This window comes from Sorghum bicolor, chromosome 4 (genome assembly GCF_000003195.3).
Source record: "Sorghum bicolor cultivar BTx623 chromosome 4, Sorghum_bicolor_NCBIv3, whole genome shotgun sequence".
Lineage (NCBI taxonomy): Eukaryota > Viridiplantae > Streptophyta > Magnoliopsida > Poales > Poaceae > Sorghum > Sorghum bicolor.
In genome coordinates, this window is record NC_012873.2 from 240,558 (window position 1) to 294,096 (window position 53,539).

At 40.8% G+C, this 53,539-nt stretch overlaps 4 protein-coding genes across 8 annotated transcripts; all 4 read left to right on the forward strand.

The window, feature by feature from the left end:
* Positions 11,357 to 13,730, forward strand: LOC8066479 (WAT1-related protein At3g30340). 3 transcript variants are annotated; one of them, XM_002451298.2, is made up of 6 exons: positions 11,357 to 11,714; positions 12,021 to 12,083; positions 12,235 to 12,351; positions 12,443 to 12,857; positions 12,975 to 13,126; positions 13,301 to 13,730. In XM_002451298.2, the coding sequence occupies exons 1-6, from the start codon at positions 11,527 to 11,529 to the stop codon at positions 13,455 to 13,457; spliced, it is 1,092 nt and encodes a 363-aa protein (XP_002451343.1). In that variant the 5' UTR covers positions 11,357 to 11,526; the 3' UTR covers positions 13,458 to 13,730. The 3 variants fall into 3 exon arrangements, with proteins under 3 accessions (XP_002451343.1, XP_021314580.1, XP_021314581.1); XM_021458905.1 differs by having other exon boundaries at positions 11,359 to 11,714; positions 12,072 to 12,083; XM_021458906.1 differs by lacking the exon at positions 12,021 to 12,083 and having other exon boundaries at positions 11,359 to 11,714.
* LOC8081336 (WAT1-related protein At1g09380) lies at positions 14,255 to 34,639 on the forward strand. 2 transcript variants are annotated; one of them, XM_021460298.1, is made up of 3 exons: positions 14,255 to 14,401; positions 18,124 to 18,445; positions 33,435 to 34,639. In XM_021460298.1, the coding sequence occupies exons 2-3, from the start codon at positions 18,258 to 18,260 to the stop codon at positions 34,291 to 34,293; spliced, it is 1,047 nt and encodes a 348-aa protein (XP_021315973.1). In that variant the 5' UTR covers positions 14,255 to 14,401; positions 18,124 to 18,257; the 3' UTR covers positions 34,294 to 34,639. The 2 variants fall into 2 exon arrangements, with proteins under 2 accessions (XP_021315973.1, XP_002451345.2); XM_002451300.2 differs by lacking the exon at positions 14,255 to 14,401 and having other exon boundaries at positions 18,032 to 18,445.
* LOC8085162 (MADS-box protein SOC1) lies at positions 40,479 to 49,015 on the forward strand. Its single transcript, XM_002451301.2, has 7 exons — positions 40,479 to 40,891; positions 47,374 to 47,452; positions 47,738 to 47,799; positions 47,913 to 48,012; positions 48,155 to 48,196; positions 48,321 to 48,362; positions 48,503 to 49,015. Exons 1-7 carry the CDS (start codon positions 40,587 to 40,589, stop codon positions 48,749 to 48,751), a joined length of 879 nt encoding a protein of 292 aa, XP_002451346.1. The 5' UTR covers positions 40,479 to 40,586; the 3' UTR covers positions 48,752 to 49,015.
* On the forward strand, positions 49,827 to 52,365 carry LOC8085163. Of its 2 annotated transcripts, none has more exons than XM_002451302.2 (2): positions 49,827 to 50,074; positions 51,005 to 52,365. In XM_002451302.2, exon 2 carries the CDS (start codon positions 51,461 to 51,463, stop codon positions 52,145 to 52,147), a length of 687 nt encoding a protein of 228 aa, XP_002451347.1. In that variant the 5' UTR covers positions 49,827 to 50,074; positions 51,005 to 51,460; the 3' UTR covers positions 52,148 to 52,365. The 2 variants fall into 2 exon arrangements, with proteins under 2 accessions (XP_002451347.1, XP_021315718.1); XM_021460043.1 differs by lacking the exon at positions 49,827 to 50,074 and adding an exon at positions 50,100 to 50,342.

A 53,539-nucleotide genomic window follows, 5' to 3' on the forward strand; every position in this document is an offset into this window, starting at 1 on the left:
CTACGCGTATCTGCATAGCTTTTCTGACGAGATTGAGCAACTCTCAAGTTATCCCGAATGGTCCGCACTTGTTGTTCTGCATGTCTAAGCACATCTGTCCCAAACACCTGAGTTTCTCCTGTCTGATTCCAAAACAAAGGTGTCCTGCACTTACGACCATACAGTGCCTCGAACGGTGCCATCTTAAGACTCTGTTGATAGCTGTTGTTGTAGGAGAATTCTGCATATGGCAAACTCTTATCCCAACTAGTCCCATACTGCAAGGCACAAGCTCTCAACATATCCTCCAATATCTGATTTATCCTCTCGGTCTGTCCATCTGTCTGTGGATGATACGCTGTACTGAAATTCAACTTTGTTCCCAAGGAATCATGCACTGCTTTCCAAAAGTGAGATGTGAATTGAGTACCCCTATCTGACACAATCTTCTTAGGTACTCCATGCAAACAAACAATTCTTTCCATGTATAACTCTGCCAGCCGGTCTCCACTATATGAAGTTTTGACCGGTATGAAATGAGCAACTTTGGTTAAACGATCCACTATCACCCATATTGAGTCATACCCTCTTTGTGTGCGTGGTAATCCCACTATAAAATCCATACCCACTTCTTCCCACTTCCATTCCGGAATCTTCATTGGTTGCAACAGTCCTGCTGGCCTCTGATGTTCAGCTTTCACTCGCTGGCAAGTATCACACAAAGCAACATACTCAGCTACATCTCTCTTTAAACCATACCACCAGTACTTCTGCCTCAGATCTAGATACATCTTGGTGCTACCAGGGTGAATGGAATAGGCTGACTCATGAGCCTCTCTCAGAATCGTATCACGAATAGCCTTCACTTCCGGAACACATATCCTTTTTCCAAACCACAATACACCATTGTCATCTATTCTGAATCCTGGTGCTTTGCCTGATGCCACATTCTGTGCTATCTCCTTTAGTTTCTCATCTTCCAATTGTCCTTTCAATATCTCTTCCTCTAGGGTAGGAGTGATCTCAATTTCCGTAGCATTTACTACCATTCCCAAGTTCAAATATGCAAATTCAGCACACAACTCCTCAGATTCAGGTGTCGCCTGAAGCTCATTAGCATATTTCTTTCTGCTAAGTGCATCAGCTACGACGTTCGCCTTTCCAGGATGATAATGCACTTCCAAGTCATAATCCTTTATCAGTTCCAACCATCTTCGTTGCCTCAAATTCAGATCTGTCTGAGTGAAGATGTACTTCAAACTCTTATGATCAGTGTATATGTCACTCTTATGCCCAATCAAATAGTGTCTCCAAATCTTCAATGCATGAACCACAGCTGCTAACTCCAAATCATGAGTAGGATAATTCAGTTCATGTTTCCTCAACTGTCTAGATGCATAAGCAACAACTCTACCTTCTTGCATAAGAACACAACCCAAACCCAGACGGGAAGCATCACAATAGATAGAGAAACTCTTACTCAGATCTGGCAAAACCAACACAGGCGCAGTAGTCAATCTCTTCTTGAACTCCTCAAAACTAGCTTGACACTTGTCAGACCACACAAACTTAGCATTCTTCTCTAATAGAGCAGTCATAGGCTTTGCAAGTTTTGAGAACCCTTCAATGAATCTACGATAGTAACCAGCTAGACCAAGAAAACTGTGAATTTCACTTACATCGGTAGGTGGTTTCCAATTCAACACATCTTTCACCTTACTAGGATCCACTGCAATACCACCATTTGAGACAACATGACCAAGAAAAGAAACTTCCTCCAACCAAAACTCACACTTACTACGCTTAGCATACAACTTATGTTCTCTAAGTTTCTGTAAGACCAATCTCAGATGTTCAGCATGTTCTTCCTTGGTTTTAGAGAATACCAGAATATCATCAATAAAGACCACCACAAACTTATCCAGATACTCCATAAATACTTTATTCATCATGTACATAAAGTAAGCTGGTGCATTGGTCAAACCAAAAGACATAACTGTATACTCATATAACCCATACCTTGTTGTGAAAGTTGTCTTTGGTATATCTGAATTCCGAATCTTCAATTGATGATAACCAGAACGCAAATCAATCTTAGAGAACACACAAGCACCTCTTAGCTGATCAAATAAGTCATCAATCCTAGGCAATGGATATTTATTCTTGATAGTGACCTCATTAAGTGACCGATAATCAACACACATCCTCTGACTACCATCCTTCTTATCAACAAAGATAACTGGTGCACCCCATGGTGAGGAACTAGGACGAATGAACCCTTTATCTTGCAATTCCTTAATTTGTTTCTTAAGTTCTTCTAGTTCCTTAACCCCCATCCTATATGGTCTTTTAGCTATGGGTGCAGTACCAGGTAGTAATTCAATAATAAATTCAATGTCTCGGTCAGGTGGCATACCTGGCAATTCGTCTGGAAAGACATCCGGAAACTCATCCACTACTAAATTCTGAGGATCAACATCATCAGTCAGTTGGTTCACTTTAGCTGTGAGTGGTGCTTGCATTGTTACATCAACACTGATTCTTTCTCCCTTTGGTGTTGTTAGAGCCACTACTCTCTCTTTGCAATTAATATTTGTTTCATGTTGCTTCATCCAATCCAAACCCAAGATCACATCTATGCCTGAAGTTCTCATAACCATGGGGCTGATAGGAAAATCTACCCCCCTTAAAGAAAGACTTGCTGAGGGGCAACGTAAAGAAACTGGTATAGTCCCACCCGGTGAATTAACTAACATAGGGGTGTTCATTGCAACTAGTGGAAGGCTATGAACTCTAACAAATGCTTGTGATATGAATGTATGCGAAGCTCCCGAATCAAATAAAACTGTAGCAGGGATAGAGTTGATGCTGAACGTACCCATCATGATTTCTGGTCCCTCCTGAACAGTTTCTGCTGCCACGTTGTTCACCTTTGCTGAATTAGGAGTGGATCTCCGGTCGTTGTACTGCGGATTAAACTTCTCTGGACAATCATAGGACATATGTCCTTCCTTCCCACAACGGAAACACCTGGTAGGAGTGTTAGAGGCACTTCTTTTTGTGGAGTTGGCATTTGGGTTCCCTGGGCGAGGTGCCTGCTGGCCATGCTGCTGTTGATTATGGTTACGTTGTTGGAATGGAGGACGTTGGTTCCCACTCTGTGACTGATTCTGGAAACGCTGGGGTTGTTGGTTGCGGTTCCACTGACTAACTGGTCCCTGGAACCTCTGCTGATGACCTTGATGAGAACTGAAACGCTGACGGTTGTTGCTCCCAGAACCTTGGGCCAGCATCCTTCTCTTCTTATCCTGACTCTTCCGCATATTATCAAGCACGATAGCACGATTCACAAGAGCCTGGAAGGTAGGATAGGTGTTTCCAGCCAACTGCAACCTGAGTTCATAGTACAAGCCCTTCATGAATAGACGCTGCTTATCAGCATCTTCCCTGACATCATTCGGAGCATAGCGAGCCAACTGTTCAAATGTGTCATGATATTCTGCCACAGTCATGGAGCCCATCCTGAGTGATCTGAATTCTTCTTGTTTGAGCTCCATCACTCCTTCATTTATATGTCGAGCTCTGAAGTCTCTACAGAATTCCAGCCATGTGACAGGAGGAGCAGTGTTGGGACGAGCAGCTTGATACGACTCCCACCATGTCTGAGCTGCACCTTGAAGCTGTCCAGAAGCATACAACACCTTCTCCAAGTCGTTGCACTGTGCTATGTTTAGCTGCCTCTCCACAGCACGTAACCAATCATCTGCCTCCATGGGATCAGCTGAGTGTGTAAATACTGGAGGTCTTCCCTTCATAAACTCCCCACGCTTGTCCCTCACCTGAATAGGTGGTGGTGTCGATGGAGGTTGTTGCTGCAGGTGCTGCATGAAAACGTGCATCATCTGATTTTGGGTTTGCATGAGTTCCTCCACGGTGATTGGGGCATTGCCACCATTGCCATTGTCATTGCCATTGCCACGGCCTCTGCCTCTGCCTCTTCCCCTTGCTGCCATCTGCATTCCAAGGTATATAAACACATCTTAGTAATGTCCAACATGGCAATTACAAGAGTTAACCGAATCTGAAATTTTCTGGGTAACATCCAACATCAGCAGATCAGAAAATCAGTAATATCTCGAGTTCCAGAATTCAAAAGGACACATGCTGTACACCGTTGGAAAGATAAAGAAATTGTCTACAACTTTCATTTAGATCATATTACCAGATTCCAACGTTAGTTTAATCAAAAACTGTGTACAACCGAAACTGTTCTAGAATTCCAGACTGCGCAGAAACCTCAACTTTAAACAGTCATAACTCACAGCTCATAATAGATAATATGATCATTCTTGTGGCATTGGAAAGATATGAAAGTCTACTTATTCCCAGAAAAATTTGATGAACATTGCACGAACAGAATTTGATTTATTCCAGAATCATGGCAGACTGCTCCAGAAAACAGCAAAAGACAGAAACAGGATATGACCCCAACCCGCTATTTATTCATGTTCTTACTTAAGGTTTTTAACTAGGGAACTTGTGGACATGCCCACAAAGTCCCAGCACTCATTACAAAAATCCAAATCACACATATTCATAATAACAAATCAGCAAGCACACCAAGTTCACACCACACTAGCAAAAGACTCGAACTAACTCGCAACTACTAACGTTTACTATTACATATGGGTTCTTTTTCTATTCCTCGGGTGCAGCATCCTTCAAGATGGGTTCAACGTGCAGCCTCTTATGAAGTTTGGGGCGGCCTAACTCCGCTCGAAGGTCATCTGCTTCCCGTCGCTCTTTCTCCATCAGTTTCCTCTCACGGTGCAGTTCATTCTCCAACTCTATCACCTTGAGTGTCAGCTCATAGGTCAACTCCACTTGTGCTTGAAGCTTTGGTTGTGAAGCATCTGCAACTTCTATGGCCCAAGTCATCTTCTCTGGTACAAAGCGAGGATAGTGGTATGTTGCATTATACTGAACATCCTCAAAGCGTCTACCACGGTAAAAGATCAAGGCCTGGTAAGCTGCATCTGCCATGCTCTCTCTCATCGTGTCCCGGCTGATTCGGGCAATGTGTTTTGATTCCACCTTTCGAATCCCCTTAATGGCATCCAGTGTCTTGACTATCAGCTCTGCAATCCAAAGTGATCTCCTCAGAGGGTGTTTGTGCTCAGTGCAGTTATACTCCAGTGTGGCTTGCAAATCTGGGTAATGGTGTTTCAATGTCAGCACCAAGTTCTCATGGAAGAAATCCTTGGGATCTGCCTCTGGAATCCACAGCTCAGTAGTCCATCCCATCCTTGCATTAGCAGACTGTGGTGGAGGTGGATCTTGCATCTCCTCATCTTCAGGCACTTCCTCCTGAGCTTCCACCCTTGATTCCTCATCTTCCAGCTCAGGAACTCCATCCACATGCTGTCCTCCTAGGTTGAACATGGCACGGTACTCCTCAGCAGCCATGCGTGCAGCACTACGGGTGCGGGGCGGCATCTACAAAAAGTTTTTAGACATAGATCAGATGGATGCAATAATTTCACAATAGAGCAAGATAGAGAAGCATAAACTTTTAACAAATACAAGACCATAGTGGGAAGCATGAAGTAAGTAAAATAAGGACCTAAATTCTCGACCATTTGCTAACTAGGTTTGCGTCCTACAGTCAACAAAGCTCTGATACCAATTTGTCACACCCATATTTTAAGAACAAAATAGGATGCATAAAAGACTCATATGTGCCCCAGGAATAGTCACACACATAAGTAGACAAATCTCAAATGTACCATTGCAGTGTTTATTACATAGCGGAATATATATCAAATCACATAGTCTCATACAAAAATGATAGCATAAAGTAAGCAACGCTCTCGACGGAAGCTCCACACAGGGACACTGTTGACTGGTTGACTCCAAACCTAGACTCATAACGATAATCTTCATTCCAGTCATCTTCGTTATCATATCCTGAGGTGTTGGGAAATTGCAAGAGTGAGCACATATCGTACTCAACAAGTATAACCAGGGGTTCATGAGGTTCAAATAGCTGACACTGGTTTGACTGCATTTAGCTTTTAATAGTGGATAGCAAGTTCATAATTAATGAGTAATTGTCAAGGTAGCATAATTAATCCATTAATCCCATGATCAAGTGTAAGCATAATTAATCTCATAGCATAAACGATAATCAAATGAACCTAACAACTTAACAAGCTCATCGTCGTCGCAGCAAGAACCCCCAAGGCCGCTCATAACCGTGAGCACGGCTAGTATACCAGTTTTACACTCTGCAGAGGTTGTACATCTTTACCCATGAGTCATGATTTACCCTTTCACCCGAGGTAGCTAATCTCTTAACCCCCTTCCTAGGGAGGTCGGCAGGGATCACTATGAAGCCTTTCAAAAGTTCGTCTAACATGTTAGGGCCGCAAGGTTTCCTTTGCGAGCAGATATAGATACCCCCCTTCCGAATGGCACAATGACGCGCAGCCTATACACATAGGGACAGGGGCTCGCACTATACCTGTGTCGGTTCAGCCCCTCCGCCCTTTCGGGTAACCTCTAACAAGCTAGAAAAGTTCTTCATACTGAGCTAAAGCCAGAGCCATTATAGCCCTCATGGTTGCACTGTTGTCCCGGTGATCACTTACAGACAAGATCTCATATCGTTATTTGTCATTCTTTTATGTTCATTGCATAGCTATTAATCATCTTACAAGATCATGGATTGTATCAAGCACTAGCACATCTACACCAAATGCATATCAAGTAGGTAGCAAGGAATCCATGTAACAATCATCTATGATTTTGCTAAGGTCGACAAGGTGATAGCATGCATATGATATATATGTGTAGTTATAAGTGAATAGGTAACAAGGATAATCCCAAGTTATACTTGCCTTGCTCAAAGCTCTCCTGAGCTTGCTGGTCCTCAAAAGCTTGGGCTTGGTCACCAACGTACGGCTCACCGTCTAATCCCAATCATCAAACAACAACGCGCAATCCAATGTAGACAATCATACACGAAGCAAACAAACTATAATTAGAACAGTACACCAAACAGTGGTAAAACAAATATAAAGGTTCACCAAAATATTCTACGCAGCGCTACGATCACCTAAACGTAAAGTTCACGAAAATCGGAATTAAAACGCGGAAGATATGAATTTTCTAAGATTTCCTATAGCGAAATAATTAATTAAATAGTACCAGAAAATTAAAAAGTTTCAAAACTGTAAACTAATGTTTCTAACATGTAGAGCATATAATTACGAACCCAACGCAATTTGAATGGATAAAAACGGAGTTAAAATGATCATTTTATAAGCATTATAAATTCAGTGGCAAAACTGTAAATACTGAAAACGTATTTTCGGAGTCAAACTGGTTGGTTTCCGTTTTCTAAAACAGAAAGCGTATTTCTGAAATCCGCTTTGGACTGCGGGTTTATTCTTAAAAAGAGCAGGGACTCTTTAACAAAAATACCCCCCGAAGGGGTATCTTCTAATCTCGGCCACCGGTTCTCGATCCAACGGCTCCGATCACTTGGGACCAAAACCGGCCGCCGCCGGCGACCTCCTTCACGGCGGCGCCATGGACGCCACTTAGAAGCTCGCCGGCCTCGTCCAAACTCGTCGTTCCGTGCACTAAAAATCCAGCCGAGAGCATGGGGAGGTAGAGGAGGAGATCGCGAGCTCACCTAGGGCGTTCTTGCGGTGGGAGAGGGCTCAGAGAAGAGCAACTGCGTGCGGCGGCGGAATCCTCCCCGACGAGATCCGAAACCGCTTGGTTTTAGGTGGCTAAGGCTCGGCTTCGCGTTTTAGATGCAAAAGGGGTTCGCTGCGGTGCTAGGGAGCCTTATAGAGAGGTTGGTTAGTCGATTTGGCAAGGAAATCCCGAGTATCGCGGGATTGGATCACCTCCACGCGAGTTCGGTTCGGAACCGACTGGAGGAAGGAGAAGGGCGCCCTGACCTGCGGGTCCCGCGTCGCAGAGAGAGAAGGGCGGGGAGGGAAGCTGGGCCGCTCGCTGGGCCGACGCAAGGGGACAGGGCGCGCGCGGCCTGGCCTGCTGCTGGGCTTCGGCCACTGGCCCAGGCCGAGGTCAGTGGTGTGCATTTTTTTTTTTCTTTCCTTTTTTTTTTTTTCCAAAGTCTTTTCTAAATAGAGTTTTGAATGTAATTAAATTTTAGCCAAGGTAAATCAACACAAAGTAAAATATGATCCAGCATGAATGCACAGTCAAGGTTACTAAACCTATGATAAATTTTATGTCAACAAGATTATTCATTCACTAAATTAAATACCCACAAAAAAAATACTTAATTAAATCAAATTAAATCCTATTAATTCAAAATCAAGTTTTGGGTGTTACAGTTGAGATGCCTGCTGTGTGTATATATATGTCCTGCTCCTGCATCTGCATGCCCGCCACTAAATATATAGTAACGACCTCTTTGCATATGTCGACACGAGGACCGCATGTCTCATGCATCGACTGTTGTTTCTTGTTTTTCTTTAACGAAGGGAGCAAGAGAGAGAGCTATCGATCATCGATATATTGATAAAAAGAAGAAGATTTAGGGTTTATTTAGGACTGCTTCATTCCAACTCACTTGACTAGCCAAACAGAATAACTCTATCAGCACTGCTCCAAGGAAAAAGATGAAGTTTGTGAAGCACTCGAGGAAGTACTTCTAAAACTTTAATTAATTTTTTTTATAGAGCAGTCCATAATAAAGTTGGTGGAGCAGAGTTGATAGCTAGAATAGTCCTAAATAGATAATTAGATATATTGAACAAACAACGGTCTTAGAGGGGGCACAACACAAAACAACATTAGTATCAAACATTACAATGGCTAGCTAAGACAACTTGACTAACAACAACTCGCTCGCAACATCAGCAAACAATCAACCACAATGAAGAAAATGTGGTGCTCCTGACTTGCTTATCACACAGAGGAGCTATGCAAAAGGTGTGCGCCGCCCTTCGATGAAGCGATGATCTATCATAGGACTTACTATCATGGTCAGTGTGAAAGGGGTGCATAGGAGGACATGCGAGGACCTTGCCCCTTCCTAGGTGTGGCGACCTCATTGGAGGGGAAGTTGGATCATCTATCAGCCGGGACTCCTCTATGTTGACCTCAACTTAGCCGTACGTAGAATGGTTAGGGCAATCTTTAATGGTTATCAGAAATATATATGATATGGGTTTCTCAATTGTCACCTGCCAAGACAACTTCATCGTCCTCCAACGTTGTTTTTTTTTTTTGGTTTTTGTTCTAGTAGTCTGTATGCTCATTAATATATATATATATATATATATATATATTGGAGGAGCATAAGATCAGAATATATGTTAGTTAGTGGCTATAGAGATCATGGTAGCTATATATATGGCATATGTATCCACCAGACATGACTGATCAATTGATTTTGACATGCAAGTAGTGTCATTGAGTTGATTACATTGACCAGCTGATATGAAGAGAATACCATGTGACGCAATAAAAGCAATGAGAGAGCTAGAAAAGTGATGGAGATAGATCCTTGTTGTCTTTGGATTAATTTGTCTACACTTGGTCGCCCATGTGCTGTATCTAACATAGACCGAGATATATCGATCTGAAATGAAATGCATGTCGTGTCGATCGTTCGTATATATATACAACACCGCATGCACGGCGAGCAATGTAATCCATCCACTACGCATCGCTCACCGCCTGTGGATGCTGGATGGATGGATGATGGAGAGAAATAAAGCTGCCGGCATTTCAATGCTTGCTAGATAGCATTAGATGCTGCGTGCTTTTCGTTTCTTTCTTTTTCCTTTTCAATTCAACTCAACATGGCCCAATCACCCAACCATGCAAATATGCATGCATTGACCACTACTCCAGCCAAGTTTTTTTTTTTTCATGACGGCCATTTCCGTCAAAAAAAAAATATATCAAAAACCGTCAGAGAAGGTCATCCGTGAAGGTTACCGTCAAGAATGAGCCATTAGGAATGAACTGACAAGAAAAGTACAATTTCCTGATGGAAAACCATCACGGTATGGTTCTTGAAGGTTGCTGCCAAGTGCCATTAGGAGAGAGTTTTCCCGTAGGTTTTTTTTCTTTTCCGTCAAAACCCTGTGGGGCTAATTATTTTTTCTCAAAACCCTATGGGGCTAATTTTGCATATAGATATATGCATAAGAGAATAGTTAATTTCAAGTGAACTAATGACACAATGCAATCAGCGTATACAATTGCAAGTGCTATGCAGGGATTTAACTTGCTCTGGCGAAGTATGTGAGATCCGCCACTGCATCTACAAGTTAATTAAAATGAATATATTGTCAAGAATATGCCATGAAAATTTAATAAAACTAATCTGACATTGTATATTTTATAAGGCTTGATCAAAGTTAGCCTTCTATTTTATAAAATAGTTCTATAAAAACTGGTTTGGAAGGCAGTTTCTATTTTGTGATTATAAAATAATAAAATCTGATTTAATCTCAAAAAATTATAACTAACTTATTATTAAACTAGAAAATATGAAACTAGTGCCAAATTTCCTTAAAATTGGTGTATATCTATTGCTACTCTGTTTGGCGTTATTTAGATTATATCCATTTTTAAATAAATAATGAGCACGACTATGAGCAATAAAATAATAGAAATAAAATTAAATAAGTTTGAAATAATTCTAAATAGGTATAAAAAACCTAGATATAGGTAAATTTTTAGAAATAAATTGGTACTAGTTTCATATTTTCTTTAATTTTTAAGTTATATTGCTTATGAAATTTTAGAGATTAAATTAGTTTTTCTTATTCTTACAAAAATAGAAATCCACCTTTGAAACCAACAAGAGGATGACATTTGTCCAATTTTGATAGTTGCAGGACGTTTCATACCTAATTTCACAGTTCATGGTTGAAAATCGGACTGACGTGCAAGGTAGAGGTAAAAAAAGAACATTACCTAATATTGTGTATTATTTTAATTAGAGTGCTCGGCAAAGGTTATGCTTAGCACTAATTATACATGCAAAAACGGTTTACTTATTTTAAAGGAAAATTCTGAAGCTTAGCTTTTCCAAATATAATCAAAGCATCCTTCAATTGCCCTTTTTTAATTATTTGAGCATAAAGTAGTTGCATACATGCAGAATAATATTAATTCTACCGTTATTCTTTTGCCAGATAGGTTCTTCCGGTTGATAGTGTAGAAAAATATCCCTGGGCCACCAGATGCAAACATATATATTATCTTAATTCAAGGTATCATTCTTGAGTGCACATAAAGCATACTAGCTAGCTAGCTATAGGTCTCCCTGCACAGGATTGCTTGCTTGCTTGCTGGAGTTGGATGCCATATGGCCAATTGGACATGTATAAATAGCTAGCCCCTGCGTGAATGCAATGTGTGGATGTGTAAGGCAAAACAGACTGGAGGCAGAGCTAATAGCATATATAGAGCTAATACCATCACATCACTTGATCTCTCCGATCTCGCTCATATATATCGTCCTTTTTAGAGGAGATCATATCGATGGGCCGTTATGCTTGGGGTGACTGGAAGCCTACGGCAACAATGCTGTCCGTTGTTGTAGTGTTCGCCGTGCTCAACACACTGACGAAGATGGCATTCAACCAAGGGATGCACACCAGTGTCCTCATCACGCTTCGTCAGCTCACCGCCTTCCTCTTCCTCGCCCCAATCGCCTACTACAGGGAGAGGTATATATGCTATTATATATTGATAGCTTGCTGCGTGCTATAACACGTAACGATATGATCTCTCAGGATCTCTTTGCTTGTGACAGTACGTACTACGTACGTGCGTTTAATTTGTGAGTAGTGACAGCTCAAGTGTCTTTCAGGCATCACTAACTTTGTCTGTCTGGAAGTTGGACTGAAATTTTCATAGAAAATTAAAGAGGTTATTAGATGTACTCTACTTGCTGATTTACCATGCATAATATATATATATATATATATATATATATATATATATATATATATATATATATATGTTGCGTGTAGGAAGACAAGGCCTAAGATGACACTTGAGATCTTTGTGTATCTCTTCTTCAGTGCAGTGCTTGGGTAAGTAGTAGTTGTGATTTCTCATCACTCTTCTTCATCAGTATAGTAGTAGTTGAGATGCTTTTTTTTCATGACTTGTGCTAATCATAAAAAACCTTCCTTAATTTGTTACATGCATAATAATCTCGTGTATATGTATGTATATATGTAGTGCCTCACTTACCCAGTGGCTGTTCTTCGTGGGGCTACGATACACTACAGCAACATTTGCATGTGCCTTCATCAACATGACTCCCATGTTCACTTTTCTTGTGGCACTTCCTTTTGGGTACGTAATTAGTTAATTAATAATATGTTACCTTGCTACTTAAATTAATTGATGCTAACTGTAAGTGTAACTGCATGCTATGCATTACTAGGATGGAGAAACTGGACCTCAAGACCGGAGCCGGCATAGCGAAGGTGATTGGCACAACAGTAGGGTTCACAGGAGCGATCCTGCTTGCACTCTACCAAGGTCCATCACTGACCAAACCCTCACCACCACCTGCTGCACCCGGAGCAGCAATGGCAGCTGCGGCGGGCCATGGCGGTGGCGCACATCATCAATGGGCGATTGGGTCTGTGGCTTTACTTGCAGGCGCAGCATGTTGGTCCTTTTGGTTCATCCTTCAGTCAAGACTGGGGAAGAAGTACCCGGCACTCTACTCTGGGAATGCCTTGATGTTCTTGCTCAGCTTCCTTCAGATGGCTGCTGTGGGGCTGGCCACTGAGAGGGACCTGTCAGTGTGGATCCTCAGAACCAAGCTTCAGATCATCACTGTGCTCTTTGTGGTATGTAATAGTTAATATAAGAGGCAAATTATTAATTCAGTTAATTTATAACCTAGATCAATGGTTATATATAGACCATTAATTATTGACTAGTGTTGCCCTGTTATCATTATTAAGGGGGTAATGGGGTCTGGAGTTGGTTTCTTGGCCATGTCTTGGTGCATCGAGCAAAGAGGCCCAGTCTTCACCACTGCATTCACACCTCTGATACAACTGATAGCAGGTGCTATCAACGTCGTCGCTCTCCATGAACAGCTCCATGTTGGAAGGTACAGTACCTAGCTACTACTAGTATACATACATATTCAGGAATCACATCATCGCTAGCTAGCTTATTACTCTGATCGATCCATGTGCAAATTATTCCAATTAATTCAACTGCTTAGTCAAAAAAAAAATACAAGATTGTTGTGCTTTAATTATTTGATTCTCCATGCATGCAGCGCCCTGGGCTCCGCTCTTGTAATTGCTGGGTTATACTTTGTCCTCTGGGCAAAGACAAAAGAGGCATCAGATGCTCCTCCTCCATCGTCCAGCAATATTAATGCACTAGACCAAGAGAAACCAAAGCAAGCAACGCAACAAAGAGAGGATGTCTGATGATGAGCAATCATCATAACTAACAGAAAAAAAAAATTAAAGGGGAGGTGGTCTGAGTCGCTACGTACTAATGGAAAGGAAGATCTAGAAAAGGGGGAAAAATTCATTCTCTGAAAGAGAGACAATGCAAGTAGTCAAGGTTAATTTTGTATGTGCTGCACAAACTGCAAACCCTTCTGCTGCATCTACACGTACATGTAAAGAATGGCTCCCGGGCAATGCAAGTGTGCAATCGTTTTGGGCAAATTAAACAATGCAAGCTCGTTACTTTCTCGCGGAGTGAGATTGAGAGTCGATTCTTTTTGGATGGAGGGAGCACTGTTGTACCTAGGTACATTTTTTACATATAAATACTGCAATTTACACATTTAATTTGTTGCTTGTAAACAATAATATCCGCAAACAATGCTGCCCCTCCCATCCCATCGCACATATCCCACATGTTTGGCCACCTCCATTATTTCCGTTCCTCCTCTAGTTCATAACTGCAAAAAAGAGTCATTGGCTGAAATAATTGCCCACGTTTCACTCGACCCATCTGTAAAAAGGGCCACATGCACAAAAGACCTAGTGTAGTCCTATTATAGTTAGGACTAACTAGCTATTTTCCATGTGCGTCATATACTGACCATGCATGCATATATGTTTCTCGAGATCTCTTCAACAAACCAAACTAATTTAGCCCCACAATTAACATCCATGCGCATGGTCAACAAGACCACATATATAGCATCCATTCATTTCTTCTTCGTCCTCCTAGCCTTTCTCTCAACATTTTCCTAGATCCATCCATTTTAACTATATCATGCTCGCCTTCCTAGCCAATATGCATGTGGCAAATGGATATGATTACCTCGAGCCATAAGGTTGATTTCATATCATCAATTCCAACTCACACCAGCTTCACACCAGCCAACGCAAAAGGGATTACTAAACAATAACCAGTAAGTTTCCTCAAATTGTTTGGTTGTACTCTTACTTTGATTGATTGATTAGATTCTGCCCTTTTCTTGACTTTCTGCCAAGTTCTATACATATAGCTTGCCTCTGCATTCATATATAGGTAAAGTAGATACAGTACGTAGGAACTCTGGGGGCAACAAAGCAATGATGAATGGTGAAATATTAAGACCAGAACCTGCCTATGCCAACATCATCTCAACATTCACATACTCATGGCTATAATTTGTCCAACAGTTCAGTGTTTATCCAAGGGTTTATTACATAATTTATTAAATAAAAAAGCCATAGGTTATAGTCCTCATCAGGAGTAAGGATGGATATTTGTCTTTTTTAGGATCAACAGTGCAAAAAATATTTATGGCTAAGCCAAATAATGGTGTTTAGTGGAGATAAAGCGTCATTAGTGGTAATAGCGAAACAATTGACACTATTGTATGGTAGACCCTATGAGTAAGCTATATATAGCAGACCTATAGCAGACTATTTAGAACCATATATACTCAATATATACATCCATGCTAGTATAGTATTCCAATTTATGGTACATATGTAATGTAAGTATTACCACTATCCATGCTATTGAAATGGAAGAAACATTGTTAAAAAATTGGTATGCATCATGCATATAGGATCCACATATATTTGGGAGAGGGTTCCATGACATCTAGCTAGGTATGTAAGTCCGGTTGTATGTATGCAACATCCAACGAAGAGTTCAAATTGTAACTAAAGTTTACAAAATAAGAATAAATAGTAGGTTGAGAACTTGAGATCACTCCTACAACAGTAATGCCATCACCGCCGGGCGTAATTAAAGCTTCTATCACCGTCGGTTTTGCTCAGTGGGAAATCTAGCCTTAGAAATGACCTAGGACGAACTTACTCAATAAAATTTGGCTAACCAACAACAAGATACATGTTAAGGGCAAAAGTTTTAGAACAACCAATACGAATTAAGATGTTAGTTTTAATATCGGAATTATCGATGATATACATGTTTCTGTGGAGAAATATAGTACAAAACTAGTCGATTTTGAAGTTGTTTGGACCAATTACGTCTCTAGCTTCATCTACTCCCCCACCCACAACGGCTTCATGAGTTTATTTGATCCTCCATCCATCACCAGATCATCATAATAATAAAAAATCTGTAGAGCTAGGCACTCTGAGCCTCTAAGGCTAAGCACAGGAACTGAGGAGCTGGGAGCCTAGAGGCTGCAGCTAGGCCTGCTAGGGGATGGCCCTATCCACCTAGGATCTACCGAGAGCCTTGGCGTGGGGTGGCCGGCTATGAGCCATGCAGCCACGGGAAGCGAGCGACTTGTGGCCGGTGGGAGCTCCATCGATGGGGCTCTAGGGCAGCGCATCCGGGTGCTTCCGGGTCGCCGAGTGTCGGGGGAAGGTGGGAAGGCAAGGGAGCCATGGGCGATGACTGGATGGGATCTGGAGATAGCGAGGGCGACTGAATGAGCGTGAGTCTAGAAGCCACGATGTAGCGGTGAGTGGTGTCGCCTGATGCCTCCCTAAAGGCCGCTTGTGTCTTTTGGGCTTGGGCCATTGGAAATGGACATGGCCCATTCTCACGTGGAAGGCCCATGATGCTTCCTTGCTTCCACCTTGTCTCCAACAGTCTAACTAAAATTGAAGCTGACAAGCAACGTTGTGCCGTAGCCATCATCTTCAACCTTGGCCTCGCTCACCAGATGCCAGCTCCGAGGGATAGGGGAGGGGTGCTCGGCCATAGGGACCTAGGGCAGCCACCCTAGCTCACCCTAGTGGTGGATCCGCCTCTGGCTGACGGTTTACAAATTAGTGATAAAAAGGGAATAAAAAAATAAAATAAAACACAACAGATCTATGTATCGATCGCTGTCCCCGTCCATCCCGCCTGTGTGCCACCGTCTCCATCGACAACAGATCTAGACGAGAGGGGTTGTAGTGGGTGCCATTGTCGTGCTAGAAGAGATACCGCCATCGAGTCGTGCTTATCGGGAGGGATACCGCAAGCCAGGGAGGGAAGGTTAGGGCTGCCGCCACCCCTGTCCATGGCAGATCTGGTTGAAGGGGTTGGTATGCACCATGTCATGCTAGGAGAAGGGGTCTGTCACTATGAGGTGGGGCTTGCTGGGAGAGGTAGGGGAGCATTGCCACCACCAGGCTAGGGAGAGAGGGGTGAGGCCGGCACCGCTCCCGTCCATCGCGGATTTTGCCGAGGAGGGTGGCAGGTGACACTATCACGCCAGTAGAAGGGGGACGAGCCACGGTTCTGCCGCTACCGGGCTGGGAGGTAGGGGCAGGTCTACCATCGTCACACATGCAGGTGAGAAAAGTAGCAAGTTGAGGAAGAGATCGAAGAGTGGTGCCCAGGTGGGAGAGAGTGAGGATGCTCTACGGTTCTAGTTATTATATACCTAAGGCTGGTTTTCACCACCAGTTCGTGGCTTGAACAGGCAGTGAAAACCACCAGACTGGTATTGATATATTATCACTATTGGTTTAAATAAAAACAGCGATAAAATGGTGTTGGTGAAAATAATTCCTATTTTAATGGATATACTAACTAATGGGTCACAAACAAATACTAGTACTCAAATTAAATATAATACTAGTGTTGCGCCGCGCTTGCGTTCACTCATAGTCAAGTTTTTCCAACGTCATTTGTACTAGCTAGGTGATGTTATATGTGTGTGTGCGCTGTGTGGCATGCATGATTGAGCAGATCGTGTATAACGCGCTTAATTATTAATATATATATTCTTGTATGTGTTCTTGACCGTCCTTCACCTAATCTTGGAAGAAACTAGAGCTTGTTGTTGTGTTTGAACTCTGTGTGTAGTCTCTATTGACTAGTAGCTACTTGTAACAAGTTGCTATAAGTACAATACAATAATCTCTCGATTTTCATGCGATGCGAAAGCTATGACAGTGTGCGTGCCTAATTGAGTCATGCAAGACTTGCCTGCCTGTCTGCCCCTATATAGTATATATTTTATATATATTCGAGCAAAGCAAAGCAAATAAACTAAGTTGCGTGCAGCACTGGATCATCAGCTCTCATCGTCTCAATTAGCTTTTTGAATGACTAGCTAGTGACTGAGCTTTTCTTTTTGACATTTCGCATAATAATTAATTAAGCTGCTGTGTATGCATGGTTGTCCACCCAAACCAAACTCTCCTGGCATGCATATGGCCGGCCGGTTGATTGATTGATATGTAGACGGAAGCAGAGATCGATCGAGAGCCAATGCAAATAAAAACGGATGGATGTACGATCGATCGAGATGGAAAGCAAACGGGGAGTTATCCTATATATCCTGCTATCTAGTCTAGTACTAGATGAAAAGAGTAGAGATGATGAATACAGTGCAGTCCATGCATAGATTGTCGGGCAATTTCCTTCATGGATATATCCTTAATTATATGCTCCGAGGATCGGAGCAGTATGTACACATGGGCTAACTAGATTGCCATGTGCTTACGCAAGTGCTATTCAGGTACTAGCTAGGCTAGCTGTCATTATATTGCTGATCCATCGAATTGCATCGGCAGTTGAGCTAGCTAGCTAGCTAGCTATATATATAGATATCGACCATATCGATCATATCGGTCGGTCAGTCAGTCAAGTGCTCTGCGAGCTAGTCTGCAGCTATATATGCTGTGAGATCGAATTGAATCGATCTATTCATCGTCGTCGTCTGTGCAGAGAGACGAAAGATCAGATCAGATCGGCCGGCCGGAGGCGGCGGTGGCGTCGAGCTCGTCGTCGGTCGGCGACGATCGATCAGCAGCGCGCGTCGTCAGGATTGTGGAGGAGGACCGGGCGAGAAGACGACGAAGATGGCATGGTCGTCGATGGAAGCGGTGGTGCTGCCGGCGAGCATGGTGCTGGTGCAGGCCTTCACCATGGGCGCCCTGCTCCTGTCGAAGCTGGCGCTCAACGTGGGAATGGAGCCCTTCGTCCTCCTCGCCTACCGCAACCTCATCGGCGCCATCGTCGTCGCTCCCTTCGCCTTGTACTTTGACAGGTACCGATCGACCTATAGTACTACGCACCAAAATACTATTAATGCATTGCATTGCATTGCAGCATGATGTGTGCAATCATAACTTATATGAAAGGAACTTGAATGCATTAGATAAGACGATATGATGCTCGAGTCACAAAGTAAACGAACTCTAGCTTACATTGTCGTCTAGTTATTTGATTCATGACTACAGTCTAGCTAGCTAGCTACGTATACCAGCTGGCCAACCAACCACGCACAGTATAATAAAGACTTACGTTCATAAAAAACAAGATAACAACGAGATATGTAATGTAATATATAAAGAAATTAACTTAATTTGGTAATAAATATATCTGACCCGTGTACCATTTTCATGTTATTAATTAAGTTTAAAAAAATCTAGCTACATGAGAGTGTTCGGTACGTTGTTTGCCCAAACACAGATAGCAATCCTTGTGGCTACGATTGGTTGCTTGTCACGCATTTAACTGTCAGGATATAGGGTTCGACTTCCTGTAGAGTGAATTTAAATATATTTGATTTATGTCTATATTTGGTAGCTCATGATGCGTTGTTAAAAGAAACCCCCTCGCCAACAAAAGCTGAGGTCGAGTATTTACCTGGGCCTTGTTTAGTTCACCCCAAAAATTCCGCGTCACATCGAATCTTGCGGCACATGTATGAAGCATTAAATATAGACAAAAGCAAAAACTAATTACACAGTTTAGCTGAAAATCACGAGACGAATCTTTTGATCCTAGTTAGTCCATAATTAGATAATATTTGTAACAAACAAACGAAAATGCTACATTACCGAAATCTAAAATCTTTTCGGAACTAAACAAGGCCGGCCAGCATGGTTGAAGTCTTCTACCTTAATGACGATGCCATCAGGAAGGTCCTATGACCACTCCTTTTCTCTTAATGAAAAACTTTATAGAATAACTAGGAGCATGCAGGTCGAGTTTTTTTATGCCCTCGGGTTTATATATATATATATATATGTCATCATCATGGACGACCGACAAAGGGCCGGCCGGGGTTGCACGAGCGTACCATACACGTTGCGTTATGCCGGCAGCGGAAGGCAGGGTCGTTGCGTTTTGCTTTCCTGCTGTTTCTTGCCTGCCTGCCTTGTCTTGACAAGCAAAAGCACGCATGCATGCAAAAGGGATGCTTAGCTACCTACCTAGCTAGGCTCACGTACGTGTAAAGAAATTTTGCTTAGAACAACATGCATGCATGCATGCTTGGTAGTAGTATAGGAGTATATGCTGCTTGTGCTTGCTAGAGCGAGACGGCAGGCCGGCATGATGTGCCTGCAAAACTAAAGGGATCGATCGGATGCATGAGTGGCAGAGATAGATCATATGCCGGCCGGTCGGCCGGGTCGAGTCGATCAGTGCTGTGCCGGCCGTCTTGTGATTGTGCTGCGTGAATGTACTTGTAGCGTCGACGATCGGTTACGTTAGTTATCCTTAACTTGCTCAGATTAGCACGACATGGTGTTAGACAGACATGACACACCATGTCTCCGTCCCATGCATGAACTGCTCCAATTCAATTCTTGCCCCATGCATGCTGCTGATGCCTAACATCTCATCTAGCTCATAGGACGCGTTTCTTTTACACGCGCGTGTAGTTACTCTCATCTATGTATCTCTAGATTTAAGGTGTATATGACCGGACGAAATGTATATAGACAAAGTATATGATCATACTAGACCATCTAGAGTGATATGTATGTTAAGTATGCATACATACATAGAGTATATGGTTATACTTATTGTATATAACTAGGTAGCATGCCCGTGCGTTGCTACGGGATAGCTAAATTTTTATACTAAAAACACACAAATCGCACGATAAAATAACAATATTACGAAATTGAATATTGCGGTTAAGTGACATCACATGTTGTCCATGGTGGAAGCCATCAGATATGGGGCAAAAGCTCAAAATCCATAACAGGATGTGATTGACTGTTTGTCTTGCGCAACCAAAATGAGTTCATGTTCAAAATCACTTCTTGGAACTCATAAAACAAAAGTAATACATGGATCTGGGTACTGTAGAGTTACCAATTCAACTGGTACCTGGTTGATAGGTAGCAGCACACATCATTTCCTCAAAAAGTAGAATTATCACAATGCAACCAATTTTGTGTTATATTCAAGTACAATGAATTAAGCTTCTTGTATTCCTAAGTTCTATAAGACAATCAAGTCCTAATTAGATTGTTAAGGGCAGAATTTCAACCCATCTGATATTTCCGATCCACGCTATGCTGGGCATATAAGAAATTACACAACCTATATGGTACTACATAGGGAAGTTTGTGGACCAACATAATATATATACTGATAAATAACTGAGCACAACCATCTTAAAGTGCAGTGGAAATTGCAAGCTGCTCGGCATCAGTGCATAATGACACAAGTGTTTTGTCCACTGTCACTACCTAAAACTTGAACGAAGACCCTACTGCAGTTCATCACCTGCATGTAAGTTAATATCCTTGTATCCTTTTGTGCAGATACTACCTCAGACAAATTATCTGCTTAAACACAGTATCTTAAACAGACCAGTATTGCTGACTTCTGACAACCAAAATCAAGTGTAAAAGTGGACACGATCACTGCCACACGTTCGGGCATTAGCACCGGTCGGGAAGGTCCTGTTGCCCCGGTTCCCGAGCCGGTGCTGCCCTTCCGGGACTAAAGGCCCACCCTTTAGTCCCGGTTCGGGCAACCGGGGCTAAAGCCCCCCCCCCCCTTTAACACCGGTTGGTAACACCAACCGGTGTTAAAGGGTCCTGCCAGGGCTGCCACGTTGCAGGACCCTTTAACACTGGTTGGTATTACCAACCGGTGTTAAAGGGTTTCTTTTTCTTTTTTTTTTGGTTCACTTCTTCGGTTCTGTTTATTGTTTATATATAATATATAATAATAGGTTTTTCAATACATGTTTTGCTGATACAATAATATATTTATATTACACGCATATTAAGCATATATAAATGAAAATTATAGGCTTAGCTTAATAATTAAGCTTTGCCTATAATAAAATGAATAGACCACATCAAAAATTAAATAGATATGTAAAAAGCTTTATATATATATAGTTTTATATGTACAAAATTCGTAACACATATATACATAGAGTTTTTTCTCCCAATGTCTACAAACGATACAAATGATCATCGTTGTTTGGAATAAGAGTTTCGTTGCCATTGAAGTGAAACTCGCCGTTTGGATTGATCACTTGGTCGCGGAGAAATCCTGCTATCGTCTCTTGGATAGCTTTGATTCGGTCTTGTTGTAGGACCTTTTCCCTCAGCCATTCCGTCTTTAATTTGAAATAAATAAAAAAGTATTAGTTATCTAAGTTATTCAATGTAATTCAGGAGATAATGAAAAGAGACATGTAACGTACTTTGAGCGTCTCTGTGGGTGTTTGATTGACTTGTGCCATCATGAATTTGCACACGTAATATGCACATAGATTGTTCCCCCTTCTTGTCTTAAACACCACTGTACGATATATATATAAAAATATTCACGACCACGACAATAAGGAGGCTAAAAGTTAGCGAAATTTTGTTAGCTAGTAGAACTTACTTGTGGATGTATTATGTTAAGCGGCGCTTTACATCCACTGAGATGTTCACGGTCAATGAATCTTTCCCAAACCCTATACACAGCCATTGTATATCGTGAACTAATAATTACAGAGTCATATTATGATATTTTTGTAGCTGAGATCGACATTACGTACCTTTGAATAATGTTTACCATTTGTTGATAATTTTCTTGTGGTTTTCTCATTGAGTCAAAGATTATCAACCGGTTCTTGGGAATTTCAATGACCATGAGTATCCAATGAAAGCTGTTTACACACACATATATATATAGTCAGTCCTATAATGTAAAATAAAATATGCATGCACTTAATAACTATATAACTCACTCGAAGTTGAAGGGGAAGAGTATTTTTTGTTTTTCTTTTTGGTTCACAAAGAACCTCATAAGATTGGTGCAGACTTCTGTCTCATGATCTGCTGTTCACACTGCCTGCGGAGCCTTGAAAACAATATAAGGGTCAACGAACCCAATACTATTGTCATTTCTCATTCTGAGCTCTCTCATTTGGTGCCTGCATATATACATACAAATCCTAAGTGTGTAAGGATTATATACATGTAATTAAAGAAGTTAGAAGTATAATAAAAAGAAAAAATACTTACAGACAAAAGCAGCTGACAAGAGATTTGTCAAGAGCGTCGAGGTGGCATAATTGGTGCAATTCTTCGAACTGCACGTATATGAGGTCATCTCCACGGAAGTAGTGATGTTGTCTAATACGAACAGAAATCCAATTCTCTCCCCTTTTAGACGCCTCAATGCACCATTTGTTTATTGCAAACATTTGTGTGCCGAGCTCGTGTAAACGCTTAGGATCGAATAAACTCCTGCCCGGTTCATATCTTGCCCTCCATTGATCAACTACCTCGGCTTTTTCAAATGTTTGGCATCCAAGAATGGCGGCAATTTCTTCCATATTTAAACCACTCTGTCCAAAGTAACGCTCAAGCGAGTCTAGCTCAGACAACGTTAAGGATTTCTTTGGCATCAAGTGGTCTGCCTGTAGCTATCTCAAACTTAGAGATTACATAGCGGCCCTCCAACGGCTTCTTTGGCCCTCGTGGAGGTACGCTTCTCCCCGTAGAGGTCGATCCAGAAGGCTACACGTACATATAGAAACAAAAATACTAAATTAATAACCAAGTAATAAGTCTAAAACCTAATGTAAGAGATGCATTATTTATATATGTTTACATTTACATACCTCGCCAGTATTTTCTTCTTGTTGCACGACAAGTTGTTGCTCAGGGGCATTGCCCTCTTGTTGCTCAGGGGCATTGCCCTCTTGTTGCTCAGTAGGATTGTCTTGCATGATGTCGTGGTAATCAACAAAGTACTGACTACCGTCGTCGATCATATTTTGAATGGCAGCTTCCATATAATCAGGATCATCATGAGGACGGTCAGCCATTTCTGTGTCTGCAACCATACATATATATATATTCTATATAAGATAAGAAATACACTAATACTACTACAAATGAAAGTGTTGGAGTGCTCTAAAAATAATACTATGATCTTTTAAGCCAAGTAATACATTAATAAGAAATACACTACAATTCATAATACACTACAATTCAAAACACTACAATTCATAATATACTAGAATAACATACTAAAAAGTCTTTTAAGCCAAGAAATACACTAGAATAATATAAGTGCTAGAGTGCTCCAAACTAAAAAGTAATACTAAAAAAATAATACGGACAATAACACTAGAATAATATACTAGCACACAATATATTTCATAACAATTCAAAACACTAGTACAAAATATATTTCATAACAATTCAAAACACTACAATTCATAATATACTAGAATAACATACTAAAAAGTCTTTTAAGCCAAGTAATATACTAGAATAATATACTAAAATATAATACTAAAAATTAATACTAAAATAATAGTATAAACTAATAGTATATGTTTTAAGCCAAGTAATACACTTGCACATAGAATAATGTACTAAAAAATTAATACTACTACAAAATGATACAAGAATAATATAAGTGCATATATATACATAATAATACAAAATAATAGTATATAAACTGTTCGGTATGAAATATAAGTGCATATATAATGATACAAAATAATAGTACATAATTAAGTGCATATAAAATAATAGTATATATACATAATGATACAAAATAATAATATAAAATAATGATACAAGAACAAAATGATACAAGAATAATAGTATATATATATACATACATACACATACATATATATATATATATGTGTATGTATATGTATATATATATATATAAACTGTTGGTATTCATATATATCTATACAATTCATATATACAATTTTAGTCTATACATATAAAGTGTTTTGACATTCATCCATATATATATATATACACACAAGCGATCGATACATGAAGAAATATACGTAGATCTGGTGTGGAGAGCCGCTGCAGCGGCGCTGGAGATGAACGGCGGTGCTGGGGAGACAAACGGGCGGCGCTGGAGATGGCGGCGGCGGCGCTGGAGACGAACGGCGGCGCTGGGGAGACGAACGGGCGGCGCTGGACGACGGCGGCGCGGAGATCTCTGCTCGACGAAGACGAAGACGAAGGGAACTGCCCAGATCCACGGCGCCGGCGGCTTATATAGGGGCGGACCCTTTAGCACCGGTTCCAGCCACGGACCGGTGCTAAAGGATCCAGCGCGCGCTAGGGCGGGCTCCTGAAATTTTCAGGACCCTTTAGCATCGGTTCCCACTATGGGCCGGTGCTAAAGGCCCATTTTTTTAGTTTAGGATTTTTCAATTGTTTTATATATACAGTTTATATTATAAATTGTATAGTAAATTAAATATTTTGCATAATGTTTTTTAAACAGTGACATATATTGTAATTTGTTTTAATGTACACATGAAAATTTTTAAACTTAAATATCTTATTGTATTTTTATAATTTGCAATGATTTTGTAAGAAATGTTTAGTATTTTGTTAATGCAAAAATATATTATTCCAATAAATTTACAAAAACTATATCCAATGAACTGGAACTTTATTTTCACATCATATTGACGTAAAACTTTTTATTTTTGTTATTTATTACTAGGAATGCTAGTTGGGTATAATTTTCATCAAATAAAAAATCATATAAAAATATATATCTTGATGAACACACTCTTTGACCGAACCCTAGATTGTCCCAAATGGAAAAGTCATGAATACAAAGTTTGCTACACTCATCAAGTTCTACATTTTGTCTAATGGTCAACTTTTCATTTGGAAAAGTTTGAACCACTGAATTTTGAATTTTCATAGAACTCATAGCCACGCAGCGGTTTCGGAACCCTAGATGGTCTCGAATGGAAAAGTCATAAATACCAATATTGTTCCACTCATCAAAATCTACATTTCATATATAGACCATTTTTGCATTTGACAAAGTTTTGGGAAGGTGTAGTTAAAAATCCACAATTGACACATATAGTTTCATATAGTTTGTGTGAGGTTCAAGAATTTGTGGGTATTATTAACTTAGACTTTCTCAAATGGAAAAGTTGTGTATATAAAAAGTTTAGATCTTGAAGATATCTAACAACTTGGTATTCAAAATATTTTCATTTGAAGTAATTTAGTTTGTCATTTGACCAAGTTTGACCAAGTTTGACCAAAACCCGTCTTGGATTTTATAGAAATGTAATTAGGATTGGCTCAAAATTATCCAAATGGAAAAATGGACAATATATAAAATATAGATCTTGATGATCTCTAACAACTTTGTATTCAAACTTTTTTCATTTCAAGTCATCAAATGGGCTATTTGACCAAGTTTGACCAAAGTCAAAGCATTGGTTTTTACAAACACACCCTTTGACCGAACCCTAGATTGTCCCAAATGGAAAAGTTATGAATACAACGTTTGCTATACTCATCAAGTTCTACATTTTGTCTAATGGTCAACTTTTCATTTGGAAAAGTTTGAACCACTGAATTTTGAATTTTCATAGAACTTATAGCCACACAGTGGTTTCGGAACCCTAGATGGTCTCGAATGGAAAAGTCATGAATACCAATATTGTTCCACTCATCAAAATCTACATTTCATATATAGACCATTTTTGCATTTGACAAAGTTTTGGGAAGGTGTAGTTGAAAATCCACAATTGACACATATAGTTTCATATAGTTTGTGTGAGATTCAAGAATTGGTGGGTATTGTTAACTTAGACTTTCTCAAATGGAAAAGTTGTGTATATAAAAAGTTTAGATCTTGAAGATATCTAACAACTTGGTATTCAAAATATTTTCATTTGAAGTAATTTAGTTTGTCATTTGACCAAGTTTGACCAAAACCCGTCTTGGATTTTATAGAAATGTAATTAGGATTGGCTCAAAATTATCCAAATAGAAAAATAGACAATATATAAAATATAGATCTTGATGATCTCTAACAACTTTGTATTCAAACTTTTTTCATTTCAAGTCATCAAATGGGCTATTTGACCAAGTTTGACCAAAGTCAAAGCATTGGTTTTTACAAACACACCCTTTGACCGAACCCTAGATTGTCCCAAATGGAAAAGTCATGAATACAAAGTTTGCTACACTCATCAAGTTCTACATTTTGTCTAATGGTCAACTTTTCATTTGGAAAAGTTTGAACCACTGAATTTTGAATTTTCATAGAACTCATAGCCATGCAGCGGTTTCGGAACCCTAGATGGTCTCGAATGGAAAAGTCATGAATACCAATATTGTTCCACTCATCAAAATCTACATTTCATATATAGACCATTTTTGCATTTGACAAAGTTTTGGGAAAGTGTAGTTGAAAATCCACAATTGACACATATAGTCATGACAATTTTTGCATTTGATGATCTCTAACAATTGGAAAAGTCATGAATACAAAGTCATGAATACAAAGTTTGTTACACACATCAAAATTCACAATTCTCAAATATAGTTTCATACAAAGTCAAGCCGACACAATAGTGAACTTCTTCTTGACGTATGACCCTTGGTTATGATCGTGCCGTAACCATGGAGTATCCTCATTGTTTAACAGAATGCTTGGGTCTTTGTTGACTATGAAGGGCGGAATTCGATCATCCCTTTCATAATCACCTGACATGTCTGACTTGTCCTCAATTCCGACAATGTTTCTTTTCCCAGAAAGGACAATGTGGCGCTTTGGCTCATTGATGATTGAGTGGTCATCATTTTTTCCTCTCTTTGGTTTCGTAGACATATCTTTGACATAGAACACCTGACTCACGTCTGCAGCAAGGACGAATGGTTCGTCTTTGAACCCACTATTGTTAAGGTCCACGATTGTCATCCCATACTCCTTGTCGACTGTTACCCCACCTCCGGTCATCTTCACCCATTGGCACCGGAACAAAGGAACTTTAAAATTAGCTGCATAGACTAGTTCCCATATGTCTTCTATGCGTCTATAATATGTTTGTCTGTTCCCATTTGGATCCGTGGCATCCACGCGTACACCACTATTTTGGTTGGTGCTCCTTTTATCTTGGCCAACTGTGTAAAATGTGTTACCATTTATCTCGTACCCTTTGTATGTGAGGACATGCCATGATGGTTGCCTGGCCAACAAATAAAGCTGCTCATCAATGTTTTCATCACCTTGACATTTTTTGCGCAACCAATCGGCAAAAGTTTCCATGTGCTGACGCATTATCCAAGCTTCATTCTTCCCGGGCCACTGGGACCGTAGGAAATCTTTGTGTACCTCAACATATGGTTCCACCAATGAGGAGTTCTGGAGAACTGTGTAGTGTGCTTTATTGAAGTAATCGTTTTCCGTACCAATATATGTTTTCTTCCCAAGTGTTCCCTTTCCGCTGAGTCTGCCCTCGTGTCGAGATTCAGGAATGCCAATTGGGTCAAGGTCTGGAATAAAGTCAACACAATAATGAGAGGGAGTTCCGGACGGTATCGCTTTTGAACCCGTTGAGAGACTGAAGACCCGGTCACGGTTGCCATCTACTATCCATACTCAATTTTAAAATAATTATAAATTCCACATTTACTAGTAAACATGTATGATACAATGGACATTATATGTAGTAATAAAAATAAATCAAGTGATATTAACAAACCAATTAATTTGAACTATCCTACTTTCTATGATCATAAAAATATACTATAATTCATTCTTGCAAAATACATTAAAACTAGGTTAACCATGAAATATGATATATATATATATATGGATACTAATTCATGTGAATGATTCAAAATAACAAAGTGGATTTGAGCTAAAAAATGATGGGAACATCACAAGCCAAAAACAACATGAAAAAGACAAGAAAGGCTGAAGTTAGTCACCTCCAAGCACGAAGAGACGATGACGGAGTCGAAGAAGATCAACGATGGGCGTTGGAGATGAAGAACAAATGAAGAACAAGCAAGAAGAAGCTCCAAGAACAACAATGGTGCTCTCGGTTTCAAATGGGCAGAGGGGAGGAGGGAGCCGGCCTATAAACCGGACCTTTAGAACCGGTTCAGGGCAAAAACTGGTGCTAAAGGGTTACCTTTTAGCACCGGTTTGTAACACAAACCGGTGCTAAAGGGTTTGCCTCGGCCCGTGGCTCTGGCCGGTGCTAAAGGGACCCCTTTAGGACCGGTTCGTGTTACAAACCGGTGCTAAAGGGTCTCTGCCCCGACAGCACATGTCAGTAGCCGTTGGGCAGGACCCTTTAGCACCGGTTCGTGTTACAAACCGGTGCTAAAGGGGTCTTTAACCCCGGGCCGCAAAAAGGCCGAGGTTTTTGGCCATTTTGGGCATCGACCAATGCCTCATTCTGTGGTAGTGGATCAATGATGAATTGTTTGCTACATGCTAAGCTATTATTTTTGTAGTGCACTTCTACTCCTTAATGAAATACGTGCTAAAAAAAGTAATTGTTTACTACATGTTTTTAAAACATACATGCGCTAATTATAAGTGACAATGTTAATCTGAAACCTATGCCAATCATATCAGACCATATTTCTAAAATTGAGATAACTCCATATCCAAGAGCATGTTAGACCACATTTCAAGATCTGAGCCAAATCAGTACCTAAGATGATAATAATTGCTCTTTTCTGAGTACTGCTTGAAATTCCGAACTATTTGATGAATGTAAATTTCAGAATAAAATACCAGCCATACTAACCTCCATGGATATAAGGCTGTGGTACTTAACGCAACCCTGTAGAGAAGCACAAAATAGTTTAGAATGAGCAAAAAGATATTTACATGTTGTTGTCACTTCATAAATTGCAGAGATGGAAAACAAAAAGGAAATTCTGCTAGATATGTCCATCTGAAATCCTATTGATATAAGTGCCTCATTCACAGCATAAGTCATATGTTCATTTGAAATAAGAAATAAAGGATAGAACAATCAATCCTATTTCACTGTTATACAATAGGAGATATGGACTAAGCTTTTTAACTTGATACACCTGAATGGAAAATAACATAATAAACATATATTGAAATGTTAGATAAAGCAACACTATTTTAGGTTTTCAGCACATGCTGAATCTAATTTTCTGTTGAGATTCCATACTGCCCATGCTGCCTGGATTGCTTCAAGCCTAGGATTGCACATTGCCCATATATTATCTGAAACCACCAAAGAACATTCACTCAAGGCAGCTTAAATACTTATAAAGGAGCTAATGTGCTTATCAGACAGTGGCAAGATGTCAAAGGAATATAGTGACAAATAAGTGACTGAATCAACAAAAATTAGTATATGCTTATAGCAGTAAAATCAAAACAAAAATGGTAGATACATACAAGTAGCAACTTAATGAGTTAGAAATATGTTGTGACAAAAACAAGGCAAAAAAGATCTAACTAAAAAGAATTTTAGTTAGATTTATTTTCTTACATAACCTTAGACATCCTCCACTAACTTGATTAAACTTATTTAGGTAAATTGGACATCAGAAGATCATTCTACTTCTTCTCCAAAATAAATCATTCATCAAAATAGAATCGTTCAAACAATATAGAATGTTTGAGGCCAAATCAGAATGAGTATATTTTCCAGCAAATATGTTAGGCAAACTCCATCCTGTGGTTCATGGTATGTTGATGGAAACTGTCAGAATCTCGAAGCACTACAGAGCCAACCGAAAGAAAAAATTAGTGACAATAATAACCCCTAGATAGCGTATATGCTACGGAGTAAACTCAAATGAAATACACAATTTTAATTTATCTGCTACTCAAATATTGAACAAGAAGTAATATTTATATGATATTCTTGTTTATGTGCAATAGCCAATAGACCACATGATTTTGTTTTAAAATTACTCTGCGATTTCAGGTTTATGACTTTCTTAGACTTTCATGTCAGCGAGTGATAGAGGAACCATATTAGTTGAACCAATGCAAAATGCTTTGTCATATTATAAGACCGTTTCCTTGGGCAGATACATCAGTTTGTAGCCACTTGCCTAGCTTGGGCAGACTGCCGCTCGTTAGGGGATATCATTGTGCATATCAACTTGAGCTCTGGGAGGTTGCTCATACCTGTGGAGGAAGAAAACAAACAAAAACAGAGCTTGACATCTCACTGTAGCTCCAATGACACGCAAGGTTAACAAACTGTAAAAGAAAGTTTTTTACTCAATCAAGTATCCAAATAAACACACATCACTGGACATAAATTTGACAAACAAATTCAAAAGAATTCAGGGGAATTTCTTCAAACATGTTACCTGCGCTAGTATGTCGAAGTCCACACAAGAAAAGAAACAAATATATACGGCACGGTTGTTGCTGTGCACGCAGCCGGAGTTGATGCCGAAGCCAACTTGGCTAGCAGCGTCCGGCCATGAACGGATGCTCGGCCCAGAGCCTGGGCCCCTAGACTCAATGTTGTTGCCACTCTACAACGCGAAGCACCCCATCTGAAGACGAGGCGAGCGGGCACGATCCTGCCGGGTAATTTTGGGGAAGGGGCAGTGAGGCCATTAGAAGGGGCTGGGTTGGATAGGGAGGCGGCGGGTGGTGCGTGCGACCGCACCTCTTCCCTTACCCAGTGACGGGCTTCACTGGCGATGCCGGCGTAGCCGAGGCGCTGACGAAGGGTGAGCTAGGACATGGCAGCGCGTCGGTTCCACTCCAGATGCGAGGTTGTCCTCCTCATGGACTACGCCACCGGGTGCGCTACCGCCGAGGTCGCCATGCTACGGCGCGGACATGGCTTCAGCCGAGGTAGAGCGTCATGGTGTTGGGCGGAGTCGCTATGGGGCAAGACCGTAGCATGTGTGGTGGAGGCTAGTCGTGCCCTGGCGACTGGTGGCGTGCACTGGTTGTGTGTCCGGTAGTGTGATTGACGGTGCGAAGAGGAAGGAGCGCGCGGGGAAGGAAGGATTGTGGGGAGGAGATGGATGGCACAATCACACGGGGAAGGAAGGATCGCGTGGGGGAAGGAGCGCCGGTTGCGTGATTGACGGTGTGGCGAGGGATCGCATGTATGGGCAGACGGACGAACCAAAATAAAGTTGCACCAAAAAATATCCACACTTTATTCTTTTTAGTTGTAGGAGATATAGTAGTGGCATTTTAGTAATATATTTAAAATATAATTTTTTTTGAAAAATTTTCGCGTGGTAAGAGCTAGAGTATCTTAATATGAGTATATAAACATACTCAAACTGATAAACAAGTATGAATACATACACAATATAGTTTATTGAAGATGAGAGTAACTATACGTACGTGTACAAAGGAATTTCCATATATATATATATATATATATATATATATATATATATATATATATATATATATATATATATATAATTCCCCAACCTGGATGAGACAAAACTCATATCTCAGGTGTCGTGTTCTCTGTATTGTGTAGTATTCTGTTATACACAGACAAGGATGTGCAGTGAGTGCATGTTTTTTTTTCTTTGTTCTTTTTTCCTTTTCACTTTTTTTTTTGAAAACAATGAAAGGTCATCGTCGTCGTACTGGCTAATTAAGGTAGTTGTAGCACTTTGGACGGACTTAGCTAGCTTCTCTTTCCTTTTGCTCGATCAGGCCAGGTTTCATCATCATTCAACTAATAATGGCCAACAAACAAGGTCGTTTATTATTTCGATAACTTTTGTAGAGTTATTATTATAGGGCCAAGCCAAATTCATCCATTTGACTGCTTCGGCCGGCAGGCTAGTTGTCTTATTTCCCATTTTTGTAGCATTCAGGGTTCAGGTATAAGAAACTTCTCCCATTGATCTCTTGCATGCTTCAACATGTCATTCCTGCTGGACTTGCTGCAATTCTTTACAATTCGGCAAGTTCCGAGTCGTACTCCTGGTGGTGGTCAGATGTGCAGATCGAGAATCGAATCAACCAGCCCTGGACCATGACCACAATTCACATCCTTCCAAGTATCCTCCTGAAAACGACACAAACCATTCCTTAGTTTCCATAGCCCCCACTGGGCCGCAGCAGAAAAGATATTAACAAACCACAAAATTTTTATCACTTAGTCACATCTTAGCCAACAGCTAAGAAATTAGCACCACAAGATGGGTCGTCTACCTTCCTTCTCAAACTTAAGTTATCTCTACTCTAGAGCTTATTTTTCGACAACAGACAAAGAAACAAGTGTCCTCTGGGAGGAACTTCAATTCTCCACAGAGCAGGAATATGTGAATAGGAGTCATCATGGCCCTAAAATTAATAACTTTGGACTCTGGCTGGGAGGAATAGACACCACTAGAACTGTACTGAACTGCCATACTAGGGTATTCTCTTCCTCTGTAAAACAGATAGTTGATGCCAATTGAGTTATCTTTAACCACATATTCATCACTATGTAGTCTACACATCTTCTGAAAGTAGTCGCACTACGGAAAATATTTGGCATGCATGGGAAGTACCATATGTAGGTTTATTTTAACATGGCTGGGATGCAAATTAGTAGTAATTAACACTCATATTGTCAGTTACAGCATGCAGTCGTGTCTCATGCGCATTCATCTTTACTTTGGCAGTTTGGCTGATAACTGCTTTATCACTGTATCATTAGCAGCTAGCAGACCTGTGTGTGTGATGTGCGGCCAGCAGGCTATCAGTCAGCACAGGCCAGACCTACCCCAGCACCACACTCTGCTTCCACGCAATGTCACACACAGTACTATTGCCAAGCTCAAGCTCCCCGTGTCATGTTTAATTATTTTGTATATAATATTGTTCGATCTCTTTCTATACATATATTCAGTTCAGTCGATTAGCACTGTATATTCATTTTACTAGCTAGTAGTCACATATATATAAAGAAATAATAACATGTTAATTAACAGAGCAAGCAGCTAATTAAGCATGTGTGGCGGTGATGATGGGTGCAGGTCCATGGTGCGCAAGGTGACCCTCAAGGTGATGGGTTGGATGTCCATCAGCGCGCTCTTGAGCATCGTCCTGGCCATGGGTCTCCACTACTACGGCCTGCGCGCCACCACGGCCGCCATCTCCGTCAACTTCCTGAACCTGATCCCCGTGGCGACCTTCCTGATGGCTGTGCTGCTCCGCGTGGAGAAGCTGGCGGCGGGGACGTGGCCGGGGCGTGCGAAGATGGCCGGCACGGCCGTGTGCGTGGGCGGCACCATGGTGGCCAGCCTGTACAGGGGCCCGCTGCTGCACCCGTGGCCGACGCACCTGCTCCGGCACCGCGCCGCCACGGCGCCGCAGCACCACCGCAACATGCCGCTGGGCACCGTGTACCTGTGCGGCAGCTGCCTGGCCTACGCGCTCTGGTTCGTCGTGCAGACGCGGGTGGGCAGGGTGTTCCCCTGCAAGTACCTGTCCACGATGCTGGCCTGCGTCTGCGGCACCGTCCAGGCGCTCGCCATCGGCGCCGTCATCAGCAGGGGCGACCCGGCGTCGACGACGTGGCGGCTGTCGTGGGACCTCCGCCTGGTCACCGTCGTCTACTCGGGGGTCTTCAACACCGCCGCCACCTTCTGCATCATCTCATGGGCCATCACCAGGCGAGGCCCCATCTACCCGTCCATGTTCAACTCCCTCTCGCTCGTCGCAACCACCGTGCTCGACTCGCTGCTGCTCGGCACCGACGTCTCCGTCGGCAGCCTGCTCGGCGACGCGCTCATCATCCTCGGACTCTATGCCTTCCTCTGGGGAAAAGGCAGAGAGATGAAGCACCTCAAACAACAACAAGAGCAGCAGCAGCTCAACGGGACGGGACCATGATGTCGTCGTCGATCAGAACCAACGGCCGCGGCACCACCACCACTACTGCTAACAACAACAACAACGCCGACGACCGCGTCTAGCTAGCTAGCTAGTAACTGCAGCTGATGATATATAGCGTGCACATACATGCAGTTTTAATTTATGGTAAATAAATAAAATTGAGCAGTTAGCTAGCTAGAACTAGAAGTTGAGGTAAATTGGATGGATGGATCGATCGGCCGGCCGGATGCATGATCTCATCATGCATGTATATCATGGTCATGGCTATTATATTGCTGCTCAAGGAAATCGTCTATGCCCGGTGTGGCAGCATATATAAATGCAGCAAGCGATCGAAGGGCAATGCAATGGGTGCCAGGACCCTAAACCAAACCTTCAATTCCTAGCGTACGTACACACACTCACCAGCAAGATGTTGTGTGGTTTCCTAGTCGCAAAGGGTATGTTGTTGTTTGGCATCAGCAATTAGCATGTGCATCTCATCCTTTGCTGCCATCGAATAGGCCTGACTCGTTCCTGGGCCAAGCACAGTCCTTTAATTTGCTGCCATCTAAGCCTGACTAGTTCCTGGGCCAAGTCCAGTTCCTTTAATTTGCTTCTTTGGCCCAGGTTAGGCCATTTGGACATACGAGTAACTCCGTACTACTTTGTTGGATAACTTGGCTCTATTATTAATCTTATCTTATACTCTAATAAGGACCCAATGATTAAACACGAGTGGCGATGTCGGGAGAGCAGCACGGCCTCCAAGTTGAAGGTGGCTGGATGTGTGTGGCTTGGGAGAGCCAGGGATTGTGATGCGCAGGGGAGAATGTCCTAGGACCAGGGAACAGCGAGCGAGCGTGGCTCGCACAAGGAAAAATTATACTTATTCCTCTAAAATATTGATAGTTGTCTACTTCACTCCCCAATTAGAAAACCAGTTATTATATCCTTACATTACTAAAAAAACCATATAAATAACTCTCAAAGACAGTTTTCAAGGTGGTTTCGCTGACGTGGCATATACCACGTTGGTGCTGATGTGGTGTTGAGTCAACAAACAGTACAAAATAAGTTTGTATAGTCCCAAACATATCAAGGCTTGACCACATGAAACCCTAACATATCCAGATATACATAATACAGAGTCATAACTTACTTGATGAATTGAAGATCTCACATCCTCTCTACGACTTTGTTTCTAGTGTGACAATATTAGTGTCAAGTATCTGTGAGGTAAACATGTCTTACATGCTAGAATAAAACACGATAAGATAGATTATTGATGGGTAAGAGAACATGTTGGTTGCCTCAGCTCTGCAGATCAAATTGCTTATAGATTCATGAAAATGCTACCTACATGACAATTGATGTTATTCTGGAAAAATCTCAACTTGACATCCAAAGGTGTGATTATCAGGCCGAGGAGTTGGGAATACACGTGACTGATATTACTATTTGTTACAATATTTTCTTTCTCAATCAATTTGGTGTGTGGCTCCTATCCATAGTTCAGGATATCATTGAGTTAGTTGTCATAATCTTTTCTTCGTTGTCTCATGCTCTCTTCTCGTCCGGCAAAGAATGCAATTCTATGCCCAAGGCCAACTCAGTGTACAAGCTAAATTATGCATGTGCCCCTACTCAATTCTCTCTCAGACACACAAGTATCCAAAGCCTATACCTCGATCCTGCCACCAAACCAACCAGCACTTCTTATTTCTTCCTAAAAGCAATGGGCCTCCTACACACAGCTACTGGAAATGTAGCTGACACCCTAAAGTTGTATACTAAAGAAGAGAGTATTTTGTTGTAAGGCCTTGTTTACTTCCACACAAAAACTCAAAATTTTTCAAGATTTCCCGTCACATCGAATCTTTAGACATATGCATGAAGTATTAAATATAGACAAAAATAAAAACTAATTACACAGTTTGGTCGAAATTGACAAGACGAATCTTTTAAGCCTAGTTAGTCCATAATTGGACAATAATTACCACAAACAAACGAAAGTGCTACAGTGTCGCGAAATATTTCGCATCGGGAACTAAACAAGGCCTAAGTACAAGGCGTTGTTACACTAGAGACGTTTTTTACGATATTAACACAGTGAGCCATGCAGTGGCAGATCTAAGATTTCAATCATGGAGGTACAAACCTATATGAATTAACTTGCCAATTATAGATACCACCAAATAACTATAGAATAGTTTAGGTGTGAGATTCAATTCGACAATATCATTCATCGCCTCCAAATTTGATTTATTGTCAAGAGAGATCCATACTCAAACTTCTTAACGTTTTTGCAATGACAAAAAGCTCAACTTAGTCTTGTGCCATCTTTTCTAACTTTATTCCATCTTTTCTTAGTCTTTGTGTTGTGTGGATCGGTATATTTTGGGTTCAATGCTACTATGATATTAAATTATAGAGTGTTTTTTTCATCTTGGATGATGGATGAGTACTTAGGCTAAAAATATTGCTATTTAATAAAGTGGTATATAGATATATAATAATGTATTATGAGTATATATACTTAATATCTCTATAAAATTTCTGGGGCACAGTTGTACCCCCATGCACCTTAAGTGGATCCGCCCCTGGAGCCATGAGTTTGAGAAAACATCACATTAGGTCGGTCTTAATAGAAATCGAGACAAGTTTTAGAGGGTATTTGGATGGTGGCCACAACACGCCTTGCTAAAATATGTGGCTCGCCACGGTTCCTGAAGATATTGTTGGCCTTGTTTAGTTTTTTTTTTTTTTGCAAAATGAACATTATAGTATTTTCGTTTGTATTTGACAAATATTATTCAATTATGGACTAAATAAGTTCAAAAAATTTATCGCAAATTATAGATAAACTATACAATTAGTTATTTTTTATTTATATTTAATATTCTATATATGTGCTACAAAATTTGATGTGACGAAAAATCTGATTTTTTTTTTATAAAAATAGAACTAAACCAGACCTAATTTCGCGACTAGCACCTCCAGGTGCTGATAAATAAAATAACATTTTGGCATCGTGGTGGCTGCTCGTCCTCGTGAGTCGTGTCGGCGTGGGGGGACCTCGGGTGCGCTGGTCCTGCCGGCACGCGTGTCTTGCTATGGCTGGTTCGTCTGTACGGACGGCTTGGTACCGTACGCCTGTGGGGTCCACGAAAGCAATAGCCTCCTGCCACGTTGGGGCTGTGAGTGGTGGCACACGCTGGCACTCGACCCAACCCCTTCTGCGCTGCCACTTGTCGCTTTTCTCCAATCTCAACATCCCAGCTTTAGGCCGTGTTTAGTTGGAAAAAAATTCACGACACTATACCATTTTCGTTTGTTTGTAATAATTATTGTCCAACTATAAACTAATTAGACTCAAAAGATTTGTTTCGTAAATTTCGACTAAACTGTGTAATTAGTTTTTATTTTCGTCTATATTTAATAATCTATACATGCGTCTAAAGATTCGATATGATGGAGAATCTTGAAAATTTTTAGAATTTTGGGTGGAAGTAAACAAGGCCATGTATTGTAGTTCTCAAAAATTTTCTTTTCATCGTCTCACATCAAATTTTTAGACATATACATAAAGCATTAAATATAAATAAAAAATAACTAATTATACAGACAAATCTTTTAAATCTAATTAATTTATGATTAGATATTAATTACCAAATAAAACAAAAATAGTATAGTAGCCAAATCTAAAAAATTTCACAAACTAAATAAGGCCTACAATACAATACAATGCATGTGGTGGTCATAAATTTAGCAGCAGCTCCCTCTCAATTCTTACTAATACTTTTCTTATTCTCACTTACTTTATTTGTCCTAAATAAAAAACATTTTCCCCTTTAGTTATGAACAACATAAGAACATAGTTACTCGCAAGATTTTCATGACACTACTGGCGGCGGTTTAGTGTAGTTTTTGGTTGCTCTAAGTCGTAGTGCGGCTAGGTTGGGGCTAGGGCATAGGGGTTTTCGAGCAAAGGTCCTACCAAGCCTTTGGCTGCAGCTGATAATGGTGTCATCTTTGGTGCACATCCTTCGTTGGAGGTATTGTTGTTAGGCTCTTCTACCCTTTAGGAGGTAATCATGTTTTTTATTTTTTGTAAATCTCTTCTCTATTAATACATACCCGGCACGCTCTTGCTGCTGGTTCTTAAAAAAAAATAAGTCTCTATTTAAGGCAATTCTTTACTCTTTGTGTTTTGCACTACCTTTTTCTTACTTTATTAGGTGGCTCTTCATAACTAAATGCAGTTAACTTCTCCCTCCGTCCTAGTATATAAGGCTTAACTACCTTTGGTTCAAAAATCAAGATCATATTTAATTCTCTCTCAATACTAGTACTACTGTATTGATGTATGAGAGAGAGCTATTATATTATGGGATATAAATAAAAAGTGATTGCGCCTTATATATTAGGACGGAGAGAGTATTATCTTAAAGACTCAAACAGGTCTAGATAAACACGGTTCACCTAATAAAAAGTTGTTAGCGGAATTTTTGAGACACTGGCTTCAATCCAAATTATATCATGTTTTGGCTTTCTATACATCTATAAAAATTAAAAGTAAAACATCTTATAATTTAGAATTGAGGGGGTAGCTAGCATTTGTTTCTCAATCCATATGTATCCAAATAACTCTTAACACAATGAGTGCATATATATTTGCCGGCAGGTGCCATCATCACTAGCGAGCAGAATCAGTAGGGGTATGATCCTCTATTATACCTTTTGGCTGTTGCAAAGGTTGGGTTGCTTTGCTTTACCTTTTTTTTCTATTTGCAGATGGAGGACGCCAAGTGCTCTAGGACTAGGGGAGTGCCGTCCGTCACCCCGGCCCTATGCCACACCGTACATGTCGTTTTTATATAAATAAAATAAAATAAAATAAAATAAAAAAAATAATTAATATCTCTATCCACTTTCAAGCACGGCTAGTGGCCATGACTATGTCAACTGATGGGCTAATGGCCATGACACATATTTTTTTTTTTTTTGCGAATAAAGAGAGAGCTTTATTAGCTAGACACCAGCGTTAATACAATCGTCTCTCTATTTTTCTAACTATGACTCTATAGGATAGTCTGTTCAGCTATGATTGCTATAAATGCTACCGTAAGATGCGGCTGCAATTTTCTCTATACGGTTACTATAGTAACAATAGCTGCAGCAAGCTATAGCGAACACCTTGTAGGTTCCTAAAGGTCATTCAATCAATTTACAACTCAAAACGATTCCAAAAGTAAGAAGACAAAAACAAATTAAACAAAGATGACCAATATAAATAGAGAGAGCTCCTTGATCTTGTCCTACCACAATATGACTCAACTAAATTGTAATGTGCGATCGACAATCTTGTTAATTATTTGATGAAGTGCGTCAAAGTGACCCCTATAGAACTATGGTTTTCGACCAACCATTTGATGGTTATAAGTGGTATATATAGTTGCTCTTGTTAGAGTATATTTAATTTGAAGGAATAATTCCACATCAAGTTAACAGGCTGAGGAGGAAACAAATGTGGAAACACTTAGGCCTTATTTAGTTCACCCCGAAAACCAAAAACTTTTTAAGATTCTCCGTCACATCAAATTTTGGAGCACATGCATGAAGCATTAGATATAGACAAAAATAAAAACTAATTGCACAGTTTGCCTGTAAATCACGAGATGAATCTTTTGAGTCTAATTAGTCCATGATGGGATACTATTTGTCAAATACTCCCTCCATCCCAAATTGTAAGTCATTCCAAAAATTTTGGAGAGTCAATCTTTTCTAAGTTTGACCAAACTTATATGATAAAATAATTATTATTATGATATCAACTAAGTATCATTAGATTCTTCCTTAATTATATTTTTATAGTATACTCACTTTACGTTACAAAGTTTAATATTTCTCTCTATAATTTTGATCAAATATGAAAATACTTTGACTCTCCAAGATTTTTGGAATGACTTACAATTTGAAATAGAGAGAGTAAAAACGAAAATACTACCGTGTCGAAATCCGAATTTTTTTCGGAACTAAACAAGACCTTAGTGGGAGATTTTCTTTGGAGGAAGAGGAAGGAAAGCCATGTCCATGTGAATGATGGCCAGGGCCAGGGGGTCGCCAGTGGGCAGCCAGTCAGCTGTTGCCATTTGTGGCTCCTCGACCCTTTCCTTTCTAAGTAATAAAACTGCCCCTTTTTTCCTCCAAAAATCGCATCCCTACAAATCCCCAACGCTACCAGATTAAGCCCGGCAGGGCGGCACCTGCAGCTCCCATCCGCTCCGATTCGCCGCCGGCAAGGCATCATGCAGATCCGTCAACCACCCGACCATCTCATGGTGATGGCCACCGCGGCGGCCGCCATGGACGTGGATGCGCCGGCGCCGGCGCCGGTGCCCGACGGAAACGCCGCCGCCAACAAGCAGGGGCGGCGCGGGCGGCGCGAGATGCGCCGGATCGAGGACTCCACGAGCCGCCAGGTGACCTTCTCCAAGCGCCGGAGCGGGCTACTCAAGAAGGCGTACGAGCTGTCGGTGCTGTGCGACGCCGAGGTCGCGCTCATCGTCTTCTCCCCGCGCGGCCGCCTCTACCAGTTCGCCTCCGCCGCCGAGTACGTACAGTCGCGCCATGGCCTTTGTTCTTCATTCCTCTTTTCTTTGCTTCGTTTCGTCATCAGCCGTACGACGTGCCTACTTCCTTCCTTCTCTTTCCCGGCGGCCCGGCCGTGTGTGTTTTGGGTACTAATTCCAAGATTAATCCTACACAGTACGTGTGTGCATGAAATAGGTAGAATTAAAATGCTGATTATCCATGCATCCTCGCTTGTTTTTTCTTTCTGCATCCAATGCAACCAGCATGTATATATATACTCCTATATCATACAAATACACAGTACACTGCTAGATCCACAACATTCATCAATTCGTGCATATTATTTCTTGGAGTTTAGATAGATTACAACACTGATATATACGCAGACGGACCGGTAAATTAAATTAAAAAAACGCAAGTAGTAGAGAATGCTGCTCACTAATTCGAACAATAACGGAACTCTACAGAATCGCTAGCTATATGTACTGTATTTGTTTATCTATTTTTCACTCTTCATTCAATTCATTTTTTATATATTCTCCCGGACCGGACCCTTTCTCTGAAGGTAAAAGATAAACCTCTCAATAGAACGCCTACGAAAAGAAACAACACTGGCGATCAGTCAAACTTATTTTCACTTGTCAATCATCAGTTCATTCGTACATTGCTTTTGTACTATTGGCAGTGGTCAGCGACATGCTTTTGACTTGCATCTGTAAATACAAGGTACTATATATGATGAGTCGGGTTATTCTCCATCTCTTTAGTTAGTGGCAATTAATTCATCAACCTATAGTTGTAGCACTATGATTAACATGGAACAACTTCTCTTGTAACCAACAGCTAGTACACATGAAATACAGTCAACAAACACTGTATATCTCTCCCACGCATATATGCCCTTGTGTTCTCTTTTGCATCATTGTGCAAAATCTCTTTTACCGAAGGCTAGTGCACATACAGTAATTCTCCCTCTGAAGAGATAAAAATGTAAAACAAAAGTTAGCCCACTACTCAAAAGATGTCAATATAATATGCTAACCTATTATTACAGACAACTCTTAGTTAATCAAATATCACACAGTCCAACTGGTACATATAATGTAACTTGAACGTAGATGAGTATCAAGTATAGCCCACTACTCAAGACTCTTGAGGAACATGATGTAAAGCCCACTTCTTAATCTGATGAACGACATATATTTGATTTCATCTTTCTAAGCTCATTAATTTGTGTTATTTCTCAATATTGGTTCCGGAATTGAACTATACCCATCAAGCCCACTATTACACAAACAAAAATTATTCATAATCTTTTTCATTTAGATCCAGATGGTTTGGCTTGGAATTATGCTAGGGAATTATATTCTTTTCTAGATGGAGGGAATACTTAATTACTCCCTCCGTCCATATATAGAAGGCATAACTCCCTCAAACGCAAAGACCAAGAGGCGAATTAAATGTCGAGCCTCCAAATTCTTTTTTGGACGGAAGAGTTTCATTGAACTAATGGACACATATAGTGGCTACTACAGCTCATCTTCACTATCATGCTTCCATACATACTCCCTCCATCCCAAATTATAAGTTATTCCAAGGATCTTGGAGAGTCAAAGTTTTTCAAGTTTGACCAAATTTATATAGCAAAATAATAATATTTTTGGTACCAACCAAGTATCATTAGATTCTTTGTTAGTTATATTTTCATAATGTACCTATTTTATGACATAAATTTTTATATTTCTCTCTATATTTTTGGTCAAACTTAAAAATGCTTTGACTCTCCAAAATTCTTGGAATGACTTATAATTTGGAACAGAGGGAGTATATGATAGTTGGGTCACTTATGACTTGTGCACCATAGATACATTATTCTCGGGAAGATGACTTCCTTGTGTATTTCCTGATTTTTCATGCATACTATCGCAGTCATGTGCCAACCAAAAATAAGGGTGGATATGAATAGTTCATATATAAAAAAGGAACATCAGAGCCCCACAAACTCATTCTTCTTAAAATAATCCATAACATATCAATGTTTTCAAACTGACTATTGTTTGAAATACTTTATTATCCATAACATATCAATATTTTCAAACCACCTAGTCGATCCTAGTCGTCACCACAGGACCGACCATCTGATTAGTCGCCATTAGCTGTTGACCAGCCAAACTACTCGAGCCTAGTCGACTCGGTGCAATGGTATAGTTGTTATGTATATTCTAGGACCAATATACTATACAATATATTGAATAAAACTAGAGCCAACCAACAAGTAAGCATAGAAGCAGGGATCAACAACAATAGTGGAGCATGAGGCAAAGCAACATCCAACAAAGCAAGTGGCAAAGGGAAGAGTCGTAGAGGCAGATGACATAATCACTATCGTAGCAAGAATCAAAGAAGATGGAGAAGTACAAAAAGGATTGGAGGATAAAACTTCATTAATTGTTGGAGTAGAAGAAGGAATCTTGGGGGTCGCTGCTCGGCGAAGGAATCCTACGGTGTGTGTGTGCCTTGCCCTTGTGTTTATGGGGGACAGGATCCCTTATCCAAATCCCACTAGTGATTGAGGAAGAGTAGCCCACCAAGGAAGTGGAGTTAGTCACGACTAGATGAAGAGTGGGCCACGATGTGAATTAATGTTGCTAGGCAAATTGAAGTGGATGTGTGATGGCACACACGAAACACACGAAAAAAATCAAGGACTATGAATAGGCATGAGTCTAGCTTCTTCGCTGTGAGTCCCTAGCCTTGAAGGATAACCCTACTGGGACAAATATTGGTAGCTGTAACCATGCCCTCGGGCCAGTCTGACAGCAACACAAATCTTGTTGTTGTTGCTTGGCCCATCTGATTATATCATGATTAGGTGACAACAAATTGGATGACTTTAATCTTGGTCGACCAAATTAGGTTGACAAACTAAATCGGATGTAGTGGGTGATTCGGCTAACTAATTGCATTAATTAGAACACTTGTAAAAACTGTAACATATGACTTAGAAACTCAACTATCTCACAAAAGCTTGAAAAAATGAACATATGGCAATGACTTAGAAACTCAATTATCCACGTTTATGCAGCGAGTCAGTCCTATCGAACTTGCTAAACTACGGTTGACGATAACATGTCAACCTCCGGTGGGATGGTTTGGCATACCATGGTCATATGGAGTAGTGTGTCTGCATGCATATATTAATCCTTTATGCCTTTGAAATCATGCATGCACTGTATGGCTTCGAGGTAATTACATCTACAGGTTGGGGACCACAATGTCTAGTCGAAGCATTTGCTTCATGTGTATGGTTCATATTGTTGGCCACGTACTCTCGAAGAGCAGCCAACTCTTCTTCCTTCCATTGAGTAACAGGTGGCTCAAATGATGGCCATGCTTCAACAGAAGGAAGAAGAGTTGGCCGTGAGTAAGCAACCAACAATAATGAACCATACAAATGAAGAAAATGCTTTGACTAGCTAGAGTGGTTGCCTACCTAGACCTAGAATTACCCTCAAAGCCATACAAAGGAGGATTTTAGAAGGTGTCAGGGTTCAATACATGCAGACACACACACACTCTACATGCGCTAGGGTATGTCAAACCATACCCACCGGAGGTTGACATGATGTTGTTCCAAAATAATTATGATCAGATGCAATTAAGCAAGTTCAATGGACAGGTTCGCCACATGCATGAACACAAGGCACACAATGGAGCTCTTCTCCTCTTACTGCTTTAGACATTGTCTAGGCTGGCTTTCACCTGGTACAACAAATTAGCACTAGGCCCTAGAACTAGGAGCATGTGCAAGATGCCTTTCAAGAGTGCTTCTACAACACTCAAAGAATGGAGATAACAAAGTTGACATAAACTCTCAAAGAGCGAATGAGAAAGTTGTTGACTTCATCAATAGGTGGAGAAATCCAAGCCTCCAATGCCCACAACCAATCACAAAACCTAAAGCGGTTTGTATGTGCATGAACAATTTGAGCATAGACATGGCCATCTACCTCCAAGGTGTGCGACTACTAACTTTTGAAGACTTGTCCTCAAAGGCTATAGACATTGAGAATCATATGAATCATGTGTCTTGTCAGCCAATACATTCTACAAGTAAGTAGACCAACTAGTCAGATTGACAAACCAACGTTTTCCAAGCCAAAACTTCCAAACTTGTCGCACTACCATAACATTCCATAAGTAATACAAAATTTAAATAGGGGTAGAGAGTGCAAACTCCCGCTTCACAATTTTTGCCAATGTAGCACATACTTTTCCACTATATGTAATTGGTTCCATCTAGAGGCACCCTCATGGTTGCTAACTACATGGATAGCTGATTGAGGTTCCCTAAATTGGAATGGATCTTCACCATGGTTTTGTCAAAGTGCTCCCTACCATCTCCCCTTGGTAAAGCTTCAGCCAAAATGTCAAGGGTCTCTCCTCCCTCTACACCACATGTGGCCACTCCACAAGCATGGTTAAGTGGTGTTGCAATACTTATAGAGCTTGAGATTACAACATTCATTGAGTGAATGACTAACAACAAAATAAGTGTGCAAACTATGCCTAAAGCAATGCACTAACCAGCCTAAACTAGGAGTAAACAAGTCATAAACCCTACCTTAATTTCCTTAATCTCTAGTCTCATATCTTGAATAGTGAAGCTCTCTATTATGTATTTATGCTTTTAGTAGCTTCAACAACAACCAAATGCCTAGTAGGAGCATATTTATAACCCTAAGAAGAGGAAGTGGCCATTGCACTTCAAGATACTAAGTTGCATGCACTGAATAATCTACTACACATTTAATGTCATCATTCAAATATCTGTTGCATGGAATCCAACTAGTCATTGGGCTTGCCGTTGCAACCCTGACCATGTCATCGGATGATCCACCTAACATTCTAGTGCATGCACCAAATCATTTGGTTTGTGCTAACTCCATCTTAGCACTAGGCTCTTTGATGTTATTGTCCTATGAGACATTCCCGTTGCTCTAGAAACATACATTCCAAAGATGAACTACAATAGCATAGTTAAGTATCCAATGCACCACTAAACCTTCCAATGAGTGAAAGAAATGTGCTCTTCCCTTATTTGGTGCTCATAACTGAGCCAACATTGATCACCAGGCCTTGGTAATGTTAAATGCTCTAGTGCATTCAATGTAAGCTCATGGTGCTCATTATGAAGCATCTAGTGCATATAATTCTTCTTCAATGGTCTTGAATTTCTTTGCATTGTTTGTTCGGCATTCAATCTTCGATGTCTTGGGTGGATACGTTGCCAATCAACCGCTAAAATCACACTAATCTCTCTAGGGTCATTGATCCTTACAACCAAAGAAGATAGATGGGTACTATGGTGTAACAAATAAGTGTGTGTAATAATGGATAAAGTATGAAGTATCAAAACCTTATGTAGAGTTGGTGTCCTATATTACGATTGCAGTGAAGATGACTTCGTTGTAGTTTGGGTATAGATCTAAATAAGTGTAAATAATATGTATCTACCATGAAGTGTGACTTGTCTCACATTGATATTCGAGAAGATACATAACTACCACATGGAGAGTGTAAGAGCCCTATGTTGTATAAGTGTTGTGTACTGAACAATTTAGTTCTCATATCAATTTAGTCTCTCATAACTCTCAGTGAAGTTCTGATCAATGTTAAGTGGGTATATTCCACTTCTAGAGAGTCGGTGTTCAGTTTCACGTTTAACGACACCTATTTCTCACTATTTCACTGGTTTGGCTCATATATGACAATCTATAGTCAATTACCATAGATAACTTGTTCCTAAAAGAGAGTTTGAAAATTTGTTCACGGCATGCATTATTGATTTGAGGAAAAACAAGAGAATAAAATTCTGTAAGTTTGCTTATTATCTAAGGGAAACATATATATTATGCATATTAGTTGGAAAACACATGCCAAATCTACATATTAGTGTAAGTGACCAGGTGTGAACTATATGTTTATATACACCTTTTCATATATAGCTCTCTACGCCTAATAAAATTAATAATTACAACTATCAAATTAGCTTAGTCCCGTAGGCCAACATATGGACAGTCATTTGCTGAATTATCTATGCGTTGAAAGGTTTATGTTACCATTTTACCTCTTCGTTTTACATTATTTGTTTATAAAAAGATGAAATTATAGTACAAGTGTGTATATATTGCAATGCATGATACAACAACAAAGCCTTTAGGTCATTTGCTTGTGGCTTCCCATAATTCTATATGTCAATATTACTTATTGATCCAGCATCAGTATTATACATATAACTATTCTTTAACTCAATAAGTAAAGCATAATAAAGATAAGAAGGTTAGCTAAAATCAGGCGTGGTTCTTGAATAAACCGTGTTATATTAAGTGCAAAGTTATATATAATGGAGTTGTACGCAAATTAAATGGCTGTACATGATGAAAGCATTTCCTTCATGGATCCAATCATTGAGCCTAATATACTTGGAAAAATTCACAGCTTGCAGAATACAATTGATCGGTACCTGAAGCACACGGAAGGCACACTTGCAAATGGGAAAGTTGAAACAGGCATAGAGGTACATCCAATTCATTCCTTTACCTCCCTTGTCTAAGTTACAGTCACATCTCGTAGAACGAGATCAACCTTTCTCCATCTAATTGCATAAATGTTCTGAGAATGCAATAATAAAAGTAACAGGGGTCAGTGAGCAAAAGGATGATGAACGACATATGTAGGCATGTAGTCCCATGCCATGTATATGATTATCTTTGCGCCGAACGTATGCATATATAAAATTCGCAGCAGCTGAAATTTTGTGTGTGCAAACGTGATGTTTATTAGTTTATATGTATCTCCACAGAAGTGGAAATATGAGGCTACAACCTTGGGAAAGAAGATAGACGCAATTGAGACATACAAGAGGTGCAGTTGACAGATGATTTATCTACTTGCATGTGTTTCCTTAATTAGCTGAGAAGGAAGATTATGTTGGGAAACTGGACACTAATTAAGAATTGCCACGAACTTATTCACAGGAAGCTGCTTGGAGAGAACCTTGGATCTTGTTCAGTTCAGGAGCTAAAAGAACTGGAGGCACAGCTCGAGAAGAGCCTAAGCATAATCAGGCAAAGGAAGGCAAGAGCGCTGCATATTCCTACTACTTAATTAGTTTTGCATATTGCATGATCCGATGCAAGTATGGATACAAATTAACAGGCATTGATCTTTGTTCCATTTTGCTGCATCTATCAATCCATGCATGGACCGCCCTGAGCAGGAAAGGAAGCTGATGGATCAAATTCTAGAGTTGAGGGAGAAGGTATGTGTTTGTATGGATTGGATAAGACAATGGATCAAATTCTATGTCGGTGTGCGCTCCGGCCTAATAAATAAATTCTTAATAAGATAGAAACCTAACAAGAAAAAAATTTGCGTGCATACAGGAGCAGAAACTGTTGATGGAGAACGCGATGCTCCGTGATCAGGTATGTACAGTACTGTATATATTTTGGTGGAGAAAACAAGGCTACTAGTTAATTTCGCTTGTGAAAACTGTACTTGAAGTTCATGGACCGATGATTGACTGGTCCATTAATTAAAAATACACTGCAATGTATGTATGTAGTGTAAGGCCCTGCCTCTGCTAGAACTGAATGATAATAAGGAGCATGACCATCATATGGATGGTGCTGGTGACGGCGGCGAAGATGATGAAGCAGCAGCGGCGAAGGAGGACGTGGAGACGGAGTTGGCCATCGGTATTATTGGAAGCAGGAGACTTACTACTCAAGCGCCTGCGCCGAGGCTCCATCAGCAGCCTGCACCTGCACCTGCACCTGCAGGAGATCATATCGATCTACGAGCGCCTGCATGAGGACTAACAACCAACAGTACACCTGGGTAGTGGGCTCGACTTACGGCTGTACTGTTTGTGTGTTGCCCATTAGCAAATATCCATGCATGATTAAAATTAAATGCAAGTTGTGGCTAGCTGAATCAAGACAAGATACATACATGTGTGTGTCCATATATAAGAAAAACTAGATGGTCTCGATGATGTGATGTGATGGCTACAAATAACATTTAAGCTTTACTTGCATTATTGTATATATATACCACTAGCTTAATTAGTATAGAATTTTGTTTATGTTTATAGAAGAGGTGGACAAAAAAGGATTGCAGGACCAGATCCTTGATTAAATAGCGGCCTCGTCTGCCCACCTCTGTCTGTAGACAAAGAAATAATAAAAGGCCCAGTGAGCCTGATAGATGTTGGGCAGCAAGCAGCCCCGGCCCAGAATGAAAGAAGCATGTAGTCTTCTAGGCTCTCTGCTCGTCCCTTCCCTTCCCTACTTGCCAGCAGGAGAGAATGAGAGCTTCATCACGCCTGCAGGTTAGAGTATTCTGGCTGTTCTTTTTTTTTTTAACAGCAATCTGGCTCGGTTGAAAGTTTCTCGGCTCATACATACAGCCTTGCATGGTAAACTGTGCCTCCTAAAAATGCTTTTGCGACCAACTTATATGTTCATGTCATTGTCATCGTATCCAACTCAAATTACGTTTCCGATTCAAGTGTATAAAGATATATCATGTTTTACATCTCGATTGTCTTTCATTTGGCATTTGTAACTGCGACTCTGCGAGGTCTTTTGGTAACTAGGAACAACATGAGAATTTATTGATTAGTATGGATTTTTTTTTATAATTAGTGCTAAAACAACTTTGTTTAATTAGGGGCGCGTATGTAATTTCCATGTATGGTAGCAAGCACTGATCATCAGTCTTAAATTGTTTTGTCCAAGTAGTACAAGGAAGAAACAATAGCCCAAGAGCAGAAATAAAAATAAAGGCAAGGGTGCACGAGGCAGGATTGGGTTGCGGTGGGCTGGCCCACTGGGCAGAGAGAGAGAGAGAGGAGGGAAAAAGGAAAGGGAAATCCGCCTCGATTTCGTCGACGCCAAGCAACCCAAGGCAAGCCAAGTCGCCAGCCACTGCGCTCGCTCGGGATCCATCCATCCATCCCCCTCGTCCTCGTCCTCGTCCTCGTCTTCGCCTCCTCCTCCGCCCGCCCGCCCCTTGATCCCGATCGACGACGCCAACGCCAGATCCCCTTCCACTCGAGACGCCGGCTCCTCACCCGCCCGACCGACCGACCGACCGCCCGCCGATTCCACATCCCTCCCCGGCCTTCAAGCAGGTACTGATTCCGCCCCCAATTCCGCTGGATCGGATCTCCCACTTCCGCCATCCGTCCGCCGCGCCCCGCCCCCAATTCGATTTCTTTCATGCTGGGTCGGTCAATTGAGCGCCCTGCCGGTCAATTCAATTCAGACGTTGTCCAATTCGTTTCCTGGGGGGAAGGATCGATACCCTGATGATGCGAATTCCCATCAATTGCGTCTTCCATCTGGGACAACTGGACCACAATTCCGTCATCATCACTCACGAATTGGTCCTCGCCAACGGTTCGTTGCCAATTTTGAGGGTGCTCCGTCTTTAATTGCTTGCTGCTACTAGTATATGACGCGAAATTCACGCGTTCCGGCGCGTTTCCATTTTTTTCCCCTACCTAGGGTTTCCTCCTCCTACGTATCAATCGATACCCGGATAGGGAGGGATCCCTGCTGCCACTCCCGTCAGATCCTTCCATACAAAGTGTTTACAGTTTTTTTTTTTTTTGAAAAAAAGGTAGCAATTTCTTTTCTTTCTTTATTAATTGCTGTATGTGTATCCATCTGTTGCTAACGGAGCCTGCGAGTCAAAATCATCTCATGTTCGATTGCTATACAACTTTGTCATCTCATTTCTATTCTATGTGTACATTTTAGCTTTTCCTGGACAAAAGGACACGTATTTCCTTCACTACATAGATAGATAGATAGATACATGCAGCAATCGTCTTGATTACCAACCCAACAGTATATAAGTTGAGTCTCGGAGTGACTACTGCTTACTGTAGTATCTAATAATGTACAATATTTCATCATGTCAAGACAGTTTCATTTGTTATTCTGTCATTACTTAATTATATATGCTGCTTAGGTTTCCTTTCTTCATCTCTTGCTTTGCTTCATTTCGCTGCACCTGCTGCTCATTCTGACCCCAACGTTCTCCTCTCGTCCCACAGTGAAGGAACCTTATGAGCTGGTTGGCTGGGGCTTTACTCCAATTCTGGTGCTACTAAGATGGGTCAGGGCCTGCTCAACAACAAGTTTGGGACAAGACTAACCATAGATGAAATAGCAGGCGCTTACCATTTCTCGCTCCTGCTCTCCCCCGTGGTTTCCTTCTGGGACTGCATCTTCCGCAAGATAAGATACTCATTCAGACCTGAGTGGGTGTAGCATCCTGCAGTCACCCGTCTTAGCAATAGTTCCTTTCTTTTTCTTCCTCATCATCAAAATAAATAATTAAAAAATAGACGGACAGAGGGGCTCCTACTCTTAGGAAACCACCTGCCAAGGTGTCCAAAGAATGAGCTTTGAACATTTTGTCTTCTTTCTTCCCTAATTATACCTAGTTGTTAGTAGAGGAGTCTACCAGAGGTAATAGTTAGTAGTAAATAGCAGCAGGCACGGTTGTCATGGACAAGGCTATCATGAGCAATAATCAGGCAGGCAAAGTCTTGAAGAAAGGAAAAAAGAAACAGGCCAAGGATGAACTGGATCGCCAGAAGCAGGCTGAGAAGAAGCGGCGCCGCCTGGAGAAAGCGCTGGCAAACTCGGCTGCCATCATCTCAGAGCTGGAAAAGAAGAAGCAGAAGAAGAAGGAAGAACAGCAAAGGCTGGATGAGGAAGGTGCTGCCATAGCTGAAGCAGTTGCTCTTCATGTTCTCATAGGTGAGGACTCCGATGAACCCTGCCATTTGATGCTCAACAAGCACATCAGGTGCAACCATTGGGATGCCTCGGCTGCTTTTGAATTCACCGTGGATGCACAATCCACTGATATCTACCCCTCTGATGATGGACTGATATGCGCCAGCCATGCGTATGCTCCCAGACCCAAAGGGAGATGGGCTGATTGGGGGATTGGCCAGCCATTGCCATCTTGGGGAGAAGTGAGTGACCTCCAGGGCCCGTACTATCAAGGAACATTCCATCAGTCTGTTACCTGCCCTGGTTTCATAGCCGCCCAAGCTGTGTCATCGTTGCAGATCAGAGAAGAGTCATCAGAGATCACCTCTCCAAGCCAAGGGGCGGCTGCTGCAACCGTGGTTAACAGGATGCTTGGTGGCACCAACAGGCTCAACCTTTACAGAGAGATATAAACATTATTACACTTGCCATAGTAGTATTGTATATAGTCACCCAAAAAAGATGTGTTTGACTGCATTGCCTGCGATATATAGTCTTCTGGTTCCGAAAGAAATGGATAGAACATCTTGTTTGCTGTTTTCTTTGCCAAAGGATATTTTGTATCAGTTAACATTGGTATTGTAATGTGAACAGATATGCTTTTGATGAATTGATCGATTCTCGTTGCTTACTCTTGGGAGCTGTTTTATATGCATTGGGATTGCTGTTGCATAATTGGTCTATGGTAATCGCTTATTTATGTCTTATAAGTATGTATAATTATGAGCAGGCAATACATTGCTTCTGGATTGGGAGAAGAATACTGATGGTAAAAGAAGGCATTGTTTGCCCTCCTGTTCATGTATGACTGACCAAGAAGATTGCCTGAAGATTACGGGGCCTGAAGTGATGATTATGTTAGTGCTCTGTCATGGCTTAATTTGTACGAATCCATGTAGCAGATCGACTTTGGGAGGAGGACAGGAAGTTTGAGATTTGCAGTGACGCCAGAAACATGCAAAACAGAGGGCCCTGGGGTGAGGGTCAGGGTTGCCTAACAGATATTCCTACTGAGGGGGTGTTTAGTTCCCCTCATATTCCAAAAAAAATTAGACTTTAGTTCATCATTTTGCAAAATAAAACTAAACATCATGCAAAATTTTTGGCAAAAAAGATGGTTATTCTCAATTTTCGATTTTGACCTCAACATGTCAAAAAAAACCCAAAAGAGCCTCATGAGACTTATGAGGGCAATAAATTCTGCATTTTGGATAGAATTAAACATGATTTTGAAAATCTTATCATTTTACATTTCATCATTCCAAAGTAGTTGGTATTTTGCATTTTGTATTTTTTTTTGAACTAAACACCCCCTGAGATGGCAGAACAGAAGACATTGCAAAAATACAAGCATGGTTCTCTCTCTATCTCTCTATTTGTTTGTAGTTGAGGAAGATTTTGATCCTCCCGTAATGGCTAATTGACAGTAGAACACAGAGGATGCTTCGCCGATCTGTCTAAGGGCACGGCTCCCCGCTGCAGAGCTCCAGAATAACCGGCCGGCAAGCCCGGACCTGCGGCGAAGCTGGAACCACAAAGGCCTCAAGGCCTCAAGTCCTTGTTTAGTTCTAAAAAATTTTGCAAAATCGACACTGTAGCACTTTCGTTTGTATTTGACAAAAATTGTCCAATCATGGACTAAATAGGCTCAAAAGATTCGTCTCGTCAATTTCGACCAAACTGTGCAATTAGTTTTTATTTTCATCTATATTTAATACTCCATGCATGCGTCTAAAGATTCGATGTGACGGTGAATCTGGAAAATTTTGCAAAATTTTTTGGGAACTAAACAAGGCCTAAATTGT

What these genes read in the sequence shown, in the direction of transcription:
- LOC8066479 (XM_002451298.2), top strand. Translation starts at nt 11,527, where the DNA reads ATGGGCCGTTATGCTTGGGGTGACTGGAAGCCTACGGCAACAATGCTG. An exon ending in ATCGCCTACTACAGGGAGAG is followed by an intron (nt 11,715 to 12,020) that starts GTATATATGCTA and finishes TGTTGCGTGTAG; the next exon opens with GAAGACAAGGCCTAAGATGA. An exon ending in GAACAGCTCCATGTTGGAAG is followed by an intron (nt 13,127 to 13,300) that starts GTACAGTACCTA and finishes CCATGCATGCAG; the next exon opens with CGCCCTGGGCTCCGCTCTTG.
- LOC8081336 (XM_021460298.1), top strand. Translation starts at nt 18,258, where the DNA reads ATGGCATGGTCGTCGATGGAAGCGGTGGTGCTGCCGGCGAGCATGGTG. An exon ending in TTCGCCTTGTACTTTGACAG is followed by an intron (nt 18,446 to 33,434) that starts GTACCGATCGAC and finishes TGATGGGTGCAG; the next exon opens with GTCCATGGTGCGCAAGGTGA.
- LOC8085162 (XM_002451301.2), top strand. Translation starts at nt 40,587, where the DNA reads ATGCAGATCCGTCAACCACCCGACCATCTCATGGTGATGGCCACCGCG. An exon ending in CAGTTCGCCTCCGCCGCCGA is followed by an intron (nt 40,892 to 47,373) that starts GTACGTACAGTC and finishes AAAAATTCACAG; the next exon opens with CTTGCAGAATACAATTGATC. An exon ending in GCAATTGAGACATACAAGAG is followed by an intron (nt 47,800 to 47,912) that starts GTGCAGTTGACA and finishes ACTTATTCACAG; the next exon opens with GAAGCTGCTTGGAGAGAACC.
- LOC8085163 (XM_002451302.2), top strand. Translation starts at nt 51,461, where the DNA reads ATGGACAAGGCTATCATGAGCAATAATCAGGCAGGCAAAGTCTTGAAG.